This window comes from Pongo pygmaeus, chromosome 9 (assembly GCF_028885625.2).
Source record: "Pongo pygmaeus isolate AG05252 chromosome 9, NHGRI_mPonPyg2-v2.0_pri, whole genome shotgun sequence".
NCBI classification, from domain to species: domain Eukaryota; kingdom Metazoa; phylum Chordata; class Mammalia; order Primates; family Hominidae; genus Pongo; species Pongo pygmaeus.
The window spans coordinates 9211793-9264837 of NC_072382.2; the positions used below are offsets into that span (position 1 = coordinate 9211793).

A 53045-nucleotide genomic window follows, 5' to 3' on the forward strand; every position below is an offset into this window, starting at 1 on the left:
CCTGTAATCCCAGCACTTTGGGAGGCTGAGGCGGGTGGATCACGAGGTGAGGAGATCGAGACCATCCTGGCTAACAGTGAAAGCCCGTCTCTACTAAAAATGCAAAAAAATTAGCTGGGCATGGTGATGGGCACCTGTAGTCCCAGCTATTCGGGAGGCTGAGGCAGGAGAATGGTGTGAACCCGGGAGGCGGAGCTTGCAGTGAGCTGAGATCGTGCCACTGCACTCCAGCCTGGGCGACAGAGTGAGACTCCATCTCAAAAAAAAAAAAAAAAAAAAATTGAAAAGGCAAAATGAAGACCAGTCCCAAAAGGTGGCCATAGGATGACCTTTGGGATTCTCTAGGCATGGCACCTCTCTGACTTATTCACCATTGATGAGGCTGGGCTCTGATGAGTAGATTGATAAGATGTAGCTAGCTTCTGTCAGGTAGAAAAGATGACCCAAGATAATGGGCTTATTACCCTGCAGGGCAGCAGGTACTTTTGGATGTAACTCAGCAGTCTTATTCCAGCATTGTTTTTTCAGTGCCCCTGAGTATTTCAGTCTCTCCAGTTCCCTTTGAACTAGTGTTTCCACCATGATAGTAGTTTCTTAACACGTAAAGTAACCTTTGGTACATACATTAAAGACAGTCATGTTTATAACTTTGGAAATTATATCCTGTGACACATTTGGAGACTGTCTCACCAAGATGTCCAATTGGTTTTGGCTGCCAGAGCCAATTACATTTTGTTGCACGTGACATTTGCCTCATAGGTTCACCTGCCTCAGGCTTCCTGGCTCCATCCTGTGACTTATTATTTTTTTAATAATACCCAAGTACGGCTGGGTGTGGTTGCTCACACCTGCAATCCTAGCACTTTGGGAGGCTGAGGGGGGGTGGATCACCTGAGGTCAGGAGTTCGAGACCAGCCCGGCCAACATGGTGAAACCCTGTCTCCACTAAAAATACAAAAATTAGCCAGGTGTGGTGGCAGGCGCCTGTAATCCCAGCTACTTGGGAGGCTGAGGAAGGAGAATCGCTTGAACCCAGGAGGCAAAGGTTGCAGTGAGCCAAGATCACACCACTGCACTCTAGCCTGGGTGACAGAGCCAGACTCCGTCCCAAAAACAAACAAATAACACCCAAGTACATGGGTATTTTCTTTTAAAATTCAAACAGTAAAGTTAAAGTTGGTTGGACAATCACCTCCCATCCTAGGCCTGTTGACTACTGGCCAGGCACAGTGGCTCACACCTGTAATCCCAGCACTTTGGGAGGCCGAGGCGGGCAGATCACTTGAGGTCAGGAGTTTGAGACCAGCCTGGCCAACATGGCGAAACCCTGTCTCTACTAAAAATACAATAATTAGCCAGGTGTGGTGGCATGCACCTGTGGTCCCAGCTACTGGGGAGGCTGAGGTGGGAGGATTGCTTGAGCTCGGGAGGCAGAGGTTGCACTGAGCAGAGATGCCCCACTCCACTCCACCCCAGGTGACAGAACTGGACCCTGTCTCACAAAAACAAAAAACAAAAAAAAAAGGTAGTATATGGGACCACTGTCATATATGTGGTTCACCACTGATGGACATGTCATTATTCAGTACATGACTATGTATGTATATATACACATACAAACATTTATAATGTGCTTGTGAATGTGTATATATATTGATATCACACACGTAGATATATCCTAATATATGTATAAATAGTATATACATAATTGAAATACATCATTTTAATGGTTCAAGAACAGCCTAGGCAGCATAGGAAGACTCCATCTTGCCAAGACATTTTTTAAAAATTGGCTGGGCGCGGTGGCTCACGCCTGTAATCCCGGCACTTTGGGAGGCCAAGGCAGGCGGATTGCCTGAGGTCAGAAGTTCAAGACCAGCCTGGCCAACATGGTGAAACCCCATCTCTACTAAAAATACAAAAATTAGCCAGGCGTGGTGGCAGGCGCCTGTAATCCCAGCTACTCGGGAAGCTGAGGCAGGAGAATCACTTGAACCTGGGAGACAGCAGCTGCAGTGAGTGGAGATCACGCTATTGCACTCCAGCCTGGGCGACAAAGCGAGACTCCGTCTCAAAAAATAAAAATAAAAATTAGCTGGGCATGGTGACATGGGCCTATAGTCCTAGCTACTCAGGAGCATGAGGCAGGAGGATCCCTTGAACACAGGAGTTTCAGGTTACGGTGAGCTACGATTATGCCACTATCCCCCAGCCTGGGCAACAGAATGAAACTTTCTTTAAAAATTATAAATTAAAAAACTAAAAAGGGAGAACTATTTTGGGACATGAGTCCTACCTACCTCACTCTTTTATTGTTTTGGTGTTTGTTTTCTTTAAAAAACAAAAACAAAACAGGGTCTCGCTCTCTCTCCCAGGCTGGAATGCAGTGACACCATCATGGCTCACTGAAGCTTCAACCTCCTGAGCTCAAGCAATCCTTCTGCCTCAGCCTCCCAAGTAACTGAGACCACAGGCATGAACCACCATGCCTGGCTAATTTTTAAATATTTTGTGTAGAGATGGGGTCTTGCTCTGTGACTTGGGGGGACCTCACTCTTTTTGTTTTTTGTTTTTTTGGTTTTTGTTTTTTGAGACAGAGTCTTGCTCTGTCACCATGCTGGAGTGCAGTGATGCAATCTCGGCTCACTGCAACCTCCGCCTCCTGGGTTCAAGCAATTCCCCTGCCTCAGCCTCCTAAGTAGCTGGGACTACAGGTGTGCGCCACCACGCCCGGCTAATTTTTTGTATTTTAGTAGAGATGGGATCTCACCATGTTGGCCAGGATGGTCTCGATCTGCTGACCCTGTGATCCACCTGCCTCGGCCTCCCCAAGTGCTGGGATTACAGGTGTGAGCCACTGTGCCCAGCCACTTTTTAACTGCTAACATGGCAACACAAACTATAAAATACCTATGAATAAATTAATGTGCAAGACTTTGTGTAGAAATTTATTAATTTTTTTTTTGGAGACAGAGTTTCGCTCTTGTTGCCTAAGCTGGAGTGCATTGGCATGACCTCAACTCACTCCAACCTCCGCCTCCCAGATTCAAGCGATTTTCCTGCCTCAGCCTCCTGAGTAGCTGGGATTACAGGTGCCTGCTACCATGCCCGGCTAATTTTTTGTATTTTTAGTAGAGAAGGAGTTTCACTATGTTGGCCAGGTTGGTCTCAAACTCCTGACCTCAGGTAATCTGCCTGCCTCGGCCTCCCAAAGTGCTGGGATTACAGGCTTGAGCCACCATGCCCAGCCAATTTGTTGTTTTTAAATAACCTTGTTTTCAACTTTGTAACACTGATAAATTTTATAAACAATGAGATGTATGAGGCAAAAAGTGAAAGCACGCACACACACACACACACACACACACACACACACACACGGACTCTGCCTGAAGCAACAGCACTGTGTATTTTTCCAGAGCTTTTCTCTATCTTTATCTTTATGAGCATATTTCTGGAACTTGCGTTTGGGGGTTGAGTTGAACTGCTTCCTCACAGGGAGTTAAGCACACCTATAAATAGCTGTGATGCATCATGGACTGTGAAAAACACCGCAGCTGAGTCACCCGGTGCGTTGGGAACCTGCGTCAGGGAGAGTCATGAGCACGGGGTGGCTTCAGAGATGGAGTGGGGCCTTAATTAGGCCCGGAAGGATGAGCTGGTGGATAAGTTAGACAGGACATTCCAGGCAGGCACTTGGTCTAGAGGTGGGCTGATCGTTTCTAAATGGCAGAACCCTGACAAACGTGAGACTGAGAGTCCACAGAGGGGCACGTGGGGCTGAGCTGAAAGGCCCCCAGGGCCAGCATCCTGGCCCATGCCTTATGGAAGGTCAGGCTAGAAGCCCTGGGCCAGCCCCAGGAAACAGGAAGTTTCCAGGCCGTGGACCTCCTGTGCCCCTCAGGGTGGGGGCCATGGAAGAGCTCCTGTTTGTTGCAGGGAGGGGAAGTCTGTACCCCAAAAAGGTCTTCCCATAATCCTGGAGCTGGGAGTGTGCTCGATGCACCAATGGCAAATGGTGTGCGGCAAACACGCTCCATGCCTGGCACTCTTACTACTGTCAAGAGAAGGGTCCCAGAACTCAGGAGGCAGCCACCAGCAATCAGCAGGAGCTGGCAGGGGAGGCAGACGGGCCTCCGTCTCTTTCCCATTTCTTAAATTGGCAGATGAATGATCTGCAGGGAATGGTCTGTCCTGAGTCGCAAGTCCCAGACCTTGGGAGTCCTTCCAGGGGTGCACACTGCCCCCTAAGGAGCTGGTGCACGAGGTGCAAGCTGGGGCCCTGTGGGGAGGGCTCCAGAGTGAGGTAGGACCTTCATCCCTTCAGCCTCTCCAAATACAGACTGGCAGCACAGAGTTCCTTGCAGGGGGAGGCAGAGGCCCTGAGACAGCCAGCCCTGGCTCCAGGTCCGGCGGTGAGGAGGTGAAAGCAGGTCTGGAATTGAGATTTCCTGCCCGTCAGTCAGGTCCGGTCTGCCATGGGGCTTTTTCTTTTCCCCTCAAGAACCTAAAGCCAGCCAGGTACGGTGGCTCATGCCTGTAATCCAGCACTTTGGGAGGCTGAGGTGGGTGGATCACTTGGGGTCAGGAATTTCAGACCAGCCTGGCCAACATGGTGAAACCCTGTCTCTACTAAAAATACAAAAATTAGCCAAGTATGGTGGCGCACACTTGTAATCCCAACTTCTCGGGAGGCTGAGGCAGGAGAATCGCTTGAACTCAGGAGGCAGAGATTGCAGTGAGCTGAGATCGAGCCAGTGCAGTCCAGCCTGGGCAACAGAGCGAGACTCCGTCTCAAAAAAAAAAAACCCAAAAAAACAAAAAACACAAAAGAACCAAGTGATCTGCAGGAACTGAAGAGGGAGGGAAGGGCAAACAGATTCTCTGCCCAGCTCGGCCCTAACTCAAAGGTGAGGACAGGCATGACCTGGCCTCATTTCCCATGCTCTGTAACTGGAGGGCTTGTAGCCCACAGGCCGGTGTTTGGCTAACAGGGCCCTTCTTTTTTCCTGCAGTTTGCTCTGTCTCCTGTTGCATGTGTGCCTCATGTTTGCATGGTGTCTCTGCTTTTAGCTCTTTTCTGTTTTCCTGTTGAGCCCTGCCGAACTCTTCCTGTGTTCCTGGATCCTTCTGGCCCTGTATATTATTGCGAGACAGAGTCACCCCTGGGCAGGAGTGGCCTGAGTTGGGCATTTTCAATCAGAGGGACTCTCCACATCAGCCTGTGGTGGGGCCCAGGAACACGTGCTCTTCCACTGAGGCTGCTGCCTGGTCACAGGAGCTGGACCTCTGCAGCCTGTGGACATCTCTCCCTTAGGTGTCTGTGTCCTTGGCTCAGGAGGTGTCAAGCAAAATGTCAGCTTATTGGCCAGGCACAGTGGCTCACACCTTTAATCTCAGCACTTTGGGAAGCAGAGGTGGGAGGATCGATCGTTTGAGTCCAGGAGTTAAGAGAGCAGCCTAGGCAACATAGGGAGACCGCATCTCTAAAATATATATATATATATATATATATATTTTTTTTTTTGAGAAGGAGTTTCACTCTTGTTGCTCAGGCTGGAGCGCAATGGCGCTATCTCAGCTCACTGCAACCTCTGCCTCCCGGATTCAAGTGATTCTCCTGCCTCAGCCTCCCGAGTAGCTGGGATTACAGGCGCGCACCACCACACCCGGCTAATTTTTTGTATTTTTAGTAGAGACAGGGTTTCACCATGGCCAGGCTGGTCATGAACTTCTGACCGTAGGTGATCCGCCCGCCTCGGCCTTCCAGAGTGCTGGAGATTACAGGCGTGAGCCACCGTGCCCGGCCTCTAAAAAATATTTTTAAAAAATTCAGTCAGCTGGGTGCGGTGGCTCACGCCTGTAATCCTAGCACTTTGGGAGGCTGAGGCGGTTGGATTACCTGGGGTCAGGAGTTCAAGACCAGCCTGGCCAACATGGCAAAACCCCGTCTCTACTAAAAATAACAAAAATTAGCTGGGTGTGGTGGCGGGCGCCTGTAATTCCAGCGTCTCCAGAGGCTGAGGCAGGAGAATCGCCTGAACCCAGGAGGCAGAGGTTGCAGTGAGCCAAGATCACGCCATTGTGCTCCAGCCTGGGCAACAAGAGCGAAACTCCGTCTGAAAAATTTTTTTTTTTTTTAGTCAGGCATCCTGGCACATGTCTGTGGTCCCAGCTATTCAGGAGGCTGAGGCAGGAGGGATTGCTTGAGCCTGGGGGGTAAAGGCTAAAGTGAGCTGTGATAGCACCACTGCACTGCAGCCTGGGTGATACAGTAAGACCCCATCTCAAAACAAAACAAAACAAAATCAAACCAAACCAAAACCTAACCAAACAAAAAACCCCTCAAACTGTCAGCTCATAAAGGCATGGGGAGGAGATGAGGCCGCAAGATGAGCCTATGAAATCAGGGCTTCCTCAAGCTGGCCTCCCTCTAGGGACCAGGAGGCTTCCAGTGGTGGGAGAGCTGCAGAGGGCACTGTGGACCACAGGTGGGTGTGAGCAGGAGGCCCTGCCTGCAGGTTGACAGTCACTGCAGGAGAAACCGGTTCAGGTAGGCTGAGCTTGAGCTGTCATTCAATGTGAACATGGAATGAAATTATCATAGATTCACAGGAAGTTCTAAAAATAATACTGAGAGGCTGGTAACCTTTACCCAGTTTCCTCCAATGGGAACATCTTACATAATTATAGTATATTTTCAAAACCAGGAAATTTGCATTGGTACATTCCAGAAATCTTATTTAGATTTTTTTTTTTTTTTTTTTACAAGGGAGTCTCGCTCTGTTGCCCAGGCTGGAGTGCAATGGCACGATTTCGGCTCACTGCAACCTCTGCCTCTTGGGTTCAAGCGATTCTCCTGCCTCAGCCTCCCAAGTAGCTGAGATTACAGGTGCCTGCCACCATGTCCGGCTAATTTTTGTATTTTTAGTGGAGACAGGGTTTCACCATGTTGGCCAGGCTGGTCCTGAACTCCTGACCTCAAGGGATCTGCCCTCCTCAGCCTCCCAAAGTGCTGGGATTACAGGCGTGAGCCACCGTGCCTGGCCGAGGAACCTTATTTAGATTTTAAATTTTACAAGTGCATGTGTACATGCGTAATATTATGTAATTATCTCATGTAGATCTGTGTAATCACCACCATAATCCCATCATACCATCTCCTCCTTAACCCCTGACAACTACTAATCTGTTCTCTATTTCTACACTTTTATCATTTCATGAGGTATACAAATGGAATTATAGAGCAGGTCACCTTTTGAGATGGGTGTTTTTTGTTTTTTTTTTTGACGGAGTCTGTCTCTGTCGCCCAGGCTGGAGTGCAGTGGCATTATCTTGGCTCACTGCAAGCTCCGCCTCCTGGGTTCACGCCATTCTCCTGCCCCAGCCTCCCGAGTAGCTGGGACTACAGGCGCCCACCACCACGCCCGGCTAATTTTTTTGTATTTTTAGTAGAGACGGGGTTTCACTGTGTTTGCCAGGATGGTCTCGATCTCCTGACCTTGTGATCTGCCTGCCTTGGCCTCCCAAAGTGCTGGGATTACAGGCGTGAGCCACCGCGCCTGGCCTGAGATGGGTGTTTTTCATGCAGCATAATTCTCCTGAGATCCCTTCCGGTCGTTTCATTCCATTTTATTGCTGAATAGTATTCCATGGTATGGGTATACCACAGTTATTTTAACCACTAACTCATTGAAGGACATTTGCATTGTTTCCAGATATTGACCATTATAAAATAAACTGCTAGGAACATTCATGTACATGCTTTTGAGTGGGGATAAGTTTTTGTTTCTCTAGAATAAATGCCCAAGAGTGCAGTGGCTGGGTTGTATAATAATTATATGTCGGCCGGGCATGGTGGTTCACGCCTGTAATTCCAGCACTTTGGGAGGCCGAGGTGGATGGATCACCTGAGGTCAGGAGTTTGAGACCAGCCTGGACAACATGGTGGAACCCTGTCTCTACTAAAACTACCAAAACAATTATCTGTAATCCCAGCTACTCAGGAGGCTGAGGCAGGAGAACTGTTTGAACCCAGGAGTCAGAGGCTACAGTGAGCCGAGGTCGCTCCATTGCACTCAAGCCTAGGAAACAGAGCAAGACACTGTCTTAAAATAATAATAATAATAATTATTATTATTATATGCCTAGGTTTTTAAGAAACTGCTGAACTATTTTCCAGAGTGGCAGAACTATTTTGTGTTTCCACCAACAAAGTATGAGAGATTTAATTTCTCTGCATGCTTGCCACCATTTGGTATTGTCATTGTTTTAATTTTAGCTGTTCAAATAGGGGTGCAGTGATATCTCATTTAGTCATCCAGGTTTTTTTTTTTTTTTTTTTTTTTTTTTTAGACAGAGTCTTACTCTGTTGCCCAGGCTGCAGTGCAGTGGCACAATCTCGGCTCACTGCAACCTCTGTCTCCCGGGTTCAAGCAATTCTCCTGCTTCAGCCTCCTGAGTAGCTGGGACTACAGGCGTACGCCACCACACCTAGCTAATTTTTTGTATTTTAGTGGAGATGGGGTTTCACCATGTTGCCCAGGGTGATCTCGAACTCTTTTTTTTTTTTTTTTGCAATGGCGTGATCTCGGCTCACCGCAACCTCCACCTCCCAGGTTCAAGCAATTCTCCTGCCTCAGCCTCCAGAGTAGCTGGGATTACAGGCATGCACCACCACGCCTGGCTAACTTTTGTATTTTTACTAGAGACAGGGTTTCTCTGTGTTGGTCAGGCTGGTCTCAAATTCCTGACCTCAGATGATCCACCTGCCTCGGCCTCCCAAAGTGCTGGGATTACAGGCGTGAGACACCATCGGCCTTTGAACTCTTGAGTTTAGGCAATCTGCCTGCCTCAGGCTCCCAAAGTGCTGGGATTACAGGCGTGAGCCACCACACCTGGCCGTCTTCATTCTCTTAAAAATGTTTTTTTTTGAAGAACAGAAGTTCTTTCTCTTTTCCTTTTTTTGATACAGGGTCTCACTCTGTCATCCAGGCTGCAGTGCAGTGTCATAATCATAGCTTGCTGCAGCCTCCACCTCCCAGGCTCAAGTGATCCTCCCATCTCAGCCTCCCAAGTAGCTGGGACTACACGTGCACCACCACCATGCCTAAAGTTTTTTTTTTTTTTTTTTTGAGACAGAGTCTCGCTCTGTTGCCCGAGGTGGGCAGATCACCTGAGGTCGGGAGTTTGAGACCAGCCTGAACAACATGGAGAGACCCCATGGAGAGACCCTGTCTCTACTAAAAATACAAAAAATTAGCTGGGTGTGGTGGTGGGCAGCTGTAATCTCAGCTACTAGGGAGGCTGAGGCAGGAGAATCACTTGAATCCGGGAGGTGGAGGTTGCTGTGAGCTGAGATCGCGCCATTGCACTCCAGCCTGGGCAACAAGAGTGAAACTCTATCTCAAAAAAAGAAAACACTGTCCTTTGTCCACTAAATTGCCTTTTGACTTTTGTCAAATATTAATTAATCATATATGTATGGATATATTTGTAGACTTTCTGTTTTGTTCCGTTAATCTATTTGTCTATCTTTTTTTTTTTTTAAAACAAACAAACAAACAAACAGGGTCTTACCTTGTTATGCAGGCTGGAGTGCAATGGTGTGATCTTGGCTCACTGCAGCCTCAAACTCTTTGGCTCAAGTGATACTCCCGCCTCAGCCTCCCAATTTCCCAGGTAGCTGGGACTACAGGTGCATGCCACCACACCCAGCTAACTTTTATTTTTTGTAGAGATGGAGTCTCACTAGTTAACCAGGCAGGTCTCAAACTCCTGGACTGAAACAATCCTCCCGCCTTAGCCTCCCAAAGTGCTGTGATTACAGGCATGAGCCACCACATGGCTTATTTCTCTTTTGAGGTTTTTTTTTTTTTTTTTTTTTTTTCAGTCTTACTCTGTCACCCAGGCTGGAGTGCAGTGGCGTGATCTCGGCACATTGCAACCTCTGCCTCCTGAATTTAAGTGATTCTTGTGCCTAAGCCTTCCAAGTAGTTGGGACTACAGGGTGCCTACCACCACACCTGGCTAATTTTTTTGGATTTTTAGTAGAGACGGGGTTTTACCATGTTGGCCAGGCTGGTCTCGAGTGATCCGCCTGCCTCAGCCTTTGTCTAATTTGTGCCGATACCACACTATCTTGATTGCTGTAATTTTATTTATTTACTTATTTTAGAGACGGGGTGTCGCTGTGTTGCTCAGACTGGTCTCAAACTCCTGGCCTCAAGTGATCATCCCACTTCGACCTCCCAAAGTGCTGGGATTACAGGCATGAGCCACCATGCCCAGCCAATTTCTGTAATTTTATTTTTTTTGAGACTGAGTCTCACTCTGTCACTTAGGCTGGAGTGCAGTGGTGTGTTCTTGGCTCACTGCAGCCTCCGCCTTCTGGGTTCCAGCGACTCTCCCACCTCAGCCTCCTGAGTAGCTGGGATTACAGGTGCCTGCCACCATGCCCAGCTAATTTTCGCATTTTTATTTTTTTATTTTTATTTATTTATTTTTTTTGAGATGGAGTCTCGCTCTGTTGCCAGGCTGGAGTGCAGTGGCGCGATCTCAGCTCACCGCAGCCTTCACCTCCCAGGTTCAAGCGATTTTCCTGCCTCAGCCTCCCGAGTAGCTGGGACTAAAGGTGCGCGCCACCATGCCCAGCTAATTTTTTGTATTTTTAGTAGAGACAGGGTTTCACCGTGTTGGCCAGTATGGTCTCGATCTCTTGACCTCATCATCCGCCCGCCTCGGCCTCCCAAAATGCTGGGATTACAGGCCTGAGCCACCGTGCCCGGCTTAATTTTTGCATTTTTAGTACAGATGGTCTTTCGCCATGTTGGCCAAGCTGGTCTGTTTCTAACTCCTGACCTCAGGTGATCTGCCCACCTCAGCCTCTCAAAATGCCATGATTACAGGCGTGAGCCACCGTGTCCACCCAAATTTCTGTAATTTTTTTTTTTTCAGATGGAGTTTCACTCTTGTTGCCTAGGCTGGAGTGCAATGGCATGATCTCAGCTCAGTGCAATTTCTGCCTCCTGGATTCAAGCGATTCTCCTGCCTCGGCCTCCCAAGTAGCTGAGATTACAGGTGCCCACCACCATGCCCAGCTAATTTTTTTTTTTTTTGAGACGAAGTCTCATTCTTGTCCCCCAGGCTGGAGTGCAATGGCACGATCTCGGCTCACTGCAACCTCCGCCTCCTGGGTTCAAGTGATTCTCCTGCTTCAGTCTCCCAAGTAGCTGGGATTACAGGTGCCAACCACCATGCCCGGCTGATTTTTGTATTTTTAGTAGAGATGGGGTTTCACTATATTGGCCAGGCTGGTCTTGAACTCCTGACCTCAGGTGATCCGCCCACCTTGGCCTCCTAAAGTGCTGGGATTACAGGCGTGAGCCACCACGCCTGGCTCATTTCTGTAATTTTATATTAAGTCTTGGTTATATAAGTCAAGTAGTTTAACTTTTCCAGTTTTATTATTTTCAACATTGTCTTGACTATTCTAGGTCCTTTGCATTACCACAAGAATTTTGGAACGAGCTTGTCAATTTGTATTAAAAAGCCTACTGGGATTTTGACTGGTATTGCATTGAATAGTTTATTTTGGAAGAATCATCATATGAGTTTGGTATATCTCAGTTCAATATTGAGATGGTAAATCTCTATTTATCTGGTAATCTCTCAGTAATGCTTTGTGATTTTCAGAGGACAGGTCAATGGCTTTTCAAATTCATTCCTAGGTATTTCATTTTTAAATGATATTGTAAGTGGTATTATCTTTTTTTTTTTTTTTTTTGAGAGAGAAGGTCTCAGTCTTGTCGCCCAGGCTAGAGTGCAGTGGCATTATCATAGCTCACTGCAGCCTCAAACTCCTGGGCTCAAGTGATCCTCCTACCTCAGCCTCAGCTCAGGAGCTGGGACTACAGATGCCCACCACCATACCTGGCTAAATTAAAAAAATATATATGATTTTGCTGACAGACAGCATTATAATTTTTTTTTTTTTTTTTTTTTTGGTAAAGACAAGGGTCTCACTACTCACTATGTTTCCCAGGCTGGTCTTGAACTCCCAGCCTCAAGCAATCCTCCAGCACCAGCTTCCCAAAGTACAGGATTATAGCCATGAGCCACCACATTTGGCTGTATTATGTTTTAAAATTTTCAATTTCCAGTGTTTCATTGACAGTATATAGAAATAATATTGATTTTTGTATTGATCTTACAACTTGCAACATTGCTAAATTACTTTTTTTTTTTTTTGGCAGAGTCTCGCTCTGTCACCCAGGCTGGAGTGCAGTGGCGCGATCTTGGCTCACTGCAACCTCTGCCTCCTAGGTTCAAGCAGTTCTTGTGCCTTAGCCTCCCTAGTAGCTATTTGGTATTTTTTGTACAGACAGGATTTTGATGCTGGCCAGGCTGGTCTCGAACTCTTGACCTTAAGTGATCCACCAGCCTCTGCCTCTCAAAGTGCTGGGATTACAGACAGCTGCCACCACACCCAGATAATTTTTATATTTTTAGTATAGACAGGGTTGCACCATGTTGACCAGGCTGGTCTCAAACTCCTGACCCCAGGTGATCCGCCCGCCTCGGCCTCCCAAAGTGATGGGATTACAGGCGTGAGCCACCGCGCCTGGTCTCAGACTTCTTTTAACTGTGTGTTTGGATCACTGTACTAGGAGGGTCTTTTACATATATTTATCTTATTTTATTTTTCCCACGGGAAATAGGTAGTGTGGTGGGCAGCTTCTAGCTCCAGTGATTCCCCACCTCCTGGTATTGACATCCTTGTGTAGTCCCCTCCCACGCTGTATCCGAGTTGATGTGTGATTCTGTGTGATGGTTCTAAAATGTAATGCATGAATAGGCCAGGCATGGTGGGTGGCTCACACCTGTAATCCCAGCACTTTGGGAGGCTGAGGTGGGAAGATCGCTTGAGGTCAGGAGTTCAAGACCAGCCTGGCCAACACCAACATGGCGAAACCCCATTTCTACTAAAAACACAGAAATGGTCCGGGCGTGGTGGTGTGCGCCTGTAATCCCAGCTACCCAGGAGGCTGAGGTGGAGAAATGCTTGAACCCGGGAGGTGGAGGTTGCAGTGAACCTAGATGGCACCACTGCATTCCAGCCTGGGCAACAGAGGGAGACCCTGTCTCAAAGTAAATAAATAAATATGTAATGTTCGAATAGAAAATTTGAAGGCCAGTAAGGCCAACAGAGCAGGAGATGATGACCACTGGAGAGCTTGTTGCATTTCTCAAAAGGAAGGGGCGTGCATGCCATGGTGGAGGAGGGTGTTGGTCAAGAGACAGAGGGGAAAGAGGGGAAGATGGGAGCTGTGCAAGAACCTTTCTTTTTTTTTTCGAGACACAGTCTCGCTCTGTCGCCCAGGCTGGAGTGCAGTGGCGCGATCTTGGCTCACTGCAACCTCCGCCTCCCGGGTTCAAGCAATTCCCCTGCCTCAGCCTCCCGATTAGCTGGGACTACAGGTATGAGCCACCACGCCTGGCTAAGTTTTTGTATTTTATTAGAGATGAGGTTTCACCATGTTGGACAGTATGGTCTCAATCTCCTAACCTTGTGATCCCCCCACCTCGGCCTCCCAAAATGCTGGGATTACAGGCGTGAGCTACTGCGTTTTGACCTGCAAGAGCCTTTCTTGTGGTTTCTGAGGGAAGGGGCGGGCAGGACAGGATAAGCAGTTTTAGGACTGGCTAGTTTCAGGATTGGTCAATTTCAGGCACAGGGGCTGTCTCTTTAGTCTGGTACCCCGCCCTGGGGTGATTAGGGTAGTGACTTGCAGCCTGAAGTGGGAAAACATGATAAAGGAGATGGTGGGGGGTGTGTGCTCTGGACTGGTTGGTTTGCATTAGAAAAGCACACTCTCAGGTGAGTTGTTCTCTATCCCTAAGAACTGGAAGCTTGGGAGAGGTGGTCCCTCCCGTAGGGTCAGCAGGGCTCCAGATGTCAAAGCATCAGAATAAAGAAAATCAAAGGCATGGTTAATACAGTGGCCAACAGAATATGAAAGAAGTGTTGCTGTGTCGCTTCCAAGACTAGGTTATAAAGATACGGTGCCGATCAGTGTGCTCTCTCTGTTTCTCTGATCACTTGTTGCAGGGAAAGGCAGCCTCCATGTTGCCAGGAGCTGAGGCCTTTTGCCAACAGCTGTGTGAATGAGCTCTTTCTCATGTGGATCCTCTAACCCCAGTGATGAGGCTACGACCACATGTGTAAGTTATCTATTGCTGCGTACAAGTTAACTCAAAGCTTTCAAATGATTGCAATCTCTTAAGAGACCCTGGGCCAAACACGGTGGCTCATCCCTGTAATCCCAGCACTTTGGGAGGCCAAAGCAGGTGGATCACCTGAGGTCAGGAGTTCAAGACCAGCCTGGCCAACATTGTGAAACCCTGTCTCTACTAAAAATACAAAAAATTAGCTCGCGTGGTGGCACACACCTGTAATCCCAGCTACTCGGGAGGCTGAGGCGGAAGAATCACTTGAACTTGGGAGGCAGAGGTTGCAGTGAGCCAAGTTTGCACCATTGCACTCCAGCCTAAGAAACAAGAGCGAGACTCCGTCTCAAAGAAAGCAAAACAAAACAAAAATAAGACCCTGAGCTGAAACCTCCCAGCTAAACCACTCCCAGATTCTTGACTTACAGAAACCAGAGAAATAATAAATATTTGTTGGTTTAAGCTACTACACTTTGAGGTAACTTTTATGCAGCAATAGATAATACATGTGATACTAGCCTCATTTTATGGATGAAGGCAAAACTCAGAGGGCAAGATGACCAGGTCAAGGTCACGGAATGAACAAGTGACAGAAATGACTTGCCCTCAGAGAGGAGCCTTGCCCATGGTACATTCTCCACAAATATTTGTTGAATTGGCCCATCTTTTTTCTGCTATCATTAACTAAAAATTGAGGCACAATGGTGATTAGTTAAGATCAACATAGCAGGGCGTGGTGGCTCATGCCTATAATTCCAAGCACTTTGGGAGCCCAAGGCAGGTGGGTCACAAGGTCAGGAGATCGAGACCATCCTGGCCAGCATGGTGGAACCCCATGTCTACTACAAATACAAAAATTAGCTGGGCATGGTGGCGCACGCCTGTAGTCCCAGCTACTCAGGAGGCTGAGGCAGGAGAATCGCTTGAACCAGGGAGTCGGAGGTTGCAATAAGTCAAGATCACGCCACTGTATTCCAGCCTGGAGACAGAGTGAGACTCTGTCTCAAAAAAACAAAAACAAAACAAAACAAACAAACAAAAAACCAACGTGAATTAACATAGTAACAGCCTGTATGTATGCCTGTTATCCGGCCAGGGACACTTGTTCTCCATTAGGTGCCTTGCTGACCCAGGGAAAGGCAAAGTCCTGTGTATGTGAACATCTGTCCTCTTTGTTGCCCCAAATCCAAATCTTCTTTCAGGGGAATCCCAGGACAGATAAGAAACAGGACCATTGTCAGTCTGGGTCCAATCAGCAAAGAAAAAAAACACACAATAATTTGAATAGGGAGGATTTTTTTTTTTTTTTTGAGACCGAGTCTCGCTCTGTCACCCAGGCTGGAGTGCAGTGGCGCTATCTTGGCTCATTGCAACCTCTGCCTCCTGGGTTCAAGTGATTCTCCTGCCTCAATCTCCCGAGTAGCTGGGACTACAGGTGCGTGCCACCACGCCTGGCTAATTTTTGTATTTTTAGTAGAGATGGGGTTTCTTTCTTTCTTTCTTTTTTGAGACGGAGTCTCGCTCTTTCGACCAGGCTAGAGTGCAGTGGCGTGATATCGGCTCATTGCAACCTCCTCCTCCCAGGTTCAAGCAATTCTCCCTGCCTCAGCCTCCCGAGTAGCTGGGATTACAGGCACCCGCCACAACGTCCAGCTAATTTTTGTATTTTTTAGTAAAGATGGGGTTTCGCCATGTTGGCCAGGCTGGTCTTAAACTCCTGACCTCAGGTGATCCACCTGCCTCGGCCTCCCAAAGTGCTGGGATTACAGGCGTGAGCCACCATACCCGGCTAGTTTTAACTTTTTAGTACAAAACAATTTCTGGTGACTAATGCAGTCAGTGGATTTCAGTTCTGTATTCTTTTGAAACATTTTGACCTTGGATTTAAGTTTCGTAACAAGTCCAGTGTTATCACAGACCATTGCAGGGGCACCATCTGTGGTCACACTTACTAATTTTGACCAGTCAACATTAAACTTTTCGAGACTTTTTTTTCTTTTTCTTTTTTCAAGACAGAGTCTTGCTCTGTCGCCCAGTGCAGTGGCATGATCTCAGCTCATTGCAAGCTCCGCCTCCTAGGTTCATGCCATTCTCCTGCCTCAGCCTCCCGAGTAGCTGAGACTACAGGCGCCTGCCACCACGCCTGGCTAATTTTTTTATATATATATTTTTTAGTAGAGATGGGGTTTCACCGTGTTAGCCAGGATGGTCTCGATCTCCTGACCTCGTGATTCGCCTGCCTTGGTCTCCCAAAGTGCTGGGATTACCGGCATGAGCTACTGTGCCCGGCCGACTTTTTTCAACATACAAAAATAAGTCACTTTCAGTGGTTGGATCTGCCATAGGTACCATGTCTAAAAGATCTTCAGTGATATCAAAATTCTCATCAACACCACGGATAAACATAATTAACTGACTTGTATTATTTATATATGTGCACTTATCAACTGCAATAGAAAATGTCACAAATGATCTCACTTTTTCTCACAACTTGTCCTGTAAATTCTCAGCCATATCTTTTACTCTCTGAGCAACAGTATTTCTGGTTAGGCTTATGGTTGCAAATGCTTCTTTCTGTTCAGGACACATGATTTCCGCTGCACTCAATAGACAGTCTTTTATAAACTCACCATCTGTAAAAGGTTTTGAAGCACGGACAATTTTTTCACTTATTATGTAACTGCATTTCACAGCAGCATCACTTATTTTACTTGTATTCGATGATAAATGCTGTAGAAAGTTTAGTCCTTTTTTAAGTTCATTGAGTTTTTCATCACGCATCTTTTCTGTAAACCAGTCAAAATTCTCACTATAGTTTGTTTCATAATGGCATCTTAAGTTGTATTCTTTTGACACAAGCAAAGTTTGGTTACATATTAAACACATAGGACTATACTTCCACAAAGAAATATGCTTGCTCCCACTTCTCTTGAAACATGCGGGGCTATCGATCCATCTTTCGTTTTCCCACTTTTGATAGAGACATAGGAACAAAAAGATAATTCACTTTTCTTTAAGAGAAACAACAGCGCAAGCCTGATGATAAATGGTGGCTGACCCTGGAAGAGGGAGGTGTGGAGATGGTGGCAAACTGTAGAGCCTTCCAAAGGGACAGCCACCACTCAGCTAGGGCAGATTGCTGGTATGTAGGAACACAGGCCCATTGTCACCTGATCTTCCCGATTTTTTTTTGAGACGGAGTCTCTCTCTGTTGCTCAGGCTGGAGTGCAGTGGTGCGACCTCAGCTCACTGCAAGCTCTGCCTCCTGGGTTCACGCCATTCTCCTGCCTCAGCCTCCGGAGTAGCTGGGACTATAGGCGCCCGCCACCAAGCCCGGCTAATTTTTTTATTTTTTATTTTTAGTAGAGACAGGGTTTCACCATGTTAGCCAGGATGGTCTCGATCTCCTGACCTCGTGATCCACCCGCCTCTGCCTCCCAAAGTGCTGGGATTACAGGCGTGAGCCACCGCGTCCGGCCGATCTTCCCAATTTTTGAAGCAAAGCCAGACGCTGAATTTTAACACAAAATCAGCTGACTTTTAGATATTATAAACTAAAGCAAAATAATAATAATAATAATAACACTCCGTGCAGGGCAAACCAAGTAAGTCTAAGTGTCGTAAATTGACCCTGGACGCCAGTTTGGGGCCCCTGTAGCTCCACTCACCTCCTAGCCTGCGGCCAACCACTTCCAGGGTCGTCAGGGCTTCCACCCCACACTGACCCAGGGTGGCTTCATCCTGTAAGGGGGAACCTGCCAGAAGCACGACCTTATCTTCAGTGATGAGGCCCTCCAGGGATGCTACATGGGCCTACAAAGGAAAGGGAGAGTCGAGAGTGTTGTCTGGGGAAGCCACAGGAGGAAAGGCAAGTAGTGGCTGGGGTAAGGATGATCAGGGATACATCATTATCTTTACCTTGATCTGGGCAACCGTCTTTAGGCCGGTCACTTCAAGAGTGTGCAGCTCCCGGGCGCGGATAAACAGCTGCATGTAGGTGACTTGAGGACAGAGAAGACTGAGGTCAGCAGCCCCACCTCCTCGCCACGCCCCTCGCCACGCCCCACCTCCTCGCCACGCCCCTCGCCACGCCTCCCTCCTCACCACGCCCCTCGCCACGCCCCTCGCCGTCCGCGCATGCGCGGGCGCCGTCCTGGAAGCCCTCCGGCTCTCCGAGGGGGCGCTCTGGACGGTCCTCAGCGTGCTCTAGTCGGTCCTCATCGTACTCTAGTCGGTCCCACGGAGTTGGAGAGAGAGCGGGCTTCCTGCTAGACGGTGGGATGCGGTAGATGTTGAGAGCGGCTGCTCTCTGGACATCTCTGCTTAAACATAGACAGGGTTGGAGTGCCGAGGAATAGAGGTGGCGAGGGGTCGCCCACAGACCGTGCGGCTGTGCTCCAAGTATGGCCAGGGTGTAGAGGTCACAAACAGGGAGGGGTAGGTCCCAGGTGGCCCCAACTACAAGGAGCCAGCCGTTCGGTTCGGCTCATGCGGGGCATGTTGGGGCGGCCCAGGATTACATCCCGCTTTGTAGCCCATCTTCCGCTACAACTCTCAGGGCTAGTCCAGCCCCGGCTGTTGTGTTGGAAAGAGAAATGCTAGAAGATTCTTAAGGCAGAATAGTTACATCATTTATTGTAGGAAAAAATCTAGGTCTGAAGCCCAAATCAGAATTTACCCTCTCTGAGCCTAACTTTTCAATTCTGTAATGCTGGGTAAAAATAATTATTGACTTAAAAGATTTTGAGAAATGTATGGACTGTCACATAACACAGTGATGAGTGTGTCTGCAGAAAGCCAAAACGGGAAAGCTGGGAAAACACTGTCCCAGAGACGCTCCCCGCCTGGCCCCGCGATGGAGTCTTGCTCTGTTGCCCAGAGCAAGACTCTGGGCTGTAGTGTGGTGGTGTGATCTTGGCTCACTGCAACCTCTGCCTCCCAGGTTCCAGTGATTCTCCTGCCTCAGCCTCCCCAGACGCTGGGATTACAGGCTCACACCGCTATGCCTGGCTAATTTTTGTATTTTTAGTAGAGACAAGGTTTTGCCATGTTGGCCAGGCTGGTCTCGAACTCCTGACCTCGTGATCCGCCCACCTCGGCCTCCCAAAGTGCTGGAATTACAGGCATGAGCCACCGCACCCGGCCCCAGAGAGGCTTTTTAACCCAGCCTGGAGTGCAATGGCACAATATCAGCTCACTGCAACCTCCGCCTCCTGGGCTCAAGCGATCCTCTCACCTCAACCTCTCAAGTAGTTGGCACTATAGGCATGCGTCACCACTCCTGGCTAGTGTGTGTGTGTGTGTATTTTTTGTAGAGATGCGGTTGTGCCACGTTGCCCAGGCTGGTCTCCAACTCCTGGATTCAAGCGATCCAACCTCCTCGGCTTCCCAGAGTGCCAGGATTACAAGCAGGAGCCACTGCGCCTGGCCAAGACAGACTTTTTTTTTTTTTTTTTGAGACGGAGTCTCACTCTGTGGTCCAAGCTGGAGTGCAGTGGCACGATCTTGGCTCACTGCAACCTCCGCTTCCTGGGTTCAAGCGATTCTCCTGCCTTAACCTCTTGAGTAGCTGGAATTACAGGTGCATGCCACCACGCCCGGCTAATTTTTGAATTTTTAGTAGAGACAGGTTTTGCCATGTTGGCCAGGCTGTTCTCGAACTCCTGACCTCAAGTGATTCACCCACCTCGGCCTTCCAAAGGGATGGGATTACAGGCGTGAGCCACGGCACCCACCCAACAGACTTTTAAATATTGTTAGTAGTTCCGATTTTGGAGCCAGACTGAAATTAAGTCCCTGCGCTATAGTTTGTAATCCATATGACTTTGAGCAAGTTACATAATCTTTTTTGTTGTTTTTTTTTTAATCTCACCAACCAGAAGCAGCAAATTACACAATCTTGAATCAGTTTTCTTTTCTGAGAATGGAAATAGAACTTACTCATTGTTATGATAATATATTTCAAAAGCATCTAGAAGAGTGACATGGAGTAAGCAAATCACAATGTTGAGTCAGACTTGGGATCCAAAAGTTTTTCAGAATTGTTCAAACGCATCTCCTCCCTGGAGCTGGGAAGATCGGAGAAGCTGGTGCATCAGAGCCCCACCCTTCTTCCGGCCTCGTGCCCAACTAGTCTCCTGGGCTCCTAGCAAACTGAACCCAGGGCTTTTCCACTTCCAGGCCTTTCTTTGACCTGTTGCTTCTGCTTGGCCCCTACCTGGAGTGCTGTTTTTCTTTCACTTGTTGAGAGTCTGCCCATTCTTGGAGACAAAGGGCCCTACTTCCGGCCTCTACCACAGGCCTGCATATGCTTGTGCTGAGGTATCTCACCACAGATCCCGTTTCCAGCAGTCGGACACAGCGGACCATGGGGTGTAGGGGTGGGGCTCTTCCATAAAGAATGAAATCACGTCCTTTGCAGCAAGTGGATGCAGCTGGAGATCATTATCCTAGTGAGTTAATGCAGAAACAAACTCAAATACCACATGTTCTCACTTATATAGTAAGTGGGAGCTAAACAATGGGTATACATGGCCATAAAGATGGAAACGACAGACACTGGGGACTCCAAGAGTGGGAACAGAGCGGGAGGGGCAAGGGTTGAAAAACTACCTATTGGGTACCATGTTCACTATTTGGGGGCTGGGTTCACCAGAAGCCAAAACCCCAGCATTATGCAATATATCCATAAAACAAACCTGCATGTGTACCCCCTGAATCTATTAAAAAAAAAAAAAAAAAGGCTGGGGAGGGTGTCTCACACCTGTAATCCCAGCACTTTGGGAGGCTGAGGAGGGAGGATCACTTGAGCCCAGGAGTTTGGGAGGCTGAGGAGGGAGGATCACTTGAACCCAGGAGTTTGGGAGGCTGAGGAGGGAGGATCACTTGAGCCCAGGAGTTTGGGAGGCTGAGGAGGGAGGATCACTTGAGCCCAGGAGTTTGGGAGGCTGAGGAGGGAGGATCACTTGAGCCCAGGAGTTCAAAATCAGCATGGGTCATGTAGTGAGACTCCATCTCTATTTTAAAAAATAAAAAATTGGCCAGGCACGGTGGCTCACGCCTGTAATCCCAGCACTTTGGGAGGCCGAGATGGGCAGATCACTTGAGGTCAGGAGTTTGAGACCAGCCTGGCCAACATGGTGAAGCCCCGTCTCTACTAAAAATACAAAAATTAGCTTGGGCGTGGTGGCATGTGCCTGTAATCCCAGCAACTCGGGAGGCTGAGGCGCGAGAATTGCTTGAACCCGGGAGACAGAGGTTGCCTTGAGCAGAGATCGCACCATTGCATTTCAGCCTGGGTGACAGTGAGACTCTGTCTCAATAAATAAATAAATAAATAAATAAATAAATAAAAAGAAAAAGCTGGCCGGGCACGGTAGCTCACGACTGTAATCCCAGCACTTTGGGAGGCCAAGGCGGGCGGATCACTAGGTCATAAGATCAAGAGCATGTTGGCTAACATGGTGAAACCCCCTTTCTACTAAAAATATAAAAAATTAGCCCGTTGTGGTGGTGGGTGCCTGTAGTCCCAGCTACTCGGGAGGCTGAGGCAGGAGAATGGCGTGAACCTGGGAGGCGGAGATTGCAGTGAGCCGAGATCATGCCACCGCACTCCAGCCTGGGTGACAGAGCGAGACTCCATCTCAAAAAAAAAAAAAGAAAAAGCTACCTTCACATCTGGGCTTGTGGTTGGGGGGTGTTGGGGAAAGACCTTGAGAAGAGACATGTGCTTTGGGAGCATCGAGGTGGCTTGGCCAGCTGGGTACACTGACCCTCTGCAGACTTTGAGGAGTCAGCTCCTCAACTGGCGGGGTTGAGGCCTCGGGAGAATTAGCTTATAATCCTTACCTTCTGCAGAGCCCTCCATCCAATCTGCGCTACTTTCTGCGGGGCTCCCAGATGCGTATAACATCACCCACCTTGATGAGAAGACAGGGAGACATCTGGGAAGTGGGTGGGCGGATCAGACTCTGGTCTTTGCCCTTTTGGGCTGAGGGAGTGAGGGCCTGGGAGGGGCTGCCCTTCTTGTCCTCTGGAGGGTTGAGGCCCCTGCTGGGCCCTATTGACCTCCCTTTCTCTGGCCCTGCAGAAAAACATGGAGGGCTTCCTCAGTGCAGTACTGGGTTTGATACCATCACTCAGATCATTGAGATGATGGGGACTGCACTGGCTAAGGGTAGCTATGTCCTGATCCCTAGAGAAGGGCTTTTGAAGTGGCCAAGCAGCCTGCCTCACAATGTCTCCCATAGACAGGCCCCTGTCTATGGGGCCTCTGAATGGGGGAGGTGCTGAAACCATGGCTCCTGGAGCATAGTAGGTGGAGATCTTTGAGACCAGGCCTGCCCTAAAAGAGGGGTGAGGGTGGGAACCTGAAGAGGTGTCAGCAGGAGGAGGGAAGATGGGGCGGAGTCAACAGCCAGGCTGCCTCACAGGGCTGTTGTCTGTGGAGCCCCACCAGGAGCAGTCTGGCAACGGATTGGCCCCTTTGTCAATTAGGAGATTGGCTGGCTCCTTTGTCCAGTTCCTTCCTGCTTCATGGGGGTCCCTGGGCTCAGCTGTTCAGGTTAGATAGGGTGACCAGTCCCTCTGTCTGATGGGAGCATATATCTCAGCCCTACTCCAGCAGGAGGCAGATTTAGACTCTGGCAGTGAGTGTGGTGCTGGGAGGGAGCGGGCCTCACACCCCTTCCTCCTAGTCCACCTCGTCCCTGTGATCTCCTTGCTATAGATTTGACTGAGGCCATGGCCACACGGCATGCCCAGAGAACAGCCCCCCTTCAGTGGAGGGGCCCCATTCTGTCTCTGGCAGCAAGGTCCTGCCTCAGGGCAGAGGATGGGTCATGGGGTGACCCCCACAAGTCTCTTTGACTTCAGGTCCTCTTTCTCTGCCCTGACATGGCACCCTGGAGTGGTTTCCCGGGGCCCTGTGGCTGGTGCCTGATGCAGGGTGAGTTAAGAGCACTTTGGGGACCCAGGACAAGAATGTCCTCCTTCCACGGCTACTCCGGCCTCAGCTCAGGTCCAGGGTGAGGTGCTGCTTTTCAATGGGTGAAGCTCTAAGGAAGTTGTGCTTTTTTCTTCTCTTCCCCATACAGAAGGGGACAAGCCACCTGCTATGGTTTGCATGTGGTGTTCCCTCCAAAAGCCACGTTGAAACCTAATCACCAAGATAACATACTGGAAAGGGTGCCTCTGAGAGGGAATTGGGTCATGAGGGTTCCTCCTTCACAAATGGCTTGGGGCCCTTATAAAAAGAGCTTGTGGCCGGGCGAGGTGGCTCATGCCTGTAATCCCAGAACTTTGGGAGGCTGAGGCGGGAGGATCACGAGGTCAAGAGATTGAGACCATCCTCGCCAACATGGTGAAACCCCGTCTCTACTAAAAATACAAAAATTAGCTGGGCATGGTGGTGTGCGCCTGTAGTCCCGGCCACTCGGGAGGCTGAGGCAGAAGAATTTGGGAGGCGGAACTTTGGAGGCGGAAGTTGCAGTGAGCTGAGATAGCGCCACTGCACTCCAGCCTGGTGACAGAGTGAGACTCCATCTCAAAAAATAAAATAAAAATAAATAAATAAAATAAAAAGAGCTTGTGGGAGTGGGTTTGCCGTCTTCTGCTCTTCCAGCATGTGAGGCTGCAACAAGAAGGCCCTCCCCAGATGCCTGTACCTTGATTTTGGATTTCCCAGCCTCCAGAATTGTGAGACCTAAATTTCAGTATCAGGTATTCTGTTATAGCAGCACAAGACAGACTAAGACACCACCCAAGACCTGAGAGGGCCTGGAGGTGAGAAGGTGCTGGCCCTTCAGCTCTCCCTCCCTCTGCCTTCACAAGCATTACCAGGACCTGAAGCTGAACCACTGTGGGACAGAAGGTTGCAGTTAATTCCTATAGACGTGGCTTCAAATACAGCTTCAGACAGTGAAATCCTCAATCTCCAAGAGATGACAAACATTTCAGGTTAAAAAAACAAAAAAGCAGATATTACTTCATATCTCCTAGGATGCTGTTAGAAAAAAAGAACAAACAGCCGGGTGCGGTGGCTCACGCCTGTAATCCCAGCACTTTGGGGGGCCAAGGCAGGCGGATCACGAGGTCAGGAGATCGAGACCATCCTGGCTAACACGGTGAAACCCCATCTCTACTAAAAATACAAAAAATTAGCCGGGTATGATGGTGGGCGCCTGTAGTCCCGGCTACTGGGGAGGCTGAGGCACGAGAATGGCGTGAACCCGGGAGGCGGAGCTTGCAGTGAGCCGAGATCGCGCCACTGCACTCCAGCCTGGGCGACAGAGCGAGACCCTGTCTCAAAAAAAAGAAAAAAGAACAAACGGAAAATGCCAAGTGTTGGTCAGAATGTGGAGAAATTGCTGGTGGGCATATAAAATGATGCAGCTGCTGTGGAAGACAGTTTGGTAGTTCCTCAAAAAGTTAATCTTAAAATTACCATCTGACCCAGTAATTCCACTCCTATATATGTACTTGAAGGAACTGAAACAAGGACTTTGAACAAATGCTCGTATCCAAATGTTCACAGCTGCATTATTCACAACAGTCAAACTATTGTGAATAGTTTCCAAGAAACATCCTGTCCTGGACAAGACACTAAAAACCAAAAATTAAAAATTAAAAAACAGGAGGAGGCTGGGAGGCCAAGGTGTGCAGATTGCTTGAGCTCAGGCGTTCAAGCCTAGCCTGGGCAACGTGACGAGACCCCCTGTTTCTACAAAAAGTACAAAAATTAGCCAGGCATTGTGGCTTGCTCTTATAGTCCCAGCTGCTCAGGAGGCTGAGGTGGGAGGATCACTTGAGCCTGGGAGGTCTAGGCTGCAGTGAGCTGAGATCACACTACTGCGATCCAGCCTAGGTGACAGAGTGAGACTTTGTCTCAAAAAAAAAAAAAGTTAAAAAAATGTATTTGTAAAAAGCTGTTTGGACCAAGCAAAATGTTTCCTGGTTAAACTCAGCTTCTGCTATGAAATTTTTGCCACAGGGACTGGGGTCAAAGAAGGGGTGGGGGTCTGGGATTCAAAGGCCACACAGATGGAAAAGAACTGGCTGAGGGTGGAAGAAGGGGATCACCTGTGCCAGCATTAGCCCAAGCCCCACCTTAGCCCACTCCCCCCTCCTCTCTGTCCCCACTCTCCCTGCCTCGGTCCAGTCCTCCTACTCATGCCTGCCATGGCCACCTCCATCCCCTACCTGGTCTGGGTGGTGTCCTTCCTCAGGTCTAGATCTGACTGCCTGTCTCCTGCTCTCACATCCTTCAGCAGTGCCTCATCACCTCAGCATCAGCCTAGCCAGCAAAACTCTTCCCACTGATGCCAGCCTGTGTTCCAGCTTCACAGTTCTGCCCTTCCCGAGCCCCGAGTTCCTTCGTCACACGTTGTAATCATTTCTATTTTTAAATTATTATTATTATTTTTTTGAGACAGAGTCTCGCCCTGTCACCAAGGCTGGAGTGCAGTGGTACGATCTCAACCTCCGCCTCCTGGGTTCAAGTGATTCTTGTGCCTCAGCCTCCCGAGTAGCAGCGGGGATTACAGGTGCCTCCCATCATGCCCAGCTAATTTTTGTATTTTTAGTAGAGACGGAGTTTCACCATGTTGGCCAGGTTGGTCTCTAACTCCTGACCTCAAGTGATCCGCCCACCTCGGCCTCCCAAAGTGCTGGGATTACAGGCATGCGCCACCGTGCCCACCTGTAACTTTTTAATACCTTCCCTGGGGCAAGCAGTAAATGTTATCCCGAATTTTCTCAACAACCCTGTGAGGTAGCTATCAGTGACTCCATTTTATTTATTTGTTTTTGTTTTTGAGACAGGGTCTCACTCTGTCACCGAGGCTGGAGTGCAGTGGTGCAATCATAGCTCACTGCAGCCTCAACCTCTTGGGCTCATGTGATCCTCCCGCCTCAGCCTCCTGAGTAACTGGGACTACAGGCATGAGCTACTGCGCCTGGCGGGCTCCATTTTAGAGATAGAGAAACGGAGTCTCACACAGGCTAGGTGGCACTCAGAGGTCCATGCTCTTTTGCCGTGTGGTGGCTCCTCTGTCTTCAGTCCTGGGCTCTGTGCCTTGGCTCATGTATGAGTCTAGGCCTGTTGGTCCCCAGTGGCAGGCTGATCACATCCAAGGACAGCAGATCCTGCAGCTCCTCCCTGCTGCCCTTGCGGTGGCAGGGGTGGACTTGTGGCCTCACCACCCAGGCACGGCCGGCCAAGACCTTGGCTTCACGCTGCCTCTTCTCACCCCTTGAATGAGAGAGACACCAACTCCAGAGGGGATTTTCTGGCACCAGAACTTGCCAGGGGCTAAGGGACTACAGATCGCTGCAAACACTCCTTGACCAGGAGGCCCAAGCCAGGGCTCCTCATGAAGGATTCTCTCCACCAAAGCTGACTGGCTTCCCGCCCCTCTGTCTCCTGGCTCCCTTCCCTGGCCCTGCACACTGCATCCCCTCAGCCTTGTTGAGGTTTGGGGCTCCCTCCACCCCATGGGAGCCCAGCTCTCCGTAGAGGACCCGTGCCATCCTGCGACTTGAGTTTGGGCTGGGAAGACCCACTAGGGCGTGGTGTTCTGAGTGGGCTCTGTGGGGTCAGAAGAGATGGCGAGCCTCCATAGGCCAGCTCTGCATACCTCTCTCCTGCTTCTGGCTGTTCCTTATGGGGCCTGACTTGTTAAAGGAGATTATTACAGTGATTGGCAGGGGCTCCCTGGAGAGCCTTGTGGTCAGGCAAGCTGCCCCAACTGCAGACAGCATCAGTATCATGGCCCATGAAATGGACTGTGAGCCCCTGGCCTCCCTCTTGGGGATGGGAGGGGGCAGAGACTAAGGGAGAAGGAAACTGCTGACCCAGGATCACAGCAGCTGCCTCTGCTGGTGCTGAGCCGGGGGGATCTCCTGGGTCCCAGGCGCCTGGAGAGCGCAGGCTGACTCCCCTGTCCCACCCGGCACCTTGTGGTCCCAGCTGTTTGCCTTCCTGCACAAGGGCCGTTCGTTGGGCCCTGTCTGCCCACCCATCTCCAGCCCAGGACTCAGGATTTCTGGCCTGTCCCCTTGGACCTCATCTCCCCCAGCCCTCCCTGGAAGAGCCACGCTGGTCCTCAGATGTGGAGAGGGCAGCGGTGAGTTGATCCTGGGAAGAAGAGGGCAGTGGGGAGTATGCCATGAGGGGCAGGGCTACTCCAGGGAGGCCCCACAGCCTTGGGTGCAGAGCCCCCAAGCTGTCCCCTTCCCTCTCCCACAGGAGTGGCTGAGGGGGCTAAGTTATCAGCTGCCTGTGGCCCCAGGTCCCCTGCTATATTCCCAGGGCCCCAGGGGATGAGGGAGGGGATAGCGGGGCAGGAGGGCTTCTGGGAGAGGCCTGGGGTGCCCCACCCAATGCTACCCCTCTAGGAGACAAGATATCCCTGGTGGGGTGGGAGGAGAGGCCTGGAGCGGGGAGCTGGAAGGAAGCAGCAACACTGCGGGGACTCGAACCCCGGCCCAGCCATGCTGGACGTGCCACCACCAGCGCCTTTTGCTTTTTCCTGCTCACTCTTTCACAGATTGGAAGGTGAAAAGCAAAACCTGAGTGTGGCCATGGGCCACACTCAGTAAAAGAAACACCTGCGGCGGCTCCGCGCCTCCCTCCCTCCCAGGCTCACCTCCTGCCTTCCTTACTCCCCTTGCAAAGGCACAGCCAGGGGACAGTGTCCCCCAGCTTCACAGCCACATGTCTCCCAGCATGGCACATACATATCCGACCGAGGAGCATGAAGTCAGACCAGCAAACTGAACATGAGGCACAGTCCTGCATGTTCTGGGACCGAGCACTGAGGGGGCCCACAGGTGAGAAGGTGCTGGCCCTTCAGCTCTATCCCCCTCGGCCTTCACAAGCAGAGGCACAAGCTTCTGTGTGTACACAGAAATTTCCAGAAAGAGTCTAGGAAACTTGAGAGGACATCTCTGTGTAGTAGGGTGGGATAGGTGAGGGCAGGGATTTTACTTGCATTTTATACCCATGGCTTGAATTTTTGACTCTATGCAGATCACTTTCATAATTAAAAGGCACAAATCTTTTCATCTGAACAGGGAATCTAAGACCTGTGGGCACTTCCGGCATCCTGGCCTAGTGGAAATGGTTCTCTGGGTCTGCTGGGCCCCAAGCACCTGAGGTCACGCAGACGCCCGCCTGCCTTGCCTTCCGTTCTCTGATCTGTCAGCCACCGTCAGCTGTGGATTCCTTCCTGGGAACTGCCATCACTCGAAATGAAGTCGGAAGCACAGGGCCCCACCAGCCTCTCTCCTGTCACTTGACTCTAAACTGGAGTCCAAGTTCTGGGGAGGACAGGTCCAAGTCACCAGGGCCCCAGGACCCAAAGGTACACGAAGCCCACCTGGACCCTCAGCAGTACTTGCCCCAGGCCACCCTCAGGATCCACGGTCCACAGCACCACTGCTCTTGGCCCAGGCTCTGCCTCCCCTGGGCCCACGGCGGGTCCGTGGGAGCCCCCCACGAGCTCTGCTGTTCTCATTTGAGAGTCCTGTCCTGGCTGCCATGGAGGGAGGGCCCCTGGAGCCCCCCTGCTAGTGCTAAGGAGCTCCGAAGCCCTCCCCAGCAGGGTCCAGATGAGAAGCAGAGGCTCAGAGAGGGCTGTAACCTGCTCAGGGACACCATGTCAGGCCAGGGTGAGAGCTGGGTGCCTTCTACTCATCCTGATGAATCTGAGCAGAATCAGCCCCCCATTTCTCCACAACTTCTCTCTTACACGCACGCACGCGCGCGCACACACACACGTACACACGGTCCGAGGACTATCAGGTGGGCTCCGAGCCAGGCCTGCAGGCCTCAGACCTCTCAAAGGGGTGGGGAACCTGCTGGGCCAACTGCCTTTGCCCCCTCCCCCACCTCGCTCATGCCCCATCCCTCCTCACACGTCCATCTCCCCTCACAGCCTCACTTCAACTTCAGCCCCCAAACATACCATGGTGCGGGCACTTACTTACTGCAGCAGCAGAGAGGAAAAGTTCACGGCCATCTAAGTCCCAACCTGCCGATGAAGCAACAAAGCTCTGGCCTTACAAGGCCTCAGAAATGGGGGCAGTCAAAACACACTCTGTAAGATGAGCAAAGAATTAATTCAGCGTGTTAGCAACAGGACCCTCGGGTGTGTGCTGTGGGATGAGCGAGCTATGCGGGGAAACGTGCCACCGGCTTCCAGGAACCACTGCACTCAGCCAATGAGCAGAAGTAAAAACAGTGGTGTTGGCAGGGCCGAGGGAAAACAGCAGCCCTAGAACCATCTAGGGCGCAGGGCGGTGAGGAGAGCCAAGTGACTGGCCCTTCCCTCTGGCCAGTGGGGTTGCAAACCAAAAGCTGCCTTGAGGTATAGAAGGGGATTTGCCCAAAGATATTTGTGACTGTACAATTCATAACCACAAAACGCTGGTGCCGGCCCACATGGCCCAGATGGCAGTGACAACCTCTCACTCTGGAATGCCCCAGAGGACCCCAACCAGAACAGGTGGATTATTTCAGCCCAAGTAATTGTGTCCCCACATAGTAACTACCAATCACAACAGTGTAAAATAAACACATGTACATGGGCAGAAAGCAGAAAAGATACAAAAATCATTCCAAATTCAGCAGCTGAAAATAACCCTCATAGATATTTGAGTCCAGTGCAAACAAGAAGACTGAGGAGTGTGTGTGCACATGTGTGCACACCTTTAGGTTTGCACTGTCAACACCAGACACAGTGAAGCCCAAGCAGCAAGCAGTCCGCAGATGGGGGTGTTAGTGTTGGGAATACCAGTGGGTCACCCTGCATCAAAACACATGGAGCAGATGCTGAGGCAGCTCAGGGCAAGCGGAGAGACCCCAGGAGTGACGGTGACAATGCAACTCACTTGTCATTACACAGGATATGGCAGATCTGGATTTGACCAACAAAATGGGGAGGAACTGATCCAGATGTGGAATGTGACAGGGAATCCCTTCCCACTGCCATGGAACATTTATAAAAATAATCATACGTTAATCAATGAAGAAAGGGAGCCACACATTTAAAAAAGCAGAAATCGTACAGGCCACTTCCTCAGATAACCATTCTAACTAGGATCAAATTATACATCAGGACTGAAACCACAAACATATAGGAAATAAGATAAAGTCTTTTGGTTTTTTTTGAGACGGAGTCTCACTCTGTCACCCAGGCTGGAGTGTAGTGGCGCGATCTTGACTCACTGCAACCTCCGCCTCCCGGGTTCAAGTGATTCTTCTGCCTCAGCCTCCCGAGTAGCTGGGACTACAGGCATGTGCCACCATGCCTGGCTAATTTTTGTAGTCTTAGTAGAGACGGGGTTTTACCATATTGGCCAGGCTGGTCTTGAACTCCTGACCTCGTGATCCACCCACCTCGGCCTCCCAAACTGCTGAGATTATGGGTGTAAGCCACCATACTCGTCTGATAAAGTCTTTTCTTAAATACAGATGGAAGGCCTTCATGTGCCCTGGGGGTCACGTCCTGAGTCCTCATGGTGGCCCCCAGGCCTGGAAGTTGGCCCTGTCCCTGCCAGCCCCAGCTTGCACGACTTCAGGCTCCAGCCAGTTCCTTCACAGCCCAGCAGCTTTGCTCCTACCTTCGCAGACAGGAATGCTGTCCTTCCAGCTTCTCCTACCCTTCAGGTCAGAGCCCAAAGGTCCCCACCCCTGGTTAGGGCTGTTTTCATTGGGCAGGTGGGGGGACTACACTCCTTGGTAACTGTCACCACAACTGCCCTTAACTGATGATTTGTGCATTGCCACCTGAGGCCTGTCCCCCATGAGAACAGCAGCAGCGTGAAGGCGAGGCTATCAGCTGAATGCCTGTGTCTCTGGGGACCAGCTCAGGCTCTGGCCATGGGGGATGTTGATGGAATGACCATAAAAAAAAAAAAATCAAAACTCTGTGGAATGAGGCAACAACTGTCCACTGTTTCCCTTTGCTGGGCACCCCACCTGCCTGCTAGGCTCTCGCTGCCCACACAAAACCTTACATCTTCCTCAGATGGCATCAGTAGCCTCCCTTACAGACACTGCACACCCCAGCAGTTGAGGAACCAGCGTGGCCACAGCGGGCTGAGGGCATGGTGGGGCTAGAGCAAGACTGCCTCACACCCTCGACTGCACAGCCACCCTTCACCACCCCTTTTCCATTCTTAAAAGTAGGCAAGCGTGATCATAAGTGAACCAGACACACAATGCAAGCCTCTAGAAAAGGAGCAACACAACAAAATCCAAGGCATGCAGGAGGAAAGGATTAATGAAACAAAAGTAGAAATTAATAAATGATAAAATGAAAGCAGAACCGCTTACTTTATCTAAAGCTGCTTTTTTCAAAAGGCCAATAAAATAAATTTCTTGAAAGTCTTATTAAAAACAAAGAAAAACTAGGAATAAAAAGTGAAAAAACTATGCATAAGGAGGATATCAAAATATAAAATGCTACTCTACACTAATACATATAAAAAAGGTAATTAAGATAATATAACTTTGAAAAGCTGACTTATAATGAAATAGAAATATTTAATAGCCCAGTAACCCTGGAAGAACCTGAAAAAGTTTTCAAGGCTGGGCACAGTGGCTCACACCTGTAATCCCAACAACACTTTGGGAGGTTGAGCGGGGGAGGATCACTTGTGCCCAGAAGTTTGAGACCAGTCTGGGCAACATAGAAAGACCCCACATCTACTAAAACAAACAAACAAACAAAAGTTTTCAGAACCACTGAAGCTCCTAAAAGAAGTGCCAGCCCCAGCTGGTGTTACACGACCCTCCGGGCCATGCAGCCTGCAGTGCAGAGGGTTGGGAACTTGTCTAGATATTTCCCACCATAAAGGGACAGGAAACAGCAGCTCCCCTTGCTCACAAGTACCTGCACGATACTACTCATTTCAGTTTCACACAAACCAACAGATAGGTTTGAACACTATTTTTATCCCCATTTCATTCACCCGGAAACTTGCTTCATGAATTTAAGAAATTTGGCCAAAGTCATGCACTACTGAGTGGCAAAGTAGGGAACAGAAACCAAGTTTTTGGGCTCAAAGCCACGCTCATGACCCCTGACCCCGACTGTGTCTCTGCCTCCCCTGCTATCCTACCCACAACCTGCTTGATGATGCCCTTAAGTCCAAGCAGAAGTTCTAATTCATTCCTTTTCTTCTTCTTTTTTTTTTTTTTTTTTTTTTTGAGACGGAGTCTTGCTCTTTCACCCAGGCTGGAGTGCAATGGTGCAGTCTCAGCTGACTGCAACCTGGGTTCGAGATTCTCCTGGGTTCGAGATTCTCCTGCCTCAGCCTCCCAAGTAGCTGGGACTACAGGCACCCACCACCACACCCGGCTAATTTTTTTGTATTTTTAGTAAAGACAGGGTTTCACTATGTTGGCCAGGCTGGTCTCGAACTCCTGACCTCCTGATCCACCCACCTTGGCCTCCTAATCTTATTTGCTTTACAAGTCCTGCTTCAGGGTTACCTTCCCTGACCACTGCTGCCTCCCTCCCAGCATTTGCCAGGGACTGTCATTGCCTTAGTTTATTTTTTTCTGTTTTGTTTTTTTTGTTTTTGTTTTTTTTTTGAGACAGCGTCTTAGTCTGTCGCCAAGGCTGCAGTGCAGTGGCGCAATCAAAGCTTGCTGCAGCCTTGAACTCCTGGGCTCAAGCAATCCTCTTACCTCAGCAACTAGGACTACAGGCACATGCCACCACACTTGACCTTCTAATTTATTTCTGTGTCAACAAAATAAAACTCAGGCCTAGGAATAGCTTGGTTCAGAAATCACAGAGGGACTTAGTATTCCATTAATACAAATGGAAAAATTAAGTTCATCATCAGATGATAAAAGGAAAAAAAACCTGATACTCATCTCAAAAGACGCAGAAAAGACATTTGAATAAATCCAGTACCTACTATTATTTCAAATTAAAATAATTCTTCTTTTTTAAGAGATAGGGTATCACTATGTTGCCCAGGCTGATCTTGAACTCTTGGCCTCAAATGATCCTCCTGCCTCAACCTCCCACAGTGCTGGGACTACAGGCATGAGCCACCGCACCCATCATAAATTAAAACTTCTGAACAATCTAGTAACAAATGGAAATGCTTTCCCATGATCCAGCACATGTAGCAGGGGGTGTCTGCTGACATTCCACACAAAGAGACACACTGGATTTGTGCTTCTCATCATTTCACATTAAGAACCCAACTGCACCTTTTTCTGTCCCTCTAAACACCTGTAGTCTGATAGGGGACACCCCCACCCCGCAGACCTTAATCATTCACATAACACCTTGAGACTTTTTGCCATATCTGACTGAATATAACCAGTCATTTTTTCCCTTAAATCAAGTCACTTTTTTTTTTTTTTAAACAAAGTCTCTTTCTGTTGCCCTGGCATGATCTCAGCTCACTGCAACCTCCTCCTCCTGGGTTCAAGTGATCCTCGTGCCTCAGCCTCCCGAGGAGCTGGTATTACAGACGTGCACTACTAATTTTTGTATTTTTAGTAGAGACAAGTTTTCGCCACTCTGGCCAGGCTGACCTCGAACTCCTAGCCTCATATGATCCACCCACCTCAGCCTCCCAAAGTGCTGGGATTACAAGCGTAAGCCACCTTGCACAGCCAAATCAAGTCACTTTTAAAATACAAATTTATTCTATGTCTAAGGACATTATCAATAAAGTGAAAACACAACCCACAGAATGGGAGAAAATATTTGCAAACCATATATCTGATAAGGGTCTAGAATCCAGAATATATAAAGAACTCTTACGACTCAGTAGTAAAAAGATAAACGCCTAATTAAAAAGTGGGCCAAGGCTCAGCACAGACACTTCTCCAGGGAACATACACATATGGCCAACAGCACCAGCAAAGGTGCTTGATAGTATCACCCATCTGAGAAATGCAAATCTAAATGACACCAGAGGCTACTTCACACTCATTAGAATGATTACAACCAAAAAGTCAGATAATAACTAGTGTTGGCAAGAATGCGCAGAAATTGGAACCCTCTTACTTACCGGTGGGAATGTGAAATGGTGCACGGACATGGGAAAATAGTTTGGCAGTTCCTCAAAAATATACAGTTACCATATGACCCAGTAATTCTACTCCTAGGTATATACTGAGAGAATTGAAAACATATGTTCACACAAAAACTTGTACGCAACTGTTCATAGCACCATTGTTCATAATAGCCAAAACCCAGAAATAACCCAAATGTCCAAATGATGTGTGAATAAACAAAATGGGGTCTATCCATACAGTGGAATATTATTCAGCCAGAAAAAGGAATGCAGTACTGTTACATGCTACAACATGAATGAACCCTGAAAACCCACTAAGTGAAATCAGACAGACCCAAAAAGACAAATACTGTATGATTACACTTATATGAGGCCCCTAAGATAGGCAAATTCACACAGACAGAAAGCACAACAAAGTTTACCAGTATAACAAAGGTTACCAAAGACTAGGGGAAGAGACAGGTAGGAAGATATTTTTTATGAATACAGAGCTTCTGTTTGGGATGACGAAAAAGTTCTAGAAATGGATAGTGTCGATGGTTGCACAACATAGCAAATACACTAAAAGCCACTGAATAGAACATTTCAAAAGCATGAATTTTATCTCAATATTTAGAAGGAAAAATATTCTTAGAAGAAACAATATTACCATCATAAATGGAAAACCAGTAATAAAAAAATACATACATAAATATTAAGATTTACAATGTCTATTAGCAAGTCACCCTAACTCATCTTACAGACCACCAGCAGGACAATTACCCCTTTGGGTAACATGAAAAAGGCTGCCAGGGGGCTTATGTCCAGTGCCCAGGGTCCAGCATGGCAACATATTTTGTAAAAAGTTCTAGCAGGCTGTGGACAGCAGGAATAGGCTGTTCAGGGGTTGGGCACAGGGGTCAGGTGCCAGACACTAGAACAGGACTCCATTTTGACATTCCGGGTACACAGAACTTCCCAGTGAGAAGAGCTAGCCACACAGTGGCAGAGGCTTGGAAAACAACCCATCCCAGCCCTACTCTCTCTGAATGTGACCTTGGGTGCAAGCTGGGCTTGTATGAACTTACTGGCATTTTTAACAAGACAGTGTGTACAGGAGCATTTCAACTGCAAAGACCACTGAACTGGACACTGTCGGCGTGACAGTATCAAGTAACCATTAGGCGAGCAAAATGTAAATAAAAGTAGTCTGTGATGGGGTAGTCAGTCAGATGGGGTGGGGTCAGCCAGGGGCAGTGAGGACAACTAGACGCCGAGGTAGACAGACCAAGACCAGCTTTCTATGTAATGCAAAGTCAAATTAAACAGATGTGAGTGGATGGAAAGACGCACCTTATTCTTGCATAAGAAGACAACGGCATGAAGACATCACAGGGAAGGTTAAGGTAAACACGCAGCCTGGAATAGCCAGGAGAATTCTGGAAAAGTAGAATAATGAGGTAGGGCTTCCCTTTCACTATTTTGAAGTACAGATTACACTATGTAAAACCATTAGGAACTGGCACGTGAATAGACAGATCAATAGTTAATAGCTGTATTAGCCGGAAAATGGTGTAAGGACAACAGGCTAACTAACCCTGTCACTTGTTATGCTAAAATTAAGTCCAGATAGAGTCTTCCAAAATAAAAATAAAGAGTTAGGAGAAAACGTGGGGTTTAACAACAACAAAAAAATCTTCAGCTGGATTAGCCTTTTTGAACTACTCATAAAATCCAGAAACCATAAAAGAAAATTAGTATATATATATATATATATATATATATATATATATATAAACTAAAGAGCAAAATATTACAATAAAACTTAAAGATTAGTGAGAAACAGGAATGTATTTGAAAAGGATTAATTTCCTTAATATGTAAAGAGCTCTTATTAATCAGTAAGTATACAACCCAATAGAAATACAAATCAAAACTACAATTAAATACTATTTTCCACTTCTCACATTGACAAATAACCAAGTTTAAGAGCACAGCCTGGGTGAAGGTGTGGGGAAATGTCAATGGGACCAACCTCCTTGAGGTGGAAGCTGGGGGCGTCCATCATATTCAGAAATTTACACATGCTGTGCCCAGAATTCCTCCTGAGGAAACTTTTCCCACACAGATGTACTTGCCCATGTACATAAAAACACATGTACACAGATATGCGGTATAGCCTTATCTACAGTAAAAATTGCTGAAACAACTTAATGGTTCCCCAAAAAGGGAATGGGTAATTCAAACACGGCTACCACACAGATGTTGAAAAGACCAAGGCAGACATGAATACAGATATGCGGTGCTCACCTAGATGTACTAGTAACTTAACAGTCCGAAGTGCAAGACAGGCTGTGTGGTGTACCCATGCCTGTACAGCTTTACACATACACAGGTTCTCTGGAAAGAAACTGCAGCAACTGGCCACGACGGTGGCCTCTGTGGAAAGGGAAGCTGGGGGTTAGAGAAAGATGCCACTGAATCACCCACAGGGTTTGAAGTTCGAACATGTGCAGGTATTGCTTTGAACAGTTTTCACACATCTATTCATAGGTGAAATTAACTGGAAGGAAACTAGCAAAGCATTTGCCTTTGGGGTCAGCACAGGAGCAGAGGCCCAGGCAGGGCCTTGCTTTGGCACACAGATGATGGGTCACACAGTTGTCACCTTGACAGAAGAGTACGAGGGACAGCACACCAGTCACTCTAGGAGCTGAGGCCAGAGGAACTCAGGTATTTCCTTCTAGAGGTAGTAAGTCCACCGGGGCAGATGCTGAGCTGGGTGGTGCCTTGCTGTGTACAATGTTCAGCTCCCTGTGCCCCTGTGATGACCCTATGAGGTAAGAGCCAGAGCCGGGCTCACACCTGAGCTCCTGGCATGTGGCGGCCCCTTAGAAGACAGAAAGTGTGTACTTAGCCCCTGAAGCAGCCACGCTGTGCCCAGCGGAGAGGAGGTGCAGACAGCACTCCTTCCCAGACCAGGATGCCACTTAAGATTTCAACAAACTAAATAGACAAGTGAATAAAAGATCATTAAATACCACTTTTTACAAATGTCACAGATGCTTTCCTAGAATAGTTTGTTTTTTGTTTGTTTAATCTGCATAGGGGAAAGAATACCAGGAATTAGACTCTGGGACCTGCAGGATCCACTACTGTTTTGTGCTAAGCCAGGCACCATGTTATACTCGATTCTGGTATGGACAGGCAGTTGTAGCCACTAAGCAGTTTTACCCAAATTCCACGGCACATGAGGAGAAGACCAACATTATTCTATTTTGGCAGCACATACTTTCAACCCATCTCACAAAACAGTGTCACAAACCAGATGTGCCAAGAGCCAGAGCAGGTGAAGATGCCTACAGATGCTGCCTCCTCTGGACACTGCCTCTGGGTGCCTCAGCTCTGCACCCAGAGGAATGCAAAAGAGATCCCTGCAGCACTCTTTGAGATGGCTAGGAAACTGCAAATAACCTCAAAGCCATCACTAGAAAAATGGTTAAAATAACCATACAAACACGCACAATATTACATGTCACAGAGCCATAAAAATAACAGTACACCTTACATGATTCCATTTTAGAGCAGAGAATAATAGGATACATTTTAGAACATCTACAGCCAGAAAATGTCTGAAGGAATATAAATGAAGTTGTCATGAGTAGTTATCTTAGGGGTCCGGGATTATAGAGGAACTTTTATCTTCTACATGGCCTTTTTCTTTAGTGTTTGAATTTTAATTACAAGACCAGTGATTTATAAATTCATACACTCCACAGCCCCATCCATTACAATAGCACATAATGTAATAACATTAGCTATGGACTTACCTAAATCTGCATAATTTTGGTCTCTTCAGGACAGTTGCTGCAACGCAGACGTAAGCAGAGGACAAAACCACAGTGTGACCTAGGTGCAGAGCACCGGGTTGGGCATCCCCAGCAGACACATGACAAGAGCAATTTAAAAAATTATACCTTGACAAAATGATACATGATTATATGTCTTGGACCCTGGGGGCCTTATCAGCATTAAGCCCATGAATGCTAAATTCACACACAGATGACAAGAATCTACTGTACCAATTAAAGTCTTAGTAGGTCACTGCATACATGATAGATCAAAGACGGCAACTAGCAGAAATTTAAGTTTCATATATGGAGCGTCGTAGAGGATATGAACAACAGATACTCTCATACTTAGGTATGCAAAGCTGGACACCCACTCTGGAGGGCAACAGGGCAGAATGGAGGAAAATGTCGGACTCATGCCCTATGACCCAGGAATTTCACTTCTTAGTACCTACCCTGAGAAACACTCATGCATTGTGCACAAGGGGTTGTGTATGACGATGATCACACAGTACTGTTTGTAATATCAAAAGATTAGAATACTGTAAATTTCCATTAATAGCAGAATGGCTAAACTCACAGACATATAGTGCAGAAGTTGAAAACAATGAGGGCAGTTCTCTGTGTACTCCCAGGCATCTCCCTACTGTTAAATGAAAAAAAGTAATCAATAATGTACAGGATACAATAGTATTTTACCACTTCTATAGAAAAGAAACAATGCAACACATTTTTCAGATACAAATGGAAGTGAATAAGAAGAGGTGTATCAGGAAACACAGCAAACTGGTAACACTGGTTACCCCTCTGGAGGGTGGGGGATTGGTAGTGCCAACGTTGTTGTCGTCACCTTTCAACTCTGCGTAAGGAGAAAACACCCACATATCACTTCTACAAGGACACTGAGAAACAGTGTTGTTGAGAGGCTGAGAGGCAACCTAGTCACCATGGATGGGAGAACTGATCAACTAACTGAGGTATAGTCACATGATGAGCTCTATCCAGTAAACAAACTAAATGAACTACCCCCTGGGCAAGGGCTGAATCTTACCATCGTATTAAATGAGAATGTTCCATAACATTACATGCAAAATAGTAACTTTTCTGTAAGTTAAGAACAACTAAAATATAAATATATACTCTGAAAAACACATTTAGATCAGATTCTTTTGCAAAGTTATATGAAAAGAAAGCAAGTGAGAGATAAACCCAGGATTCAGGATGATTAGTACCTGGGCCCAGGGGGCGGCAGGGGGCGGGCAGGGGAGGCGGGTGGTGTGGGACCACATAAGTGGAAGGTGCAGTAAAATCTCAGACTTCACTACTGTAGAACTCTTCTATATGACCAAAAGCCATTTGTACCCCAAAAGCCATTGAAATTAAATATATATACAAACACACACACACACAAAGAAAAAAAAGAAAATTATAAGAAGTTAATATTGACAGACCTGGAACAAAAAATCAAAGACAGTATTTAGTCATTAAAATTTTGCTATTTCAACTTCATCAGTGTAAATAATTAATTTAAATGGAGAGGAGTGTTCATTGTAACCATAGGAGTTACTGTTTGTATTGTCCTAGTTTTTGTATTGCATAGGAGATTTAGAAATGCTTACCACATTATTAAAAAACAATTAAAGAAAGCAAATAAAAGAGAGCCATGTTATGTCCTGAACCAAAGATTAAGATTTACCCAGTTCTGTGTATTTGAGTTCCAACAGAGAGAGAATATTCTTGCCTTAGAGGAGTGTTCTAGCCTCCATTTACCAGATTTTAAAGCATAATGAAAAGTGATGATCATTACATTCCATTGCATTTTATTAAAAACAACAGCAAAAACTGGAGCCTAAAATTTCCAGAAATAGATCCAGACAGAAAATGTTAAGAACCATTTGATCCAGCAATCCCACTCCTGGGTATCTACCCAAAGGAAAAGAAGTCATTATACCAGAAAGACACTTGATGGCAGCAAAAGTCACCATTGCAAAGATATGGAACCAACCCATCAACCAGTGAGTGGATAAATAAAATGTGGTATCTCTACACCATGGAATATGACTTAGCAATAAAAAAGAACAAAATAATGTTTTTTGTTTGTTTGTTTGTTTTGCAGCAATTTGGATGGAGCTGGAGGATATTATTCTAAGTGAAGCAACTCAGGAATGGAAAATCAAATACTGTGTGTTCTCACTTATAAGTGAGCGCTAACTTATGGGTACAAAAAGGTATACAGAGTGACATAATGGACACTAGAGACTCAAAGTGGGGAGGGTAAGAGGGGTGCGAGGTATTAAAAACCACATATTGGGTACAATGTACACTACTCGGGTGACCAGTGCAGTAAAATCTCAGACTTCACTACTGTAGAATTCATCTATATGACCAAAAGCCATTTGTACCCCAAAAGCCATTGAAATTAAAAAAAAAAAAAATACACACACACACACACGAAGAAAAAAAAGAAAATTATAAGAAGTTAATATTGACTGACCTAGAACAAAAAAACCAAGACAGTATTTAGTCATTAAAATTTTGCTATTTCATCAGTGTAAATAATTAATTTAAATGGAGAGGAGTGTTCATTGTAACCATAGAAGTACATACATGTTTAGCTACTAAAGAAAAAGTAATCAGAAGCAAATTCAATGGACGTATCAGTTATTATTATTAGACTTATCAAAGACTTATCAGACCGATTTTTAAAGTCCTAGTATAATAGGTGCTTTTTGCACCAACAATAACAGGAAAAATGGAGGATAAGGTTTACAATCATAAGTGACAAATGTGGCCTTGCCAATGACACTAAGAGTTCATGATCATTATAAAGGTCAATATGAGAATTTCACATGGTTAGTGGTCAAAGAGGAAAAATGCAGATAGAAACTGTAGTAAAATAGAAAATTATAAAAACCATTCGATCCAGCAATCCCACTACTGGGTATCTACCCAAAGGAGAATAAATCATTATACCAAAAAGACACCTGATCACAGCACAATTCAGAATTGCAAAGATACGGAACCAACCTACATGCCCATCAACTGATGAGTGGATAAAGAAAGGTGAGTACAGAAATATAGACTAAGACAACTAAAATACCTTATAACATTGAATTTGGCAAGGATTTCTTGGATCTGACACCAAAAGCACAGACCACAAAAGTAAAACAGATAAATTAGACTATTTCAAAACTAAAAACTTCTGTACATCAAAGAATACAATCAACAAAGTGTAAAAGTAACCTTATGGAATAAGAGAAGATATCTGCAAATCATATATCTGATAGGGGATTAATATCCAGAATATAGAAAGAAACTCCTACAAGTCAACAACAACGATAACTCTAATAACCCAATTTTTAAAATAGTCAAAGGACTTGAATAGACATTTTTCCAAAGACGACATACAAATGACCAGTAAGCATATGAAAAGATGCTCAGCATCACTCATCATTAGGGAAATGCAAATCAAAACCACAATGAAATGTCACCTCACACCCACTATGATGGCCGCGATCTAAAAAAAAGCAGAAAATAACAACTGTTGGGGAGGATGTGGGAACCTCGGAACCCATGTGCACTCTTGGTGAGAATGTAAAATGGTGCAGTTGCTATGAAAAACATACAGTGGTTCCTCAATAAATTAAAAATAGAAATACCGTAAGATTTAGTAATACCACTCTGGCTATATACTCAAAAGAACTGAAGGTAGGATCTCAAAAAGATGTGTGTACATTACAGCATTATACTTGTAAATACAATAATATAGATATTTGTACATAGCACCATTATTTACAATAGCCAAAAGCAACCCAAGCATCCACTAATGGATGAATGGGTTAAAAAAATGATATAAAATAAGAATATTATGGAAATTCTGACATATGCTACAACATAGACGCATCTTGAGGACACTGTGCTCAGAGAAATAAGCCAGTCACAGACAGACAAATACTTCATGATTTAACTGATATGAAGTGCTTGGAATAGTCAAACTCACAGAAACAGAAAGTAGAAAGAATGGGGTTGCTGAGGCTGGAGGGAATGGAATGTTTAATGTTATTTAATGGGTACAGAGTTTGTTTTGCAAGATGAAAAAGTTCTGGAGATTGGTTGTACAACAATGGCGACATACTTAACACTGCTGAATGTATACTTAAAAATGATTCAGATAGTAAACTTCTATTATATGTATTTCACACAAAAATTTCTTAAAGTAGCAATAAATAAATAAAATTGTAAAAACCTGATGTTAGTGGCTATATAGGGAAATGGATATAATATACTCACAACAGGAAGTGTAGCTTTCTGGAGTCATTTGAGTCTGTGAAGAGAGTTATGAAACCGTTAAGTGCTCACTGCCGAGGCAATGCCACTCCAGGAGATACACATGTACAGAGATGCTCACAGCTGCACGATTTAAAATAGTCAAAACAGTTTAACAACTCAAGAGATGGGCTAAATATCCTTTAGTATAAGCACACTGGCAAAAAATCATGCAATCATTCATTCATGATCTTTTTTGAGCATGAACAAGCAGATACAAGTTATGCTTTCCACAGAAAAATACAATTTCAGAGCATTTATAGACTTCTAGAAACCCATCCATGGGACTTCCTTTGGGAAGGTTAAGAATCCTGAGAAAAAACCTCTTCAAATGTGTTTGTGAACTCTGCTGGTACAGGGAAACACTACTGGAAACAAAATTAAGTGTAGAAACAGACCAGACCAGAATATACACGCTGATTCCCGTTGCTTGAAAGGTCCAGAGCCAGGCGGCAGGCAGCCAGCCACAGAAAAGGGAGAGGGGCCCAGCAGGAAGTGGCTGGACCTGACGCTAGGCACCAGAGGAGGCGGGGAAGGAGGGCAGAGGCAGGAGAGTTCACTGTGAGAGCTCAACAAGGAGTAGCTGCTGCCAAACATCTACATTCTTTACCCGCATTTCACAGACACAGGCTCGGGGAGGTTAAGTAACTTGCTCCCAGACATAAAGTTGCCAAGAAGTCCAGTCAGGATTCGAACCAGCTCCAGTGCCCTATTAGGTCCAAACCCACTCAGATGGGGAAATGGAGAGTCAGGGATGAGCAACAACCAGGGGCCCATTCAGGAAACACCAGCCTGCCCTCGAGGTCTTCTGCAGTGAACCCTGCCACTGTGACAACAACCCTCACAGGACAGGGCTCTCTGGCCACAGGAGGTGGGCTCTGAGAGCACCATGTCCCTCCTCACACAAACACACAGACTCCACAACACACACCACGGGGAATAAGGTTTAAAGACTCCACAACACACACCACGGGGAATAAGGTTTAAATGTAAAAAACGAAACCATACAAGTTCCACAAGAAAGTATGGATTAATATTTATGTACTCTTGGGGTGGAAAAGATCTACACATAACAAGTTCAGAAACCACAGTGATAAACTAACCTAAGAAAATCACGTAACTTTATCTACCTGAAACACAAAATTAAAAGGCAACCTATAAACTGGAAAAAAATACTTGCATCAAACATAACAAAAGATTATCAATATCCTTAAGATGTAAATAGCTTTTGCAAAACAACCAACAGAAAAATGACTAATTAGGAATTAGAAAATCATACACACACACACACACCACAAATGGCCAGCAGACAAAGCAATGCTCACACCCACAGGGAAAGCAGACTCGATCCGTTGGAGGAGCAAAGGTTTTCAATGTGATAAAGCCCGTTCTGAGGAAGAGGGGAAGGCATCAGGTTTGCCTCACTAGTGAGAACACTAATTGAAAAAATCCCTCCCTGGTGGGCAGTTTAGCAATATGAACCTGAAGTCTTAAGAGTTTAACAGAGTCATTTCCTTCTCGAAGTGTATGTATTCAGCATTCCCAAAGAGATAACAACAGACATGAAAAAGTCTGAGCTACAAGGAAAGTCATCACAAGTATTATTTTCTAAGAGGAAAAAAAACTAGAAAATACCCTATATGTCTATTGAAACAAGATTGTTTAAATTGATACAGCCATGCAAGGGAACATCCTGTCATCATTTAAATAGGTGTTCACTATATATTAAAGTCACAAAATAAATTTATGGCATAATCCCATTTTTGTTTAAAAATGTACTTATCCCATGCATACAAAAGAAATCCTCCAAAAGCAAATGTGCCCATAACAATTGTTACTGGTAAGATTACTGAGGACTTTTAAAAAAAATTTCCTTATTTGCAAACTTTACAGTAAACTTTTTTTTTTTTTTTTTTTTTTACATATTAGAACTCAATGAAGAATTATTTAAAAGAGAGGAAAGGCAGTGCAGGGCTGGGAGTCCTGGAGGGTGGCGGCGGGTCGTCCTAACCAGCAGGCTGAAAGGTGCTGGAGGGGATGCCCTCACTCAGAGGAAGGTCACAGCCACCTGCCTTGGAACATGTACCTGCTCATCTTTTCGTAATGTTAGTATTCATTTTGCTATCTTCTTGTTGCCATTTCCAAACAGCATCAGTATGTTTTTGTTTGTTAAATATGAACATTTAAAACATATCATAAATATCTGTAAGCCTATTTGGGCATGTCTTCATTTCATGCCAGCACTGCACCATAATGAGTACCACACAAAGCCAGAGGATAACACTTCCTCCAGAGGCCTCACTGCACATGGAGAGGTTAGTCCTGGCATTAAGGGTCCCTGGAATCTCTCAGCAGTCATAGTCAGTAAGATGCACCAAGGGCAGCTGAGTCAATCTCCTTTTTGTAACACAGGCTGTTCCTGCAGTTCTCAGTGCTGCCAACCTGGGCATACTGAGGAGCCTCAACCAATACTGGCTCTCAGGGTACTTTCCTTTTTAAAAGTTCAAGTTCAACTTTTGTTATTCTTATGCCCCATAACTTTTAATTTGCACAAGATAAGCCATGCCCACTCACTGAATTCCATTATATTACCCACACCTCTGGAAATTCACAAAGTGAATTCCGATCTATGCATAAGGATGGAAACGGATTAGCAATAATTGCTGGCACTGCCATCAACACCTCCTGTCGATCTCACCTGATCTGAGGGTAAATGAAGGCAAAGAATGTGGCCCCAGCCCCTGGATTGGAGTGGAGGCAAGGAGGGTGGCGAGCTGTCTTCAGCAGTCGGCCTCACCTCTCTGCTCCTGTATCAACAAGTGCCATTTCATCCCCACTTCCAATCCCCAACATTTATACCCTATGAGTCAATTCTTCAGCATGCCAGTTGCTGGAGACAGCACCATTTACATACAGGCGTCTATAGCAGTTATTTTCCAGGGTGGAAGAAAGAGTTTTGTAATCATAAAAAACAAGACGAGAAACAAGTTCTGAAAAGAGAAGGCAGTTATAGAGGTGCTGGGGTAAAAAGCAAAGCAAAGGGGTAAGATAGGAAAGGAGGCCTGGATTGTTTCCGGGGCATCTAGGGAAAGGAGTGGCAAGCAGAAAGAGGACCCTGGATTCTGCACACAGCAGTGCCCCATCTTGGCGGTGCCATGAGCACAGACAGAAGGTTTACTAGGTAGGCGGCTCAGTGACTTCTTCCCAGCACTCCACCCGTTTGTCAGTAGTGTACACGTGGACGGGTCACCAAGATACAATGGCACAGGCAAACAAGACACAGTTGCAGGGACAGCAACCAGTCCCGCAGCTCATGGGAAGGAAAGAATCCTTCAGGTCATGATCCCCCACCATTTGTGTTGGTCCCCCTGGCTAGTCCCAGTTCAGCCCTTATCTCCCCTTCTCAGGCAAACAGGCCCAGGTGAGTAGAACAAGCCTCCCTTGCTGCTCCCTTTGAAACAAGCACCTTCCTTCTCAGCACAGAGGCTGGCAGTGACTTCCATTCTACGCCCAAAGTTTGTCTCCTGTAAGCAAAACCTTACACCCCAAGAGGTAACACAGAACAGCAGTGCAAGGACAGAACAGTCCCACCCAGGACACAGAGGCAGTTTGCAAGCCAAGATGTATCCTCCAGATTCCACATGATTCTGGCTCACACCTCTGCACAGCCTCTGCTTGCTTAGTGTAGCATGCACACAGGGAAGCCCAGACGTTTTAGTCACTCACCAAAAGGAAAAAAACAAGGCAAATTCTTTAGTGAGATAAGAATTACGCATACACTTAGACCCAAATCCCAGGCACATTCCAGCCTCCCAAAGACTATGGAATATGCATATTATGTGTCCATTTCTGTTTTTATTCAGGCTTTCCCCTAACCAAACAAAAATAAGTACCACTTAGAACTCTAACCAGGTAATGTTTTAAAATATTATGGCAAAGTACTCCCCACCTACACGCCCACCTTCATTGGCTTGAGTGGTCTCATCACATTTCAAACAAATGATTACCAACTCCCAACAGAGAGCAGATCCCATCCCCACTCAGCAGTCTGCAGACCACTTGGGATAATACCAGTTCTATCTGTGGTTACCATGCGCTCCTACATGGCCTTAATTACTTGGAGCTAGCAAATCTAGACCTAAATCTACAATATGAAGATATATCCAACGTCGTTATGAAGGCAATGTGATAGAGGTCGAGAGATGTAACATAGCAATACAACAATTCTAATGAGTTTAGAACTCAAACATTTATTTGTGCTGTAAAGGGGAAGAAAAGTGATTAGTAATTACGTACATGACGTAACAGAATTAGTTCTTACCATACAGAGCTGTAACAACCAGTACTTTCAACCATCTACTTTTACAGTTTCAATTTCACAACAGCATACCCGAGACTATTTCCCCACACATGCATGACTAATACACTGTAAATCCCAACGACAGTAATTGTTTGCATCATCCCCAAGTCATTGGTTAAGAACTGAACTACCATGTCAACATATTTTTAAACATTTAAAAAATGGAACCCAGAAGACAGAAAGATCCCAAGGATAAAAATAACTATGATTTTTAAAATTTCAAGTGAAATTTAAAGGGAAGAAGGAAATGATAAAAAGCCACTGGTATTACTTTACCAATTCAATAGATGCAGCTCAGAACCAAGCAGGGTTTTCAGATCACACATGTAGTAAAAGCACCTCACCCACTCTCTCCCCACAATCCCCATCCCCTTCCCTTTTTAGCTCTTGTTTTCCAAACTGATTTTAAGTGATAGTTTCCCCTCTAGTCTTGGATCATTTAAAAAGCACAAACATTCAAATTAAACATACAATAAATTATTCATTCTAACCTTAGCAAAGGTACATGGATTCTGTCTGCTACCAAATACTAATTTTACAGTGACCACAAAAGATTATTCAGTTGTTAAAAAGACACGATTTGAAGACACTAGATAGGCAAAAATTTTGCCATTATTAATATCCACCAAACACAGAAAAGACAACAGATGTGTTTCTAAGGCACGATTTACATACTAAATTCTCTTGAAATTCAATGCAATTTCACTTCGCTCATGATTTTCAATCACAAGATACCTGTGACAAATGAGTAACAAATCCAGAAGAGCCCACCTAATCTCGTCTTAAGCGGTCCCTTAAATACGTTAAAAGCCCACAATATAGGCATTTACAAGGCTTTTCTAAGACTTCTAGCTCCTGAAAAAATCACACCTTCACAGTTTCAAATCAACCACCTAAGTTGCTAAGGAGCAGTGAAGGATGCTGATCTGTTGCTGCGTATGCAAGTCTGACACCCATCTTTCAAGTGACTAATTCACTTGATAACACCCACACCCCAAACAAAACAACCCTCTGAAACAGGCTGCCTTGGCCACCAGGAGGAAGCTGGTAAAGACATTTCCCCTCCCTTTGGTTCTCGGAAACTGGTGACTCTGTGTCATCTGTTTTGTTACACTTTTTCAGTCTTCCCCACCTTGTAGCAAAGCAAAACAATTTTTGTTTGTTTGCACTTAAAGTTCTAAGCACTTTGGAAAGTTTCTAAGCAACTTCTCACTTCCAAGCAACAACTTAACCAACACTAACAACTTACTATTAATTAGTATTTTCTTGGCTCACCCACGCACTAAATTCCCCAAAACCCCAGAGAATTCCCTTCAACCTGCACTTCCTACCACCCACACTATATCTCTAACCAACCCTCTCCCCTTCTTCACCCTCATCCCTCCCAGTACCAGTGCCAAGCTGCATACCCCCATCCCCCACACTGCAACGCCCACGTGACCAGTGCCAAGCTGTCCCCTTCTCCCTGTCCCCCACAACTCCCACCTCAGGGTCCTCTTACTAGAATGCCAAAAAAGTATTATGAAATCTAACAAAAGTAAAGTTGAAGTTTAAAAAAAAGGAGCAAGAACAAAAGAGCACTACCGGTATACCCACCATTCCTTTCTCCTAGTAATTTGCAATGCAATCACAACGCCCAAACTAGACCTGCCATTCCTCACACAGATTTAGGAATGACCAACTTGTACCCTCCCAGAGTTTAGCACAACACAATGACACCCTCAATTTGACAATCTGCTTCCTCTAATATATCCCCAGTCTAAGGCATTTAAAATTAAACAGCTTTTCAACACCCCAAGTTATTTCATCAGGCTAAGAACTTCTCGGAGCAACGCACAGGAAGGCAGGCAAACAGGTGGGTAGGTGAGAGGTCACGGGCTCCATCTGCAAGCTCCATCTACAAGGCATCAATCTGCGTTGTGGCATCAACGTTAAAACGTTCTACAGCTTAGGGATCTTCTTGAAGCAAGGTTCCAAGCACAAAACTAGTATGACCGGAGGCTCAATTTAGAAGGTGCAGCATCTGAAAACCTTTACCCCAGGAAAGGAGGGGTGCCTGCTGGCATTCATGGGCTCTGGAACAAGCATTTATTCAAAGCCGATGGACCCTCGAGCCGGATGCATCTGCTGTGGACTTTTTAAGATTGCCCCCCATAAGCTCATCTGAAAACTTTAAATGGTAGCCTCCTGAATACAGGGCTTCCTGAGCAAGGCCTGGAAACAGAACACTGGAGAACTTCCTCCTCCTAAGCCTCTGGAAATTCAATCTGCAGGCATCAATTGAGGCGGGCTCTCTCCTCCAGGGTCTCCCCTCCTGCACTGCTAGGACTCACACTGGCCAGGGGCTCCATGTCTCCCGGTTCCATCTGCTCGCCATGAGGAACACTATAGTAACAAACCACGGTCCATGAGGCATTTTTGTAACACTCAGCTGGATGGCTGCAGGCCCACCCAAGGGTGCACATTCACTCCCCACCCTCTCTGCAGGCAAGCAACACCAATCCGCCCCACCCCAGCCTCAGCGGGAAGGCCTCTCTTCCTCCACCATTACCAGCAATACCAACTCCAACAGCCACTCGGCTACTGTCCCGGGCTTACCAGATGACCAGGTAATGTTTTAAGTGAATGGATAAGTTAAAGGGAGGAAGAAGGGGTGGAGTGAACTCACAAGAAGAGTTTAGCGCCAAACCTAGAGAAAAGTCCAAAAGGAGCACTGCCACCTGGAAAATAAAGCGTTGGTCAATGTTGTCCCCAACACCCGAGCAGCGTGCCTCGCAGTCCCCGCCTGTCAAACATGCTAGGTGCCGCACCAGTCACCGGTGAGGATGGCGCCTTAACTCCACATCACTCCTCAGACCACCCCTCACCTCCGCCCAGGGGCCTGGCTTCGCACCCAGCCCTGGACGCTCCACCAGGCTGGGCCCGGCCTGGGTCCTGTCCCAGGCCGAGCGAAAATTACATACCACCCCGGGCCAGAGCGGTCAGCCCCGTCGAGCTAAGTTCAGTTCCACAAGACCAGGCCTCATCCCCAGGCGGGTTCACAGCCCTTGGACTGGAAAAAAAGGGGCTGCTGGCATGGACAAGTTGAAGCTCGGCCCTCCCGGCCCTCCTGCAGCCCTGCACCCACTGCCTGCCTTCCTGATCATTTCCAGGGCTGCAGCGGCCCATTCCTCCTGACTCCTCCACCCCTTCTACCTCTCCCTGCCTTCCTCCTTCCACACAGACCAGCGCACCCGGGCTCGCTCAGCCATGCAAGAGCGGCGCCCTCCCAGAGGTCAAGTTCCCCCTCCAGCAGGCAGTAGGGACAGCCTGGCCTGGAGCGTGGCTGTCCTCCCTGGGGGCTCCTGCGGACATTTTCCATGCAGCCTGCCCCACTGTGGTCCCCCTAGACCTAGTCTCCTTGCCAAGCTTCCTTCTCGCACCTCCAGCCCGCCCCCTAGTCTCATCCAACTCAGTCATTTCTCCCTGTCTGTCCCTTGAGGCCCTGAACTGGCCACTTCCTCCCCCACAACTACACCCAGGCGCGCATCCCTCCCTGTCGCTAACTCCTGCTGGACCGGCCACAACTTTTGCTTTTATAGCCCTCAGCCGCGTCACCGGGGTCATTACTCAACGGGACGATTCCTCCACGGCCATCGGAAAAAAAGTCCCTCCCCGACCCTGCCCGGTGAGACGACCCGGGCGGTGCATGGTCTCCCAGGCGGCCCCCACGCAAGGACCCCAGTGTATCCCCGCTTCTCCTTAACAGTGCTTTTTGGGATCGCGGACAGCGCTCAAGGTGACATTTGGGACGCGAATGCCATGAGGCAGAAGACCCCTTTTCTTCCCAGGTGTTGTTGGGGTCGGGCGGGGGACGCGCTTCCCCGAGACAGGGGCTGGGGGCGAGGCGGGCGGGGGCGCCCTCCTGAGTGGGCGACGGGAGCCGCCGGGGGCGCCTGAGGTCACCACGCCCCGCCGAGGCCCGAAAGAAGGGCCGGCAGGACATCTGGAAAATTCCAGGCGGCGGCGGAGGGATCTCTGCAGAGGGTGCGTCCCGCCGGGAGGCGCGCGTGACTCTCGGGCGGTGGTTCCGAGTCGGGCTCGGCCGATGACGTCAGCGCCCGGGCGCGGGTTGGGGGCGGGGCGGCCCAGGAGCCCGGCGGGGTCCTGCGAGGGGACGTGGAACGCCACGCACCCCAACAGGCGGTTTCTCTGGCCAGGAAACCCTGCTGCGGGCTGTTAGCGTCCAGGAGCTAGTGGGTGACAACATGGAGCCCCGTGGAGCCGCGCGGGCGCTTCAGGGGCAGGCATCGTGGTTTTGCCTCTTCCCAGGGGCCTGGCAAGGGGACGTGTTTCCTGAGAATGCGCATCCCTGCCGGGGTAGAACATTCAAGGAGTGTGTTCAGGATGGATTAAGTGGGAAAAGGCCGTTGCAAAATAATGTAAAACCAAGATATTGTGCGGAAAGCAGTATCTGTCATAGCCGAGGGACAGGCTGTCGGCTCATTTTACATTTGGGTGGGGGTGGGGAGAAAGGTGATTTTTATTTATTTATTTATTTTTTATTTGCTGCATTTACAAGCAGGCACCCCCAGCCTGGCTTTTCTGGAAGCAAACCTGGTGAACTCCTGAGCCCTCCAGCAAGGTGGGCAGGGCCCGAATGTCTGGAGAGGACTTTGGACCATGTAGCGGGTACCTCCTTGCTAGGGGGTGCAGGGTGATGAGGAAGCTCTGGCCCCTGAGGTAGAGAATAAAAAAAGGACCCCGGTTCAAGTAACCAGAATGGAAAATGGCATCTGACAGGAACTCCTGCCAGGAACCTCTGCCTGCTTAACACTCACACCCTATACAAAACAACCCCTTAAAAACAGGCCCCTTTGGCAACCGGGAGGAAGCTGGTGAAGACATTTCGCCTGCGTCTGTGAGGTGGCATCAGCAGGCAGGGCTGGGCCTGACATGCACCCCTTCCTGTGCTTCTCGGAAAACTGGTGACTGTGTGTCATCTGACCTTTCAGCACAGAAGGTGGTGATGTGGCAAGCCCAGGCTTGCTCCCTGGCGGCTGCTTAGCCCTGTTTCTCTGCCAGGGGAAGATTCCGGCAGTGCGGCCTCCTCCGGGATCTGCCCCATCAGTCTCGTCCTGACTATATCTCCAGGGGTGGGTTGGGGTGGGGTGATTTGGCCTGAAAGAACCGTGTGGAAAGAGGGAATTGTCTGTCAAAATGTTCTAGAAAGCTGGGCAGCTTATGAAACCAATGGAGTGACTCTTTGCTGCTGCTTCACAGTACTGGGCGGTGGAGTCAGCCAGCCCTTTCTTTATCTCACCAGGCATCTGAGAGGTGGGTCGTCCCCGCTGTAGTGCTGTTTCCAGGCCCTAGTTGATGTCTTAACTTGCTTTTCTCTATCTCAGGTCTCAAAATCTGATTCACACACATCATTCCCAAATCCCAGAAACAAACTATGGTAGATTTTATTTTTCAAAAAAGAGTGGGATCCAATCGCTTTTGAAGGCCAAGGTGGGAGGATTGCCTAGGGGCCAGGAGTTCGAGACCAGCCTGGGAAACACAGCAAGACCCTGTCTCTACAAAAAAATGAAAAAAAAAAAAAAAAGCCAGGTGCACATGACTGTCTGTAGTCTCAGCTACTGGGGAGACTGAGGCAGCAGGATCCCTTGAGCCTAGGAGTTTGAGGCTGCAGTGAGCTATGATTGTGCCACTGCACTCCAGGCTGGCCAACAAGAGTGAGATCCCTTCATATATATATATATATATATATATTTTTTTTTTAAGTAGGGAGAATTACTGACATACAAAGCATAGGATTCTGTAAAGCATAGCCTTCCCTGTCTCCTTTGTGCCCTTGTGTCTGGAGCTGCCTTTGCCACCCTGGGTTTTCAAGACAAAAGGGCACTGTTTCAGAGGATCCTCATGTAGAAGCTTTGCTGGCCTCCAAGTTCCACACAGCCCCTTTTTTTCGGGAAAGGAATGTATTTAAGGAGAGATGAGCTGAGGTAGACAACCACATGGATATCTCTGTCCTGCCTTAAGGGGCCAAAGCTGTGCCCACAGTAAGGAGGGTACACGTCGGGCCTGGGTTCTGCTCTCTTCCTCTACAAATAAGTCTAAAAATACCTCTGCCCTGCTGGAGGATGAGAGCAGGAAGGCCGGTGTCAGCAGATTTCTCTAGATCAAAACAAGTTGTTCCAGAAAACAGCAGCAAACAGAGGCCTTTGGATTCCGGGGTGGGGCTGGGTGGTGAAGGGCCCGCCCTG

At 47.4% G+C, this 53045-nt stretch overlaps 1 protein-coding gene across 3 annotated transcripts; it reads right to left on the reverse strand.

The window, feature by feature from the left end:
* Positions 1-8321: 8321 nt before the first annotated feature.
* Positions 8322-50368, reverse strand: LOC129008430 (uncharacterized). Of its 3 annotated transcripts, XM_063671722.1 has the most exons (7): positions 26225-50368; positions 22078-22312; positions 20447-20678; positions 18334-18494; positions 18148-18230; positions 17898-18042; positions 8322-16862 (listed from the first exon to the last, which is right to left on the reverse strand). In XM_063671722.1, the coding sequence occupies exons 3-7, from the start codon at positions 20596-20598 to the stop codon at positions 16714-16716; spliced, it is 690 nt and encodes a 229-aa protein (XP_063527792.1). In that variant the 5' UTR covers positions 20599-20678; positions 22078-22312; positions 26225-50368; the 3' UTR covers positions 8322-16713. The 3 variants fall into 3 exon arrangements, with proteins under 3 accessions (XP_063527792.1, XP_063527791.1, XP_063527793.1); XM_063671721.1 differs by having other exon boundaries at positions 20447-22312; XM_063671723.1 differs by lacking the exon at positions 26225-50368 and having other exon boundaries at positions 8322-17199; positions 20447-25182.
* Positions 50369-53045: the final 2677 nt, after the last annotated feature.

Coding starts and splice junctions, on each gene's coding strand:
- LOC129008430 (XM_063671722.1), bottom strand. CDS start 20,598: ATGGTCCGCTGTGTCCGACTGCTGGAAACGGGATCTGTGGTGAGATAC. Junction 18,495..20,446: donor AAAGAAAAACAGCACTCCAG/GTAGGGGCCAAG, acceptor ACCGTCTAGCAG/GAAGCCCGCTCTCTCTCCAA. Junction 18,043..18,147: donor AGACGGTTGCCCAGATCAAG/GTAAAGATAATG, acceptor TTTCCTTTGTAG/GCCCATGTAGCATCCCTGGA.